This window comes from Papaver somniferum, chromosome 6 (genome assembly GCF_003573695.1).
Source record: "Papaver somniferum cultivar HN1 chromosome 6, ASM357369v1, whole genome shotgun sequence".
NCBI lineage: Eukaryota > Viridiplantae > Streptophyta > Magnoliopsida > Ranunculales > Papaveraceae > Papaver > Papaver somniferum.
The window spans coordinates 71,410,354-71,482,442 of NC_039363.1; the positions used below are offsets into that span (position 1 = coordinate 71,410,354).

The 72,089-nt window shown below is 36.6% G+C and overlaps 2 protein-coding genes across 4 annotated transcripts; both read left to right on the forward strand.

Annotated features, from left to right (window-relative positions):
* Positions 1–34,501: 34,501 nt before the first annotated feature.
* LOC113287947 (starch synthase 3, chloroplastic/amyloplastic-like) lies at positions 34,502–42,142 on the forward strand. 2 transcript variants are annotated; one of them, XM_026536837.1, is made up of 15 exons: positions 34,502–34,825; positions 35,282–35,345; positions 35,436–36,713; positions 36,840–37,054; positions 37,229–37,499; positions 37,691–37,866; positions 38,020–38,127; positions 38,778–38,890; positions 39,474–39,579; positions 39,710–39,880; positions 40,114–40,242; positions 40,452–40,766; positions 40,864–40,975; positions 41,111–41,234; positions 41,716–42,142. In XM_026536837.1, exons 1-15 carry the CDS (start codon positions 34,703–34,705, stop codon positions 41,843–41,845), a joined length of 3,435 nt encoding a protein of 1,144 aa, XP_026392622.1. In that variant the 5' UTR covers positions 34,502–34,702; the 3' UTR covers positions 41,846–42,142. The 2 variants fall into 2 exon arrangements, with proteins under 2 accessions (XP_026392622.1, XP_026392623.1); XM_026536838.1 differs by having other exon boundaries at positions 38,781–38,890.
* A 101-nt stretch (positions 42,143–42,243) lies between these two features.
* On the forward strand, positions 42,244–43,858 carry LOC113287948 (probable protein S-acyltransferase 7). Of its 2 annotated transcripts, none has more exons than XM_026536839.1 (5): positions 42,244–42,492; positions 42,615–42,785; positions 42,872–43,132; positions 43,232–43,465; positions 43,566–43,858. In XM_026536839.1, the coding sequence occupies exons 1-5, from the start codon at positions 42,268–42,270 to the stop codon at positions 43,740–43,742; spliced, it is 1,068 nt and encodes a 355-aa protein (XP_026392624.1). In that variant the 5' UTR covers positions 42,244–42,267; the 3' UTR covers positions 43,743–43,858. The 2 variants fall into 2 exon arrangements, with proteins under 2 accessions (XP_026392624.1, XP_026392625.1); XM_026536840.1 differs by having other exon boundaries at positions 42,356–42,505.
* The last annotated feature ends 28,231 nt before the right edge of the window (positions 43,859–72,089 follow it).

Sequence of the window (72,089 nt, forward strand, 5' to 3'; positions counted from 1 at the left end):
ATGAAGAGGTATGTAGCGACCATTGGATGATTTGATACAACGAAACCGACGGCTACAGATGGAGCTAGGTACTATGGTGTTTGACAGGAGCTTTGGATTTTGATGCACAATGATGAAGTGGCCGTTGGATGATGAGATGGATCCAATCTGACGGCTCTCATGGAAATGGGTATGGATAATGGAAATGGATTTGGGTAAGGGTTTTGGGCCTTGGGTATGCCAAGCCCATATCTTCTTTAAGAACAATTCTTCCTCTTCAAGCCCACTTCTAATTGATCCGGCTCTTGCAAACATCATTCTTCGCTGCCTTTCTGCGGGAGTCTTTGCCGTTTCTTTGCTCTTTTTGCTCCGTGAGTTAACCAGGCTTTATTTAGTACCTAAAAATGCAAAATTAATTAATAAAAATATTTATTCTTGAAAACAATGAAAATACAGAATATGAGATAAAATGTAGAATTAATGCACAAAAGATGAGTTAAATGCCAAGAAAAATATATAGAAATATGCACTTTTTAGCACTCATCACCTACGGGGTATTTCTGGGGTGCTTCCAACATACTTCTGGGGTGCTTCTGGTACGTTATCTACGGAGGTTCAAATGCCACATTTTGAGCCAATTTCACCGCAAAAGCTTATCTTTCCAAAAACACCTACAAATAAATAAAATAACAAAATAAGTACAAAATCGAGCACTAACAATTTATACAATTGGGACAAATTAGACACATAAATACGTCTATCATCGGTCAATACTCATGGTTCTGCCGTGGAACATGACACATGTATATAAAAATAAGGTACCCTGGTAATTCTTACGTAGGTATGTTGAATGATTCAATAAATGCGCTAGTGCTTGTAGTGACGTCATGTCAGATGTAAGGTTTTACGATTTTAACTCTAAGCTAAAAACCACCATCAACATTAAGTCCCCTGCTTAGCTTGGAACAGGAGCATTGTTGCGAGGTAAGCATAAGATGGTGACAGGCCATGACAAAATCGAAATAGCAAGTCATGAAAAGATGGTCAGGAAGACCCGACTAACCTTTTTGGAGAGATAAGGAGAATTCGTGATTCTTGTGTTGGAGGCCTTGCGTAAATTCTACTCGTGGTGTTGCTGGATAGACCTTGATAGAGGCGGTTGCTGGTTGAGATGCAGACTGTCGGCTTGGCTTGGCACGCGTCATCTTGGCTGGGTTAGGGAATGCGGAGGTGCTGGATTAACGAGTTGTCAGTGTTGGTGCGGCTTGAGCGGAGCCGCTGGCGTTGGTCGGCTTGGAATGGGAGCCGTAGGCATTGGTCGGCTTGGAATGGGAGCCGCAGGCGTTGGTAGTCTTGGAATGGGAGATGCAGGCGTTGGTCGGCTTGGAATGGGAGCCGTCAGCATTGGTCGGCTTGGAATGGAGTTGCTTGCGTTGCTCGTCTTGGAATGGAGCTAGCTTGAGTTCCTTGATGAAGACTGGCTTCAGTTCCGTGGAAGGATGACGACCGGCTTCAGTTTCATGGGATGATGGCAACTTTGTCTGAATTAGGGTTTGGCATGCCGAAACCCTAATTAGCGCCCTTTAATAGGATCGATGTATAATTCTCGTACGAACTCGTATTTTGACGGTCCTCCCCTCCGTTCTGAACAAAAAAGAATTTCCTATCTCCCCTCGCGGGAATATTTAGGTTTTGAGCTCGTTCGGGAGGTGAAAACAGCTCGACAGTAAAAATCAGGAAGAATTACGGGCCCGTGGAATGATGGAAGCTTGCTTTATTTCCGTGGGAATATGATGACTTGATTTCGGAAGATAACAACTTGCTTCAGTTCCCCGGGAAGGTGACGATTGGCTTCGCGAAGATAACAACTTGCTTCATTTTCCTGGGAAGGTGACGACAGGCTTCGGGAAGGTAACAACCTGCTTCAGTTCCCTGGGAAGGTGACGATTGGCTTCAGGAAGATAAAAACTTGCTTCAGTTCCCTGGGAAGGTGACGACTGGCTTTGGGAAGGTAACAACTTGCTTCAGTTCCCTGGGAAGGTGACGACAGGCTTCGGGAAGGTAACAACCTGCTTTAGTTCCCTGGGAAGGTGACGACTGGCTTCAGGAAGATAACAACTTGCTTCAGTTCCCTGGGAAGGTGACGACTGGCTTCGGGAAGGTAACAACTTGCTTCAGATTTTAGCATGTTGTAACCCTAATTAGAGCCCTTACTAGAATCGTTGTAGAATTCTCGTACGAACTCGGATTTTGACGGTCCGCCCCTCCATTCTGAACAGAAAAGAATTTCCTATCTCCTTATAAGGGAATATTTAGGTTTTGAGCTCGTTCGGGAGGTTAAAACAGCTCGACAGTAAAATTTAGGAAGAACTCAGGAGGGATGTTACGGGCCCGATGTGGCATAGTCGCGCCCAGTCATCCGTTTCATGGAGCAAGAAGGAATCTTTATTTTGTTCAAACTCTAGAAACTCCGTCCGCATGAAAAGAGATATTGACCTTCTTCTGTTTTCTGTTGCTCGTCCGGATCCGTGCTTTCGTCTGTAGTGTCTCTTCAGTGGATTCCAAAATTTATCAAACTCCATTGCATTCTTGGGACGGATGGATGTGGTTACGTTTTCGGTCCATCCTTGATTTTAGGTTGTTCAGTGCATGTACCCTCTGATCGCGATGAAAATATGTTGTGGATGCTTGTATTGGTCGAAATCTTCCGGAGACACTGGATGAAATAGATGAGTTGGGAGACGTTTCGTTGGCGATGTGCTACTATCAAGTCTTCAAGGACTTGGTTCCAAGTGGCATCCTTCGAACCATCTTCCGAATCTTGGACTATCGTGTGGAATGGGATGTGATGAGCAGTCCCCAATTATGCTTCTGTTAGATCCGATGGCTTGTCCGAATATGTGAATGTACCTTTGTGGCGTGCATTTGGAGTCTCCGGTACACATGTACGGCTTCATGTTGAGAAATTCTTGCAGCTCGTAAAACTTCGACAGTGATGATGTTGAAATCAGAAATAACCTGGTTGAGGGGAGTGAAAGTGTCCCATGTTGGTAGTCCCCATGTGTAGCCTAATTTCACTGCATCGCCTTGAATCCACGTCCACGGGATTTTATATAAGCTTATCGTACTCTTCTGGATGTGACGCTGGGGTGATCAGAATATCACATGATGAAATATCCTGGATAGTGAAGTGGTAGGAATGAGAGAGTTATGTTGTTTATCATGGCTCCCTCTGTTTCTTCAAGAAAATGTTTCAGCCGCGTCTCTGGAGTTATCTCATGAGCCTTTGATGGTCGTCGGGATGGACTGCGATGAGCAGTCCCCAGTCGCATTTTTCTTCAGTTTCTGAAGTTGTTTTCCTCTGAGCAGGCTTGGGATCCTTCGTGGCCTTGTAAAGTATTGAAGGCGTCTTCTGGACAGATAGGTGATGATTTTCTTGCGTTGCACCCTTGAAGAGTAGATGACCTTGTTGTGGCTATGACCTTTTAGTTGAACGTGTCTTCTGAGCTTTGACAGTGAAGGGATTCCGTGTATATCCTCAGTCCCCAAGTATGGTTTACATGTTTCCATCTTGTATGGTCAGTGGGTTGACCATGATAAAGACATCACCATCGTGCATTCGTACTGGTGATTTTGTTACTTCTTCCACGTGGAACTTAAAATATGGAGGAGTACATGTTACTTTTGTAGTGATTACTGATGTGGTGAAGCTCTGGCTGGTATCAACAAATGAGAGGCAACAGTTCTTGGTAGCAGATGTAATCAGAAGAGACTACATTGTCGTGGTAACAAAGTAGGTTGGATGGAATTGTATGGGCATCCATGGAAGTAAAAAGATTGGCTGGACGCGTAAGCGAGCAAAGTGTCCGTGATCACGAGATGGATCAAAAGGCGGTCATGACTACGAAGGTTGGCTGGATGTGATCATGATCCTTGACATGGGGAGCGTGGTGGTACGACCCTTTGCAGGAAGAAACGGCGTTGAAGCATCTTCGTCTTTTGGAAAGGATGTTGAAACTTAAGGAGCCAAACGCTGAAGCTTCGGCTTCGGATTCTAGAGCAGCTTATGGAACGCTGAAGTGGAGTGGCTGTCGGAGGGAACGTTGAAGCGGAGCCGCTGCTGGAGGATGTTGAAGCGGAGCGGCTACGTTAATCAGTGTATTGTCAAACTGGACACCCTTCAAGCGAACAATGGCTAGGAGTCCCCAGTTTCATCTATCAATAGTGCTTTCCAGGAGAGGTTGGGGTTTGGAACGACTTCTCTGGTTGGAAACAGTTGCTTCCCTGATGCAGTGCGGTTGAGGGATACGAATATGTCTTGACGCTGCGCCTACATTATCTCACATAAGTGTTTCATCATAGACTGCACGATTTTGTGAGCGAAGTCCCTGGAAATCATGCAAAACCTGACAGGAAGAGAGTCTTTGTGAACTCAGGGAGGTTGCTGATTTTGTTTGCTTCGATTTTGGAGAAGTCGTTCCTGATATTTACGTGTGATGAAATTAGATTACTAATTCCCTTCTACGGGGCATTCAAAAGGCAACGCTGGAAGGATGTGAGCTGCTGGCGCTGGAAAGATGCAAGTTATTAGCGCTGGAAGGATGCAAGTTGCTGGCGCTGGAAGGATGCAAGCTGTTAGCGCTGGATCGGCTTGGAATGGGCGCTGGCTTGGATTTGGTATGGTGCGGACTGTTGGATGGGCATAGCGCGGACTGTTGGCTTGGTACGGCGCTGGCTTGGCGTGGTGCAGACTTGTTCTTGCGAGCCCAGTTGCCTCTTTCCATACGTAGCTCAAAAAGGAAATCGTTTCCTTATTCAAATTCCAAAAGTGTTATGCGTATGAAAGGGGTTGGCTCTCCTTTTTATCTCGTATATTTGTTCTCACATCCTGGTGTTAGCGGTAGCGTGGTAGAAATAAAGTGGGCAAGTGTATTCCAGCTATGTACTCCAGCGTTTCTATTTCAAATTTGTTTTCTTATTTTGGGAAAATCCTAGCCATAGGTATGCCTTCTTGAATCTGTAGAAATATTGTTTTTCTCTTCGAATATCACTGTAGTAGCGTCGGCTACCTCATGAATAATGACTGGTAATCGTTATTATGCAAAGTAGGTACGTACGGGTAGGTGACTGATTCCACGAGGAACTGGGCGTTAGGGCTTCTCTGAGTCCAAAAGTTGCAGGCCAAGGTGACCGAAGGTCCTTCTGAGGACGTGGTCAAACAACAAGAAGCGGAGGTCGAAAGGCTGTCCAAAGAGTTGGATCTGAAACAGGCGGTCCTCCAAATAACGAAGGACGCCTTCTTCAAGAAGAGCAAAACACCGTTGAATGGCTTCCTTTGAATGCACTTTTGTCTTCTGAAATTCTTTTGTTTCGTTTTTTTTTTGAAAGGCAAATGAAACACCTGGATTTATGGTTTTGATTTTCTGGATTTTTGGGTTGATAGACAAGTGTTACCTATGAGGGTTTTGGATTATTATTCGGGATGAACTGTTTTAGGATGATGTCGTTTTTGGTTATGATTGTAAGTGACACAAACATCCCAAGGAAGATATGAAACCGTGAACGTTGCGTGTCGGTAGATGACATGGGACGAAACATAACACGTCTATCGGTTTTATCATTCCCGTGAAAACTTGAAATAGTAAACCATGTATTTTGTCTAGGCAAGACTTACTCGGTTTTTTGGATCTGCTAACGAAAAATGAGTCAGGTGCAAGTTCGAGTTTTGTGAGAAGCACCGCAATTGTGGAAAGTCCCCAGTCGTCCCTGAGTCACTTGATAATCGAGTCGTCAATCCCTGGGCGGATTGTTTGCTTTTAACCTCTGGGAAGTCCCCAGTCGCCCCTTGTCGTGTCATGACTGGTAATCGGGTCGTCTGGTAACTGAGTCATCGATCCCTGAGCGGATCGTATCGGTCCGTCTGATAGCTGTCGTCGATCCCTAAGCGGATCGTTTGCCTCTACCGTCCTGACGTCCGGGTCGAAGTATGAGATCGAGGATTGAAATTTGATATTGTAACCAAAAGACCAATCTCCCACTGTGGTCGCCAATTGTTTGAGGGTGAAAACAGTTTCTGCTGGTTTCGGTAATTTCGTGTGGTGTGGGTGAGAAATAAATATAAACCCTAAACAATGTACTGCAAGGGAGTACTTCAGATTCGAGATATCAATCTGTACAAGTCCGGCCTAAACCAAGAAATGGTCGTTCCAGACTTGCTTCGGTCACAAAGTGAAGGAGAAGGGTTGGTTTTGGGGAGGGAAGCGAAGAGAGTGTTGAGACCAGAATAGTTGATTCTGGAAGAGTAGTTGTTTTGTGACTTGTATCAGAAAGTGGGAAGCTAACAGATGGGAAAGCTAGCAAACGTTTTCTGAGTGTTGTATGCTCCTGACCAGAACTTGTTGTTCGGTGGAAATAGGTAATGCCTATTTATACAAGTAGAAGTGAAACGTACTCTGGTCTCATTAAGAAATGGAAACGGGTGAGTAAATTGGAGGATATGGTAACCGGCAACGCTTGGAATTGATGTTCCATAAAAGAAAGCGTTTCACCATTACTCCCTGTATTTACTAACCGCCTCATCCTTATGACACTTTCTAATAACGAGCGTAGCGTACGCCGCACGCTGTAAACCGCCAAACCAATAACCAATGAGCATCCCCCAGTTTGTGACATGTGTTGATGTCTTGAGTGTTTCGTGGAAAACATGTAGCATGTTGTTGTTGTCTGGAAAGTTGAGCTTGGGAGATTGCCGTCTCGGTGGTGACCTTCAACGGTCGAGATTTTGCATCTTAAGAGGATGGTATCCGTTGATTATTGCAACCTTTCGTTTGGTATACAGTGGCATGAAAGTATGATCAGTATGGATTTATATGTCCCAGTTTAGGCGCGGCCAAAAGTTAGGGTTTTGGCTTTGTTTAGGCGCGACCAAACTAGGGCCAAAGGTTGCCATGCGTTAGCTGGTAACCTTGGACGGCTAAGATCTGCATCTTAGATGAAAAAGTGGTCGTTGATTGTTGCAGGCCTTAGTTTTGGTAGCCGCATAGGGAAGGCCGGCACGGTATGGCGCGCCAATGTGGTTGGCATGCCATTGGCACATGTGGCATGACATGCCTTGGCGCAGTTTGGCGTGGCTAAAACTAGGGTTTTGGGCCAAAGGTTACCATGCGTTGTTTGGCGACCTTGGACGGCTGGGATTTGTATCTAGGATGGAAGGGTGGCCGTTGATCGTCGCACGCCTTCGTTTTGGTAGCCGCATGGGGAAGGCTGGCATGGTATGGCGCGACAAGCTGGTTGGCATGCCATTGGCACATGTGGCATGGCATGCCTTGACGTGGTTTGGCGTGGCCAAAACTAGGGTTTTCGGCCAAAGGTTACCATGCGTTGTTTGGCGACCTTGGACGGCTAGGATTTGCATCTAGGATGAAAGGATGGACGTTGATCTTCGCACGCCTTCGTTTTGGTAGCCACATGGGGAAGGCCAGCATGGTATGGCGCGGCAAGGTGGTTGGCATGCCATTGGCACATGTGGCATGGCATGCCTTGGCGCAGTTTGGCGTGGCTAAAACTAGGGTTTTGGGCCAAAGATTACCATGCGTTGTTTGGAGACCTTGGAAGGCTAGGATTTGCATCTAGGATGGAAGGGTGGTCGTTGATCGTCGCACGCCTTCGTTTTGGTAGCCGCATGGGGAAGCCCGGCATGGTGTGGCGCGGCAAGGTGGTTGGCAAGCCATTGGCACATTAGCATGGCATGCCTTGGCGCGGTTTGGCGTGGTCAAAACTAGGGTTTTGGGCCAAAGGTTACCGTGCGTTGTTTGGCGACCTTGGATGGCTAGGATTTGCATCCAGGATGGAAGGGTGGCCGTTGATCGTCGCACGTCTTCGTTTTGGTAGCCGCATGGGGAAGGACGGCATGGTATGACGTGACAAGGTGGTTGGCATGCCATTGGCACATGTGGCATGGCATGCCTTGGCGCGGTTTGGCATGGCCAAAACTAGGGTTTTGGGCCAAAGGTTACCATGTGTTGTTTGGCGACCTTGGACGGCTAGGATTTGCATCTAGGATGGAAGGGTGGTCGTTGATCATCGCACGTCTTCGTTTTGGTAGCCGCATAGGGAAGGCCGACATGGTGGGGCCAAGGCCAATGGCGCGGATGGCTTGGCGTAGTGGGGCCAAGGGTTTGGTACGGAAGGCTTGTCATGGTGGGTCCAAGACAAGGTGCGGTTTGCTTGGCATGGTGGGGCCAAGGGTTTGGCATGCCATTGGTGCATGGTGCGGATAGCATGGTTGGGGACAAGGCAAGGCGCGGTTGGCTTGGCATGGTGGGGCCGAGGGTTTGACATGCCATTGGCGCATGGTGCGGCTAGCATGGTTGGGGCCAAGGCAAGGTGCGGTTGGCTTGGCATGGTGGGGCCAAGGGTTTGGCATGCCATTGGCGCATGGTGCGTCTAGCATGGTTGGGTCCAAGGCAAGGTGTGGTTGGCTTGGCATGGTGGGGCCAACGGTTTGGAATGCCATTGGCGCATGGTGCGGCTATCATGGTTGGCATGGTTTTCCATTGGCACAGTGGTGCGGCTGGCATGGTTGGCATGCCTTGGCGCGGAGATGTGGCTGGCATGGTTTCCCATTGGCACAGTGGTGCGTCTGGCATGGTTGGCATGCCTTGGCGCGGAGATGTGGCTGGCATGGTTTTCCATTGGCACAGTGGTGCGGATGGCATGGTTGGCATGCCTTGGCGCGGAGATGTGTCTGGAATGGTTTATCATTGGAACAATGGTGCGGCTGTCATGGTTGGCATGCCTTGGCGCGGAGATGTGGCTGGCATGGTTTGTCGTTGGTACAGTGGTGCGGCTGGCATGGTTGGCATGCCTTGGCACGGTAGCATGAGAATTAGGGTTTGGTATGTACGAAGATGATGTCGGTCAATACTAAGGGTTCTGTCGTGGAACATGACACATGTATAAGAAAAAGGTACCCTGGTAATTCTTATGTAGGTATGTTGAATGATTCAATAAATGCGCTAGTGGTTGTAGTGACGTCATGTCAGATGTAAGGTTTTACGATTTTAACCCTAAGCTAAAAACCACCATCAACACTTACTCACGCCAACTTCTTGTGGCGGATATTCATGCCAACTTATGGTCGTATTTTAATTTTCCTGATCATGGCGCAAACATTACCATCTCATTTCTTGAAACTTCTGGTTCCATAATTTTGTATGAATTTCAAATACAATTCTGCCCATGACAATTTTTGGGTTTAAACTAAACCAAACAATAGGTATCCCAAAAACAGTTGCATGCTCAACAAAATATGATACATTTCATACCGTTACTTTGAAGACTTACTTCCTCCCTAACGGCGGAAATACAATCTCATTTGGAATAAGACATTAACTATTCAAGGTTTAAATGTCTTATGATGAATTAAAACCAACATATAAAGTTAGGTGACACTATGGGCCAAACACGTAATCTGACATGTGAGGTTGCTTTCCAAGATGTAATTGATGGTGAACAGTTGGTCGAGCAATCAACTAAAAATGCTTAAACAGAGAACTCAACTATACCATGTTGAGCCTGCACATGTGATATTTCCATGCTCGATAAAACACCAACTTAAGGCAAAGCATCATAAGCTTATAAATTTACCATCAAGATAAACGAACTTAATTGGAAAGGTAACCACAAACTTTGCACAATCAGTTTGGCAAACACAATATTACGTGTTAATATAAATAAGATACCACCCAGTCGATGCGTCAATAAATACAATAAAGTATTGAAAAGAGTCCATAATGCAGGGCGAACAAGCCCTATAAATGCTACCATAAATCCTTTAAGGAGTTACCATAGTGCTTATGTAAATGTCGGTTAAAGAGACAAATCCCCCGGGAACAATCAACACAATTTACACCCTTATCAGACAGATACTTCAGGTTCTGTTAAGGATGTGCATGAGCATTTAGTGTCGTTCTACTCATCTTGGTAGAACTTGGGTGTCCATCCATACATGCCTAAGAATGAATAATTCAAGGACGTCTTTAAACTTCTAGATAATGACAACATGTGAATTGACTGTTCAAAGTCGCATATGGCATAACCCATAAAAGAAAGCATTAGGCTTCTTTACAACATGCTTTTTGCACAAAATAGATGAAGTAATAAATTCTAAAAATGCTCATTAATCGTTTCAAGGTGGTAACGCCAAATGTTCACAAAAATCAACAGATTTTTCAGGAATTCAGAATAATATAAGGCGTTAACAATGATTACTTTTACACCACCAAAATGATGTACGCTCTTCCGGAGCCGTCTATCACATTATTCGAACCAGAAATGGTATTTCACATTTCCCAAAACCTCTACAAGGTTACAAAATGGTTCGAAAAATTATGTTTTTCACTTCGTTGTGTATGAGACAATTTTCTCTATCGTCTATTTAAAATGGATAGATTACTATAGGAATCCATATCCGTTAGCACAAATAGACGAGAGACAGATATTAAGAAGACATTAGCAAAAGTATTTGGTAACCATGGGCTGCTTCGGGAACCCGAAATTCATGGCTTATTCCTGGAATCCAATTAGTCCCTAAACCGCTGTTGGAGCCCATGGTAGTTTGAATTACTACATTAAACCACGATTTCTATGTTGGACTGCTCCTGGGGTCAAAAAATCTCTTGGATTACATCTGGAATCCAGTATTTTTAAAAAAAAAAATTAAAAACAAAATCGAAAACAAAAGTGGCGCAAAATAAATAGAAAAAGTATACATACATATGGTACCAACATAATATCAACAATTATTCATTTTCGTCGCCTCCAGGGTTGACGATTTATTTTTTTTGTTAAGTGTGCACATGGACACGTTATTTATAGCAAAAATTGCCTCAATATTCGTTACAGGTCACTTCATGAACCAATGATATGAGCTATCTAGCACTTTGTTACGGGTCACTTCTGGGACCGATTGGATAGTTGAGCGTACGACTTGTACCCATATTGTGTCACACCATATTCCAGCTTCTGGTGGAATGTTAGTTTCAATTTTTATTTTATTTTGGAGATTATTACATCCGAGAAAACCCAAATTTATTCTCCGGGATGCAACAATATCTCGTGCTAGTAAAGATTGATTAGAATTGTGAGTACCATAAAAACAACAATAAATAAAATTATCAATTTTTTCTAAATCACAATCCTTACCATTGTGATAAATTTATACTTACCAAACTTTATGGACACTTTCCTTTAAAAAAATGGTACATATATTGTTCTTTACATTTTACACAAGTATGATTCTTAGTAATCACCCACTTGTGGAAAATTAATACCCTGTTCATAAGAAGAAGATATAAACAATTAGTATTAGTTTAATTCAATTATACATTAAATTTATTAGAAACGAAGTATGAGGAATGGAAAAATAAAAGCGATAATCTCTTATGATCGTCGACGTCGTTGTATCTCCTTTGCTGATTTTCTTTATAGAAATTCTGAAGCTCGATGTAGAGCATGTTGATGACGTGTTATAAACTAAATGAATTGATAAACAATTACACAAAAGAAATATGGAGAGAAGAAGAGATTTTCTTATTAGTAGAATTGGTCTATAGTAGAAAGAGAAAATCCTTCTATTTATAAGCTAACATAAGAGGGAGAAATAAAGATGGCATTAAGTACGAGTAATGACATGCAACCATTACTAGTCATTAAACATACACTAATAGTGGGAGTTACAAGATAAAGAAGAAGTGGAAAGGTGATGGTATGTATGTGGGGTGGAAATCCACAATGACCATATATATTATTTATAACACTATCTAATTTATATTTCCAACGTAAATTAAGGTCGAATATACCCCTGTTAACTTGTATACCCGTATACAAGTTAACAGGGCCCATATAAATAATATGATTTCAGGTGAATTTTCTCTGTTGTGGTTAAAAGCTGAACAAAGATCTCTCCTGAGAGCTTCTTGCCCCACCGGGATATACTTTAGCCAATAGGATCATTCTGTTGTTTCACACCACCAAAATTTCGTCACAAAACACCACCGATCACCGATCTCTGCTGCTCCGGTAATCCTTCTTCACAAAAGAAAACATAAATCTATCAATTAAAGGGTTATCCAGATAAGAATGGTTCATGAGTTTTGACTAATTAAAACTAATTTTAATTCTCACTTTTCTTTCTGCTTCTTCTCTGCTCGCGGTTTCTTTTCTATTGATCGTTCTTTTATATTCAAAACACATAGCTGATATCATATGTCGTGATTTTCAATGGATTGTTCTATTTTTTTCTTAGGTGATAATACATGGATCTGATTCGATTTCCTATTGATTACTCAGGTACAACTTTCTTCTTTTTCGTAACCATAGATTTCTGTAACTCTCAACAATGGCGGATAATGGTGGATGAGACGGAGGAAGTTGAAGAGAAGAAATTATCCATGTGTTTACGGTTTTAAATAAAGGTTATATTGTGTTGCAAGTTGCAACATATATTTTACCTCAACATATAGTTTATCTCAGATAACAACCGCTTCATTAGGTCACAGGTAAAATCACCATCATGCTATCTCTATTTGTTTCAATATTTCTTATTTGCTACTATATGAGTAGTTTATTTTTATCTACCAGGTAATTTTGTTACAGAGTTTACTATTTATTTGATTGCCAATAAATTCTAGAGTATCTGCTTTTGGAGAATACATTAGATAAACGACTAGAAAAGACACATGTTGCTGGATTCGAGATTCAACCACTTTCGCGGCCAACATAATTCCTATCAATTTCTACCTTCATATAAAAGCATTACTACACTCAGAATTTGAAAGTAGGGTAATAGACAATATAATTCTGTTACCTTATTTATCTGGGAAAATATACGATATGCAATGAAGTCTCCCAGATTTCCTGTAATACTATTTATATGAGTTTATGGAATAAGAATAATAATCAACGGATTCATTAACATCCGACATGGTATCACGAGGCCAAAAACGGTCCTCCTTCTTCTTCCTCTAAAAACACCAAAAACACCAATAATCATCAATGGCAAATAATCGATCCATACAGAGTAATAAAAACACCATACATCCGGCTGTCGCCGTTTCCAACATCAAAGTTTTGATCCCTGTTACCCTAGATATCAAACAAGACGAATAATCTTCATGGGTTCTCCTATTTCAACTTCATCTTCAAGCACGCAACCTCCTTTTTCTTATAGATAGTTCTTCTCCCACACCAGATCTTGACGCTGCCACCATTCTACAACTTGACGCCCTATGTCGTCAATGGATGTTCTCCACCATGACCAAAGATCTGATGCTGACTGTTCTCAAAACTGGGAAAACTGCGAAGGATTTATGGGACCATCTCAAACGTCTCTTCCAAGATAACAAAGGAAACCGCGCTGCCAGCCTTGAAAGTAAGTTTGTAAATCTAAAATTTATTGACTGTAACAACGTTGATGATTATTGTGATAAGCTACAGGCACTCTCCAATCGATTGAGTGACCTCGAGTTTCCAATGGATGAAAAACTACTAGTTATCCAGCTTGTCAATGGACTTCCGGAGGAATATAATACTGTTGCCTCCTTCATTCAACAATCGATGCCATCGTTTGACACTGCTCGATCTCAACTACGCACTGAAGAGATTCGCCGTGAACATCAATCCACATCAAATACTCATGCTGCCCTTGCTGCCGAAACACCGCACACCTCCCATCACCTTCCTGTTGCTGCACAGCGTCATCAACAAAGTCTGGATCGCACAGCGCCGTTGCTTCCCAACCCAACAAGCCCACTGATTTCTCACCAGCAGCCCACTACTGGATCGAACAGAAGCCCACTACTTCCCAACCCAGCAAGCCCATTTCCTCCTTACCCACACTGGGCTTCTCCTTGGAACGTTGCTGCACCTGGCCCATATCCGGCTGCTCCCTACTGGGCTTCTCCCTGGAATGCTGCTCCACCTGACAACCGCGGACGAGGCCCCCAGAACTGTGGTAGAGGACGGGGTCGTGGCCGCCATCCAACAGCCGGCCGATCACCGCAAGCCTACATTGCTCCGACCACAGACTATCTACAACTGTCAGATATCGCCGAAGCCTACAGCTCTATGAGAATTCGGACACCCGATGATGATTTCTATATGGACACCGGAGCAACCTCACACATCACCTCGGATCCAGGTACATTACAAAAAAAATTTAATTCTAGTAATGTTCGTTCTATCTTGGTGGGAAATGGCAATAGCATTTCGGTAACTGCTAGTGGCTCTAAGTACATAAATCTTCCAACTCACACTCTTCACCTCAACGACACCCTTGTCGTTCCTTCCATCATCAAAAACTTAATCTCTGTTCGAAAATTTACCACTGATAATCATGTGTCTGTTGAATTTGATCCTTATGGTTTTTCTGCGAAGGACTTGAGTTCGAGGAAGACTATTCTCCGATGTGATAGTTCTGGGGAGCTCTATCCCATCACCACCTCCGCCGTGCAATCCTCTTTTTCGCCACCACCTCACCAATATTCTCTTGCCGTATGCTCACCTACCGTTTGGCATAGTCGCCTCGGCCACCCTGGCAAAGCTGTCCTCGATGCTTTACGCACAAAATCTTTTATTCAATGTAATAAGGATAATTCTCCCAATCTTTGTCATTCTTGTCAAATTAGAAAACATGTTCGTCTTCCCTTTTATGACTCTCAGTCTACTAGTATTGCTCCTTTTGATATAATTCATAGTGATTTATGGACGTCTCCGTTGAATATAGATACGGGATTTCTTTATTATCTTCTATTTTTGGATGATTTCACCAATTATTTATGGGTTTTTCCACTAAAATTAAAATCCCAAGTCTTCACCAAATTTTTGGAATTCCAATCTTTTGTTCAAACTCAATTCGAACGCCAAATTAAATCATTCCAATGCGACATGGGTCGCGAATTTGACAATTCCACTTTTCACAACTTTGCTAGTAAAAACGGCCTGGTTTTTCGCTTCTCGTGTCCTCACACATCATCTCAAAATGGTAAGTCTGAGCGCATGATTCGCCGAATCAATGATATCACACGTACTCTAATGTCCCATGCCTCCGTTCCTCCCAAATATTGGGTTTATTCTCTTCTTATGGCTGTCTACCTCCACAACATTCTTCCTACTAGACTCCTCAATTTCAAATCCCCAATGTCCATCTTATATAGACGCCAACCCACATATACTCATCTTCGCATTTTTGGTTGTCTTTGCTACCCTAATCTCTCCTCCACCACACCACACAAACTTGCTCCTCGCTCCACTAGGTGCGTTTTTCTTGGTTTTCCGCCCAATCATCGTGGTTATCGTTGTCTTGACATTTCCACAAACAAAATCATTATTTCGAGACATGTCACGTTTGATGAGAACGTATTTCCCTTTTCTATTTCCTCTTGTCCAGGCTCTTCCCATACTCACGACCCACAAACCCATCCTCTCTATTCATTTCTAGATTCCTCCACCTATCCATCACCTGTGCCTTCAAATTCTGTTGAGCCTGTACCCACGCTCACTTCCGCTCCACCCCCTGAACAAGGCCCATCTCCTTCGCCCTTGTACACTCCTCCACACCGCAGGCTAGCTTATCCCTCTCAGCCCATTTCTACTCAACCCACTTCTACTCAGCCCACTTCTACTCAGCCCATTTCCACTCAACCCACTTCTCCTCTGCCCATTTCTATTCAGCCCATCTCTTCTCATCCCATTTCCAATTCACAGCCCATCTCCCTCGACACTCCAACAACCTCCCAAACTCAGCCCATCTCTGTGCCTGTCTCTTCCAGCCCACTTCATCCAGCCACACCTTCCTGCCCACAGCTTCGAGCGGCATCTCGCCCAACCACCAGGGCCTCCCGGGGCATCTTCCGTCCCATCCAAAAACTCAATCTTCATGTCCAATCCACAATTCCCATTTCCCCTTTTCCCCGTTCTCATCTTTATGCACTTAGGGACCCCAACTGGAATGCTGCCATGAAGAACGAATATAATGCTATGATTATGACCAACACTTGGGAGCTGGTTCCTCGCCCTAGTAACGCTCATATCATTCAGTCAATGTGGCTTTTCCGTCACAAGTTTCACGTTGACGGAACTTTGCAACGGTACAAGGCTCGACTAGTGGCCAATGGCAAATCTCAACAGGTTGGAGTTGATTGCTTTGAGACGTTTAGTCCAGTTGTTAAACCAGCGACTATACGCACTGTCCTCAGTATCGCAACATCTCGTTCTTGGGGCATTCGTCAACTAGACGTCAAAAATGCCTTTCTTTACGGTGACCTGGCAGGGAATTATGTACACTACATATATGCTATAACAGGTTGGAAGAAGAATTATGTACTTTATATTATCTAGAAAAGTAGAAAATACAGGGTCAGAAAGTAGTATGAATCAAAATATGAATTTCAATTTATAACAACGCCATATGTGGTTGAACCAAAACAGGGGAATGTACATGATCTACAACAACACAAAGAACTGATTCTACTGATAGAGGCAGGGAAACCCACTCGAATAGAGGCCAGTCCTGAACTCTAAAAAGTAAGTAAGTCTCTTCCTTTAACAAGTAATGATCTCTCTAGACAAGCAATACAATTATCTAACAAGGAAATTAATAAGGAAAGAATAGTTTAAGCACATATGGGACAAAAGGTAAATCCTATTGCGCTAAGACTTGATGTTTATTTGAGATGCTTATTTATGATGAATGTTGCAGACTGTATTAGAAGCTTGCATTTGAAGATGAGGAATGATACAGGCCGTGCATGACATGATATGAAGGTGCAAAGAGTGGTATAACAAGTGATGGGTATGATTTTATGTAGAATTTTTTTTTCATGTAAGTACTTTAAGTCTTGAATTAAACAAAAGTGTACAGTTTAATCTACTTGAATACATGGTATTTGGTGATATTGATCATTATCCCCAACGCAGTATATTAAAGTATGCTCCGAACTAGCCGAGCTAATCTAATCAATTTAGTTTATTTATTCCACTTTAAATCCTTCTTTGCATATTAGTTTTGTTCTAGCTACTTACAATTTTGGATCAATAAAGGACATTGGAATAGATAAAGCTGAATAAATTGCAACCTCTCTAAGAACTCATAGTGGCATCAGATTTGGTTTTTAAAGGTTTCTAATACAGTAGAAAAGCTTATCATGGTACATTAAATGGAGTCATTTGAAAAATATGGCAAGGTGAGCAACACTATATACGCCATAGTTGCCAGGTAATATGTGAGCTTCAAGTAGGACATCAGGTAAACTCTCTTCTCAGTATCCCTTTCTGCTTACAAGTTATTTGGGTGTTAGTGCTCATTATATTAAATCACAGCTGCATGAGGAATGGTACTCGTTGTCTTAGCTCAAACGGAAGAGCACATGGTTCTTTTCCATGTAGTTGTGGGTTCGATTCCCACAGATGGAATTGAGATCCTTACCATGCACTGAAATGTATTGTAGACAAGAATGATGCAAGATATTATGGTACTGCAGGATAAGGTTGGTTCACTGGTGACGTGCATAGGGGGATATTTATTGTAATTGAACTTAAGGACAAGAATGACAACATTTTGATAATTTTTACTAAGTTCAGTTCTGGTGAAGTTTAATTATGTTCCCTTTCGAATAAAATTAGTGCATGTGTTTAAGTTCTGTAATTAAAAAATGAAACCACGAGGATGACCTTAAGTCTGTGAAATCACAACCACTTTGTAAAACTGCATAATTTCACGTAGAGTGAACTTCTCATTTGGTTACAGTAGAATTTTGATTTGATAAACCAAATTAAAACACATTTTACATTATTCCAAAAACATGAAGATTATTGATAGCGATTGTTCATAAATGTTGTACTGTTTTGTATTGCCTATCCAAGTTATTTGTTCTTTCGTATTTTGTACCCGAAAGAATTCACTAAAACATAATTTTCTCTTCAAAATATATAGGCCCGTGCAACGCACGTGTGCAGCACCTAGTAAATTTAATATAACATAGTAACATGAACAACTCTAATCTTTGCGACTCACGTATTGATCTTTATGGTGTTTCTTATATACACTATCTTTCTGGCGCCAAATATATGAAAGCAGTCGACCGATATAAAAAGAAGTCGAAATAGATAAGTATATAAAAAAAAACAGTCAGATCAATGATATAAGAAATAGTTGGAATAAGTAAATATATAAAAAAAATTGATAAAAATATGTCGTTCGCAAAAAATTCAGGAAAATAACTGCGACTAGGTTAGTGTAGTTAAATGATGTCGCATATTTATTATCTGATGGTCATGAAGTTGCACATTCAATTTGCGAGATCAAAATTTTTTCCAGCCCTAACTTAGATTTGGTCAAAATTAATGCTGATGGAGTGGCTATAGGAAACCCTAGAGTTGCAGGCTTTCATATGCAGGATTCAATGGAAAGAACTGTGGTAGGAGTAGCACGACCATTAGGCATCACCATTGCACTAATTTTATGGGTGTAACATACCCTCGTCTAATTGCTCTCTGGTTGGTTAAATACATTTCATGCTTCAAACAAAAGAAGACTATTATTGGGGCGTCATACTCCAATAAAGGGGCTTCACTTGGATTCTTAGTGTCAAAAAAAAAAGGTTATGGGATATCCTAACACATAAACAAAATGTCTATATTGCCCTTGAACTAAAATAAAAACTTAAAAACCTAATTTTTTCTATTCTAATTCACAAAAAAACTGCTCCTCTTCCTTCTCATCTTTCTTCTCTTTCTCTCCTTCACATTAATTTCAATTCAATTCAACTTCAATTCACTTCATCGTTTTCTCAACATCGTCGGATTGAAATATCTACTAAAGATGAGGAAGAAGCAAACTGATTCCAGTGATGGGAATCAACAACTCAATCAACCGTCAGGCCCAAATCTTCATCCTCAACAACCGGTTCAAGCCACTGAAGAATCACAATTTCAAACTCCTCAACAACAAGCCATGGTGTATGTTAGGTAACAATTGAACAAACCCATCTTTGTTTACTCTTTTTTGTGCTTAAAATAGGTTAGATTGAATGCAATCGGAGTAAAATTAGGTTTCAGTTATTCATCTACTCGTGTTACGTCTGGGTTCGGGTCTAGGTTTTTAAACGTAAAATTTGAAATTGAAGAACTTACGTGTAGGTTGAATTCAATTCAACCGTAAAATAGGATTTGCATGTAGTCTTACGTCTAGGTTTTGTTTGAATCAAACCGTCCAATGTTGTATTACGTCTAGGTTAGTTTACTAAATTTTCCTTTTGTAAACCTAGACGTAATTTCAATTTTACAGTTTGTATTTATATAGGATCAACCTGGACGTAATTCTTCCTGTATGTTTTATAGAAGAAGTTTCAAATTGGATTACGTCTAGGTTCGTGGTGCAACTTTACCAGACGTAATTTCCTACGTCTAGGTTCGCTAAGTAACTTTTCCAGACGTAACCTCCTACGTCCAGGTTAGCGAAATAAATTTTCCAGACGTAATATACTACGTCTGGGTTCGTGAATTTTTTTCAGACGTATTCTCCCACGTCTGGGTTTTTGAAGTGTTTTTTCGAGACGTAATTAGTCCTGAAACCTCTAAATTTATTTCAAACTAATTCTATAAGCTTGTAACTTGCAAGAATCGTGATAGAGCAAATCCTAAAAAGCAGAGAGGAAATGATTTAACACCAAAAGATACTCCTACACCTCGCCATGAAATTCATTGTGGGGTCGATTATAGAGGTCTCCCCAAGGATGCTAAGAAGAAGAAGGATATGATTCAAGGAAGTAGCTCAACATGTCCTGAAATTGAAGATAATGTTTTCCAAGATCTAGAAATTGAAGGGGATCAATTTCAACTACCGGTGATTGTATGGGGTGTCGTAGGCTCAAAAAATTAATAAATATATTTCCCACTAATTAACTGGTAATATAGCAGTAGTAAGAGATCGTTCCCACAAAGAGCTGTGTAATTGATAGGTTATTTGTATTAGCAAAATAAAGTAAATAACAAAAGGGATTTTGTTGTGAGATAAATAGAAAGACAATAAAGAAAAGAGATGATTAAGGAATCCTTCGTCGTTACCAAGCGTTAACAGGATTAGAATACATATCTATCGTTCGTAAGAACCATTCATCACCAACCGTAGAATAACAGCTAGAGCAATGTTATCCCCAAAGCTCCTTGTGTAACTTGATACCGAAGCGCTTGCATATCAATTTCTATCCAACTGAACCACCAAGTAGTAGCGCACTCAAGGTGTAACCCAATCGGAAGCCTTAAATTATGTGAACTTAGGTTGATCCTAGGAGTTAGACTCTTAGCGCAAGGTCCACTTACTAGTGTTGTCTTCACACATGATTGCTCCATAGAATCCCTCTACGAGGTCTCACGTTCTCTACTTGTGTAAGGGTTATTCAACAATTACACGGATATCCTAACCCATTAATAGCAATAGAATGATCATAGATTAATCCAATTATACACTTGAACAATCTAGAAATCAATATTAAACCCTAGATATAGTAAAGACAAACGATGATGATAAAAACTCTCAATATATTTGTATTATTAATAAAGCTTCACGCTTAGAACATTGAATTCATCCTTAATCAACAATGGATTTAGTTACTCATATTACAAAGAAGATGAATAATGGTGGTTTCACCCTAAAGGGGTAAACCCTAGGTTTTTGATGTAGAACTTGTGATATGAGTCTTGGTGATATCTTTTTACATAACCTAATACCTTTTTATAGGTTTACATTGCTTGGTCTCCAAGTATTTAGTTCGGTTCAAGAACCCGACCCGAAAACACGAACTAGCGACCCCAAACATTCCCTTAGGCCTTCCAAGGTGTTAATACACGTTTTACACTTTCTAAGTTCGCGACCCCAGTCCGAGAACTTCAAATTCCAGCAGATATTTTCGGAATTAAAGTATGAAATCCGTCCGCGAACTTTATTGTCTTTAGTATTCAATAAAAGCTTGTTTTGGCCACAACTTCTTCGTCCAAATTCGGAATGACCTCATTCTTTTTATATTTAAATTATCTTAAAGATTATGATGATAAATCCTTAATTTGAATGAGTTAAGATCCTTCTTTGTCCCGTCTCTTGATTTTGAGCGTTTTGCTCCTTTTCGTCGCACTTCTTCAACTTCTCTTGGACTTGGGAGCTTGGATACTTGGAATACTTCTCTTCATAGCTATTTTCAGCACTTTGTAGCTACTTTTTGGATGAATCACCTATTAGAGGCAAATAAGAGAAAACAGGAGTAATAATACGAAAATATGCAAGAATAATAGCTAAAGCAAGTATGGAATGGACACTAAAATCATATGAATTATGCACTTATCAAATTCCCCCACACTTAGCTTATTCTAGTCCTCGATCAAACTAAATAAAACTAATCCTAAGTACAAAAACTCCATGTCGTGAGGATACGGTTACTCTTAGCATGAATAACAGGCCTTTAAACCCCTAGGTGTCCCTAGTGGACGAGTTTTAGTACACAAAACCTACTCCAATTTCCCGCCTTGGAAGAGCCACTAAGGATAGACACAAAGCAAAAAGCCAAATAATTAGCTTGCATATGTTCTTTAGCTGCAAACATCTCACATACATTCCAATCATCATACATTAGCAATTACTTACATGTGACATTCAACCTGATTGCAAAACTCTACTAAGATAGTCATCGTACTTGTTGCAACGTTTGTCACAACACTCGCATACTGAAATCACATGTATAGATAAGAGAATGGAAATGGAAAAGTGAAGTGTGCAAATGTTGACTAAAGTGAAAGATGTTACCCACAATACTTGCATGAATGTCGTCAAAGGATATATATATTTATAGCGCAATAGTTGAGAGAAGCACCCATTTAAATCGACAACATGATTAGATACTCTAAGCGCATGTTCCTTTTCAGCAAGTACATGATAGTTGCCTTGGATCCTGCGTTCCACGCTTGCTTAGGCGACGGAGACAGGGACAACGTTTCACACATACTGCTATCAAAGTGTCAAGAACCTCATCAATAGTCTTTTTGACTTGCTATATAATGATGATATGGTTTTTATTTCATCGACTACATGATTAGTCCGCAATTTCGGACCTATCATTTATTAGTGTCGATAAATGAAGAGGAGCCTTATTTATTTATTTATTTATTTATTTTTCCCGTTTTTTTTCTTTTCCAGCTCACTCTTTATGAGTGTAAGACAGTTGTCTTGTGGGGCTTTTATATATCCAACCAATGATTACTTTGATACAACATCCACGACAGTATCAGGATCCCACCAAATCACTTTAGAGAAACATATAACTGCAAAAATAAAAATAAAGTGATTCAGTAATGATTAATTGCGAGGATGAATCTTTCAAACGACTACCATAGCTTAGTTTCGCATTCAATTATGAACGTATAAAATTAAGGATCGTAGAATGATAAAGTGGAACTTAATCTATAGCCGTAAGAACTGTTTCAACCTAAAGTGTGTCATCCTAAATAGCTCAAAATTAACTCCAAAAGATGAAGTCTCAAGAATGCAAGAAATCAAAGAGTATGATTTATTTATTTATTTATTTTATAATCCAAACATGCTTAACTACTCCCCCACACTTAAAATCAACATTGTCCTCAATGTTCAAAACCGAAAATTCTGATTTCTAACATAACAGCAAATTAAACTCAAAAACTGTACAAATTGGTAGGGAACTAGGAAAAACATCCTAAACAAAAGTTTTTCTCCTACGTCTTTTATTTAAAGTGTCAAAAGGGTATAGTTTTTTGATAAAAATGGTCAGACTTTTATGGCCTCCGGACTGACAGACATGCAATCTGAAAAAGTCTGGAAAAATATCGAAACTCAAATGTCCAGGCCTATCGCTCCAATTAACAGACTTCAAATTAGGATTTTCTTTTTGTAAAAGAAAGGTATGTCTGTCCTCTTTAAAATTTGAGGTCAACCACTCAAATCGGACTATGTATGAAGTCTCGAGATCTGTTTTCGTAACAAGTGCGCATTCAGAATTTTGCCGACGAAAATAGTTTCGTCAAAACTTTCACTATAGATATGGGACTTTGTAAAATCTAAGATGAGAATGCAAGATATGATATGAAAAACTAAGAAAACTAAAAATAAAAGGGATAGAGATACAAAACCGACGGGTTGCCTCCCTCGCAACGCTTGGTTTAACGCCGTCAGCCCGACGTTATTGTTATCGTCCGTACACCAACAATCTGAAAATTTGGTAATCCTTCCAAATAACAATATGCAATTCAAATATCAGCTTCACAAAAACATTAGCACAAAATATAAATATTGAATCTATCACTTTATTGAAATTTCCCCCACACTTAGTCCTTTCTACACTCGGAAGTGGATAGACAACATAGATTCGGGAACTTCAATAGGTTCTTCAGCCTGGTGAACCTGCACAATACTCGAATCAAACACATCAAGTGGTGGATACTTAGAAGCAAAATAATCCGTTAAAACTTTTGAAGCGCACATCTCTAATCCTAAGTGATGTGAATCAAAATATTTAGAAATATGCAAAGGATTAGACAAACCTTCCACAATCTATTGTATTACGGGATCCTCATTATTCTTAAAGAATTGTAATGAATTATTTACCTCGTTTGTATCGTCTATCAAACTATTTATCCATTCTTCGTCAGTTTTTGCGTTGATCGGAATCTCAGCATCATTATAATCCTTGGCAAGCTCAATTGGGTCTTCCACGACTTTAATCAATTTGGTTTCATTCTCATTCCCATTCCCAATCTCTTCATCAACGCTCTCATCATCCGAACTGGAATCCTGTCCTAAAACGTCTAGTTCATTGATGCAACTCCTAATTTCTTCGTTTGAGTACGTTACACCATTTATAACAATAGATATGTCATACCCAATCTCCTCCTTTTGAATAGGCGAAGGATCTTTATTATGATCTGGAGTTGGATTAATCATATCATTGTTGCAAGGACTTTAAAGAGGATGTTCATCTTCGTTGGAACCATTTTCAACCTCAAAATCACCAACATCCCAACGACGTTCGAATTCCATGTCTATGGACTTCTTAATTTCATCAAGAGTCTCTTGTGATGTACCGGATTTTTCCAGTTGGTTGTATCGCGCACATAGTTTTCTGATGTTAACACGCTTTCCACCCTTATGCACAATCTCCTCTTTTGGAAAGAGTGAAGGAAAAACACGACAAAGAGGAATAAGTTTTGATTCAGTATCATAACTTTTTAGTTCCAAATTCCCTTTCATCTGCACATTACTAGAAAACAATTGATCAGAAGCATAATTATCATTCATCCTCGTGATTGTTCACTTACATACATGTCATAAGGTTCTTGATATGTATGAGAATAACCAAAAGGTTTAGTGGAATATTGATCATAACCAAAAGATTGGTTTTGATTATACCAATTTGATGGTTTGTAGTTGTCATATGAATGAGATTGAAAACAATATTGATTACCACTGTTGTATTTGTAATCTTGTGCTCCGTACATGTTATTTCCGTAAGGAAACATGACGACTCACAAGAGTAAAAGAGAAAATAAAAACAAGCTAAACAAACAACAAATCAATTAGTGACTGCTCCCCGACAGCGGCGCCAAAATTTGTATGGGGTGTCGTAGGCTCAACAAATTAATAAATATATTTTCCACTAATTAACTGGTAATATAGCGGTAGTAAGAGATCGTTCCCACAGAGAGTTGTGTAATTGATAGGTTATTTGTATTAGCAAAATAAAGTAAATAACAAAGGGGTTTTTTTCGTGAGATAAATAGAAAGACAATAAAGAAAAGAGATGATTAAGGAATCCTTCGCCGTTACCAAGCGTTAACAGGATTAGAATACTTATCTATCGTTCGTAAGAACCATTCATCGCCAACCGTAGAATAACAGCTAGAGCAGTGTTATCCCCAAAGCTCCTTCTGTAACTTGATACCGAAGCACTCGCATATCAAGTTCTCCAACTGAACCACCAAGTAGTGGCGCACTCAAGGTGTAACCCAATCGGAAGCCTTAAGTTATGTGAACTTAGGTTGATCCCAGCAGTTAGATTCGTAGCGCAAGGTCCACTTACTAGTGTTGTCTTCACACATGATTGCTCCATAGAATCCCTCTACGAGGTCTCACGTTCTCTACTTGTGTAAGGGTTATTCAACAATTACACGGATATCCTAACCCATTACTAGCAATAGAATGATCAATAGATTAATCCAATTGTACACTTGAACAATCTAGAAATCAATCATAAACCCTAGATATAGTAAAGACAAACGATGATGATAAAAACTCTCAATATATTTGTATTATTAATAAAGCTTCACGCTTAGAACATTGAATTCATCCTTAATCAACAATGGATTTAGCTACTCATATTACAAAGAAGATGAATAATGGTGGCTTCCCCTAAAGTGGTAAACCCTAGGTTTTTGATGTAGAACTTGTGATATGAGTCTCGGTGATATCTTCCCTTATAAAGCATAATTTAGACAACTTAGACAAGATAAAGAGCGGCCAGGATTCATTCTTAGCAAAGCTAAATCCATAGCTCTGCTTGTTCACATCATTATTGAATCATTAATTTCTTATAATAAATACTTTATTAATCTCTTATCATAAATGTCTTATAATTATCTTAATAAATATACTTTCATTAGATAAATAATAAATTTGTTAATAAATAATCATAATAACTTTTAAAATTCTTTTCAACACATTATATTTTTCTAAATATATTTTTATTAAATAGTCTTATAAGTATCTTAATAAACATACTTTCATTAGATAAATAATAAATTTTTTAATAAAGAAACATAATAACTTTTAAAATCCTTTTCAACCCATTACATTTTTCTAAATATATTTTTATTAAATAAATAATAAATTTATTAATAATCATATACATAGAAATTAGGGATGACCCAAGTGGTGTTTGAGATTGGAGATGCATGGAGACGGTGACGATAGTGATGGTGGTGGAAAAGGTAGTGTTAATTAGTGGTTTTGGTGGTGGGTTGCCATCTGAAATGGCTCACATTTAGAAAATCAATCTCGTAGACTGTCTGAGAGTTTCAAGAATTGGAGATATATCTTTTCTGAGTCGAATGGGTTTCCATTTGAAATGTCTCAACGTTTTATGATATAGTGGCTTAGATAAATGAATTAGTATTTATTTGTGTTATTCAAATATAAGAACATACGATGTAATATGTACTGTAGAGTCAATTCATAGTTTTAATCCTTTTGGACCATTTTAGAATGGGACAAAATAAACAAGGATTCTGAGTTTATGAGACACAATTATTTATAGGAAGAATGAGTTTGAGTGATGTTTTCGATGTTTTGGTTTTGCGCAGTCACTAAAATAAGAGAGATGTAGAAGGGAAATACCATTTCAAATGATCGATAATATGTTTTTGTCTTTGCAAACTATAAAACATATCAAATATCATTGGTTTTGTTGTGAAAGAGGGCAAGAATAAACATTATTTGGGAGAATGTCAAAATATCAAACATACAAGAAAGGAATCATATATGAGTACATGATAAAAGATTTGTGGACTGAAGAGTAAAAATATATATTTGTTTTGTCTTCATTTTTGTAATGATAAGGAGAGTAAACTCGATAATTAACAAATATTAAATATAATATCCAGATAAAAATTATGCGCATCCCGTTTCAGCACGGGTTAAGCGCTAGATAAATCTACGCTGAACTAAAGGCTATGTAAGTAGTGGCCAAAATTTGTTTAGGAAGAAGATAAATCCACGGTCTTGGTTTGTTCAACCAAACTATTATAAATGTTTTATTAATTAGTATCCCATTAGTTTCTCATAATAAATTATTAATTAATTTTTCATCATAAATGTCCCCTTAATTGATCTAATAAATACATATTTTTATTAGTAAATAATAATTTTATCCTAAAGTTCATTTAATAATACAGAACTTATGGTTGGTAGCCTAGCAACAAGCTGGGCTCCAACACCTTTTTGAATAGCTACACCTAATCTATGAAAAATGAAGCTACCAAATATATTGTGAAAGATACATATTAGTGGTGGTATTGGATGAAGTAGTGGGTAGTAGGGATATTAAAGACACAAAAATATTATGGTGGGTGTTGGTCTTTCCCTGGTGGTGGAAGAAATAGTGTCGATGGATGTTTTTAATGGTGGTGTGTGTTGGTGAATAATAGTGAACAATAATATTTTTGTGTCATTAGAAACACACAACATTATATTGTGAAAGATACAGTTAGCTATTTTTCGCACGATTGGTAAGGAAAAAACCAAATATTTCGTGGATGATACCAGATCTTATAAGGCAATATCTACCGCGCGCTGGATCACCCAAATAATACCCAGTCAGAAATATCATGACTTTTAGTGTTAAATAAAATTGATTACAATATAAAATAGAATTTAATAAAAACAAACCAATGAAATAAAAAAAATAGAGTAAATGAATTGACGACTTAAGTTTGTTCAATATAAACTTTTCTCATGACGTCTGTGATTAAAAATTAAAAAGCACGTCCAGTGGTTGAAGGTGGAAGCAACGGTGATGTGGGGGAAAGAAGTGGTATCAAGTGATATTTTGGATGTGGTGGGTGTTGGTGAAAGTAATATATTTTGTTAATAATTGGTTAACCTTATAAAGAATAAAAAATGTAGTGAATCGTCTTAATGATAACATAGACTCGGTAAAAATACATGACAATTAAAATAATAACTGCAAACGAATGGTACGAATCAAAATCAGTACACAATAAATGAACTTATTACTAAGTCGCACGGTTATGACACAAGTTATATTATAGCTAGGTGATATTTTTTTCGTGTTTCTTTGTTCTGTATTATAAAACAAAGTTTAACTAAGTTAGTTAATATAAAGAGAGATCTTGATTTGCCCTCCCGATTGATAAATCCACGTTTGTGGTCGATCCCATGAATACACGCTTTAATTGAGAAATAATGCATTACATATTCTCTTTTTCCCATCCCTAAAATCAAAAGCAAAGTGGAGAAATTTGATAGACTAAAAATAACAAACCTACATTCCCATGAAACTAAACAATTGATTCTCTCACTCACATCCAAAAGGAGGAGTGGACTTAAAAACTTTAGTTCCTCACTTTTGAGCAGACCTAAATCAGAAATAAATTTGGGAATTAGAGATAGACTGAAGAGACAAAAGAAATTAAATCCAAGAACATGCCTTCGCCCAACCTTATTTTCTTTGATGATTTGGTATCATCCTCGAAATCTTTAGTGCCTTAATTTATCAATTGTTTTTAGTATCATCCTCAAGATTTGTTTAGGGAGAAGATAAATCAATGGTTGTTTTAGTAAGTGTTTATAAGTGACGTCTATGATTGAAAGTTATAAATTCATATCCAACGGTCTTAATCTGTGCGCATCATTATTATCTCATTAATTACTCATAATAAATATTTTATTAATCTCTCATGATAAATGTCTTATTAATTATCTAAATGAATATATACTCCCACTCAATAGATAAAAACTATGATAATAATTACATCAATAGATATTATGGATAATCAGGGTGATGTTTGTGAATGGCGGTGCATGGAGCCCGTTGCGGCAATGCCGCTGGTGAAAAAGGTAGTTGTAATGGGCGGTTCTGGTGGTGGTATCACAATTAGTCAATATAGTAGTGTTCAACGTTTATTCGATGTCGTTATGACACAAATAACATTATATTTTACAGTTGTGCTTGATTATTTAGGTGTTAAAATAAGCTCGGTCAAATACAAAAGAAAAAATAATAATCAAAATGTATGAGAAACAACTGTCACTTTAAATAGTAACAACAAATGAATAACACCGGTCAAAATATTTTTTTTCACTTATTTTCGTGGCCGTTCCGTTACGGCACGGGCCAAGTTCTAGTCTTTTTACATAACCTAATACCTTTTTATAGGTTTACATTGCTTAGTCTCCAAGTATTTAGTTCGGTTCAAGAACCTGACCCGAAAACACGAACTAGCGTCCCAAACGTTCCCTTAGGCCTTCTAAGGTGTTAATACACGTTTTCCACTTGCTAAGTTCGCGAACCCAGTCCGCGAAATTCAAATTCCAGCAGATATTTTCGGAATTAAAGTATGAAACCCTTTCGCGAACTTTACTGTCTTCGGTATTCAATAAAAGCTTGTTTTGGCCACAACTTCTTCATCGAACTCGGAATGACCTCATTCTTTTTGAATTATTTTTATCTTTCAATTATCTTCAAGATGATGATGATAAATCCTTAATTTGAATGAGTTAAGATCCGTCTTTGGCCCGTCTCTTGATTTTGAGCGTTTTGCTCCTTTTCGTCGCACTTCTTCAACTTCTCTTGGACTTGGGCACTTGGATACTTGGAATACTTCTCTTCATAGCTCTTTTCAGCACTTTGTATCTCCTTTTTGGATGAATCACCTATTAGAGGCAAATAAGAGAAAATGAGAGTAATAATACGAAAACCTGCAAGAATAATAGCTAAAGCAAGTATGGAATGGACACTAAAATCGTATGAATTATGCACTTATCAGTGATATCGGGAGGTACACTCGTGATTAGGGATACACCAAATCAACAACAAGAAGAAGAATTTTTTGTTGAAGGAAAAGGGAAACAAGTTGTTGTTGCTTCACCTGAAGCTACACCTCAACCTCAAGTGAAAGGAAAGAAGCCGAGGAAGATACCTTCACCAAAAGGCAAGCATATTCCTAAAGGCAATAATTTGTTGCCTGCGAAGAAGAATGGTAGACTTTGGGGTGAGGCGCCCGAATCTACGGTCTTATTTGGTTATCCATATTCAGGGTCTGCTAAGGTTTGCCAAAGCAGGGTAAGAATCTCAAAATTTCACTTATTTTGCATGATTTTGTTCAACTTGATATTATTTGGTATAATTTAGAAATTTAACAAATTTGTTGTTTATACATTCTTTGTAGGATCATGAAATTGCGATAAAGAAACTGAAACATCAAAAGGGTGGTTATTGGCCGTTAGGTGACGAATGTAAAGAGGTTCGCGATCTTGTAGTGGATACAGGGCTAGGTAGTGGAACTCTCAACCATCAACATGAATTTGATTATATTATTGCTTATGCCTTTAGAGAGCGATATTGGTTAGATACCGATACTTTTCATCTTCCATTCGGCGAGATGACAATAACGCCGGATGATGTGAATCAAATCTTGGACTTCAACGTTGAAGGAAAATCTGTTTCTGAAGGTTTTGACAACAATATGAGTTGGGAAGACATTTATGTCCTTGTTAAAGACACATTTGGATGGGACCGAGTTGAGACGGAGAAACAATTTAAGTGGGCTGGTGGAAATAAACCAAATGAAGCAAGAGCAGGTGCATCTATACCTGTCAAAAAGATAATGTTGAAGAATCTGAAAGATATGTTTGGAGGAACACAAAAGGCTGCAGTAGAACGTAAGGAGGTGATAGATGAAACAAGAGCTCGTCGTACAGCCACCGCATACCTATTGCATTCCCTTGGTACCATATTCTTTCCTGATAACTCGGGGAATCGAGTAAATGTCCACTATCTACAATGGTTAAAAAATTTCCAGGAGACCAAAAAGTATGCTTGGGGGAACTGCCACCCTCGCTTATTTACTTGATAGTTTTCGAAAAGCTTCGAGGGTTGAAGCCACTGAACTTGCTGGGAATGTTGGTCTTTTTCAGGTAATTTATATAGTTTCGGTTTTGTTATATTTATCATTTTTTTATTGGTTTTATGTATATAATTTTTATGGTTATATATAATTTGTTAGGCATGGGTATATGACCACTTTCCGACCATGAGACCTTCTACATCTTGGTCAGACGATGAGACTGGTCGTCCTACAGGAAAAAGGTTTGTATTCACTGGTACCCAAGTAAAGCACAAAGAAGAGAAGATAGATGTTTGAAGGTTGAAAATGGATGCTCTCACTGTTGAAGATGTGATATTTGATCCTTACATAAATCTAAAGAAGGATCAGTTTGGAGAAGAGCGTGATCATCGTGTTTTTTCAAGTTTGGAATCCTACAACGGGCCTTTGTTTCATCCTCATGGGTACGTAATGGCCAATCCACGTCGATTTCTCCGCCAATATGGTTATGTGCAAGAAATAGTCACTCAAGAATCATTCAAATTGTGTGCTAATACTTCCTCCGTAAAAAGTGCCAATGTCGTGCTCAATTATAGCCCAGAGCCAAATATTGATTATTGGAAAAACCACACTAATGAACGATACCAAATCCGTATGAAGGAGCTCATTCCTGCTCTAGGAACAAAGGATGCTGTACAAGGTTATTTGGAATGGTATTACCATTTTGATCATCCTCATGTGATCAATAATGATTCGGAAGCGGCGGTACATATCCAAAGGGCTCAAGAAAGAAGACGCGTGAAGCCGAAAAGAGAAGTGTATTTGATGCGGATTGGAAGACGCTATATTTCAAGACGGTAAGTAAAGTTGTTATTTTTCATGATACCATTTCACATTTTTACTAATATGTTTCATGACGCTATATTTGTTTGCACTAATATGTTTCATTTTGATATGTAAAATAAAAAAAATAAAGGCCTTCACTTGGCACAAACATTGACTCCATGCTTCAAAAAAGGTGAGGCCCTCACAAGTGCACAAGTAAATATTTTACAACAACAAATCAAAGACTTTCCGGATCCAAATGAAGATGCTTCACTTGAGGACTTAGAGAGCGGCACGAAGATGAGTAGGCATTCGTCTAGAGATGTGGGTACTAGTCAACGTCAGCCATCACCTAGTAGTTCTGAATCTACAGAAGAGGATATGCATACTCGTGGTCAGGGTCATGGTGGTCGTGGTCGAGGTAGTCATGATGGTCCTCTTACTCGAAGTGGTCGTGACGGTCCTCATACTCGAGGTGGTAACAAAAGAGGTCGTGATCGTACTCGTAATGAGTAGACATTGTCCTAAAACTCTATCAATATCATTATTGTAGAAGACTATTTAGTTTCTTTTGGTTGTTTCTTTGGTTGTTATGAACAAGTTTCTTTTGGTGTAGAAGACTATTTAGTTTCCTTTGGTTGTTATGAACAAGTTTCTTTTGGTGTAGAAGACTATTTAGTTTCCTTTGGTTGTTTCTTTGGTTGTTATGAACAAGTTTCCTTTGGTTGTTTATTTGGTTTGTTAAACAAGTTTCCTTTGGTGTAGAAGACTATCAATATTAGTATTCTTCCTCTTCGTCTTTCCTTTAGATTCGGTACCCTTTTTCACATGATTTGTGCTAGTTCCACTATACTCGCAAACCATTTGAAAGTGTCGATCATTGGTTGATCCATTACAAACTATAACACACATAATTAACTTGCCACGTTCTCTAGCCCATTTCTTTGCATCTTCTTTATCATTCCATGTCTACATGTTCCAAAAACTCATAGTTAGTAAAAAAAACATAGTGAGAGCAACATATCTTTCCATTAGTTTAAAAAAAGAAAAAAACACTGACCAAGTCATTCAAATAGTGATGGGATGAATCTTCAGTTAGAATTTCGTTTGTATTAGGTTGAGAAGGCATTGGGCTAGGTGGAAGCACGATGTATCAACCAAAATATCACAACATTAGTCAAACTGAAAAAGGAAAACTAAATTACGTCCAGATTTGGAGGGACACGAACCCAACCGTAATTCATGTTTTTAAGACATATGAAGTAATAAATGCTAACCTAACCTAGACGTAATGGGACATTACGTCCAGGTTTGGAAAAAACGCTAACTTAACCTAGACGTAAAACAAGTAATAAATACCCATGCAAAAATAATTTACGGCTGGGTTTGGATGACAAATATAACCTAGACGTAATTCAGGTTTTGTCCTATTGGAAACCAGTTACGGTTTGGAGTTCTTCCAAACCCATACGTAAAATTGAATTACGGTTGGCAACGAAGCTAAACCCAACCGTAATTTTACATGAAAGTCTAAAAATCTCAAACTTTTTGCGTACATAAGCTAGTTTTGAGCGAAATTGAACCCATGGGAGATAGTTTAGAGGTGTACCTGTTGATTTTCAACCATTGGTTCTTCACTTTGTTGATTTTTTTTCTTCAATTGGTTGAGATTCATCATCACTTTGTGTTAAACCCTCTCTACCATATAACAAATCATCCATCTCTTGGTCTCCAACATGAGGAATGTAAAACTTGTTTTCTCTATCATACAAAGATCCACCCACCTCGAATTGGTAATTTATTTCATCTATTTTGGTTGAGTGAATAAAAAAATCTAGGTTTTGAAAGAAATCTCCAAAAAAAATTCTTTTTTCTCTTCTCTCTAGTTTTTCTTCCCACAAAAACTTTGTACCAGAATTCACAAGTATATAACAAAATTCATCTTCTTAATTTAATTATTATCTAATTAAATTAAAATTGACTACATAAGAGTTGTTTGGTCATTACAAAATTATTTGAGATAAGGGGTTTTTGATATTACTTGTGGGTGACTCATTTTTGTCTTATTAGATGACGACCCTCTAATGGAATGTGACGCCCCACTAATAATAGCCTTCAAACAAAAATCATGTTAAAATTTTGGAACAGCACTTCACGACTTCTCAAAGTAGAAAGCAGAAATGAAACAAAATTCAACATGAAACAGAATGCGAGTATAAAACCATACTGATACGGGAAGTGTTTAACCCCACACTCGCTCATTATTGTCCATTTTTTGCTTTCTTTTCTCATACAGAAAACTAGTAATAACCAAATTTCTACTCACAACAGAGACATTACTAATCCGATGAAACAATCCAAAGATTCCAAACTGGCTAACTACAAATATTCGACACAAAAAACGCGGTGCAAACTGACGCGTCCAGTTAACTGTGAACTGTACCTCAGTTATGCTCTGTTAACCATATCTGTATGCATAATGGACACAGAGATTTAGGGAGCATTAAAAGACGAAGATTTAGTTGACTATTTCTTTGTCTCACCCTTTTTCAACAAGATTTGGGATTAGCAAAGAATTAATAACAACTGTTGTTTCCCGCTTTGTACACAATCTATGAGCTTAAAGCCATAAACCTTTTTAGTTTTTACATTCAGATTCAACAAATGATCCATTACAAATATCGTATCTCGATGTTTTTAAGTTTACTGTACGAGTGTAGGGCTACTACCGGCAGTAGCGTAGCATATCAATCAGCGTATATACTTCGATGTCAAAACATGCACGTGTCAATTGTTTGTTGGGGTTTAGTCCAAATACAATCACGAGATAATAGCCTTTAAAACAGTGAACAAACTTGTACCAAATTCATCATATGACGAATTAATCTCCACCATTGAGAAATTTAAACATTCCGCCAAACCTAAGTTGGCCCCACAATCATTTCTATATCGATGGTTAGGAATTGATATGAGATTCATTTATGTTGGTCAGTGTAAACAGAATAACTAAGCTCATAGTGTCAGTCATGACCCTTGAACCCTCCTCTCACTAGCTGTTATCAGTATCACTAGATTGGAAGAGATTGGAAGATCAAGAAATCCATGGGTTTGTTTTAGAATTTAATTTTGATTTTTTTTAGGAAAAATAAAAAATTGTTGTTGAAGAAGAAGAAATTGAACACTCTGGAGAAACAAGTACACAATGGAAGCTGTTTTGCAAGTACAGAGACCAGTCTGTAATAGTATTAGTTGTAGAACTCACTTAAAGATCAAACCTTTTCTTGGGTTTTCTTTTCATGGCAGCAGAAATAATCCATCTTCACAGGTAATTCCCTATTTCTCTCCGTCTCTGTCTATTAATGTTTCATTGGATCCTTTTCCTCGTTGAAATGTTATGGAAGATGATTATGGCTCTTCCTCATCAGTGATTTTTTTTGGTCATGAGTGTTGATAAATTGAAATTTTTATGTAAAATTCTACTTTCTTTGTGTGTATATACCATGTAGTTGGTCCAACCATCCACGGTATACCCTTTGGTATTCTGTTTTTTAATTCTTATTGAAGATCTGGTTGTTTAGATTGGATGCTTATGTGCTCTTGAGCCAATGTATATGTGATCCTAACTATTATCAGAATTAGTAAAAACTAAATTTGGAGGTGTTTTTTCGGAATAATTTCTTATTGGTTTTATGGACTACATTTTGGTGGACTACTCTAATTGTATCTGATTTACTTATTTCTGTTTGAATTGTGTATATGCAATTGCATTCATTTGGTTCAGTTGTCTCTTCGGTCCAAAGAAAATCAAGGAGTTGGCGTCTCGTATCGCGTTATTGCAAGTGCAGGTCAGTTCATTGGTATATAATGTTATTGGTTGTATGCCAAAATTTTAGTTCTATCTTTGACTAGTTGTGTTATGATTTTATTGTATCTAGATTTTACAAGGAGGAGGCCGAAGAAAGGTCTTGTTCAGAGACCGAAAAGCTCTTCTCCGAAGGGGTTCTCTCCTAGAGTACCAACCGGAACAAGCACACAGAAGAGGGGTCAAAGAGATGATGCAGAAATAGTAGATTCCAGCTCAACTACTTCAACGGCGAGTGAGTATAGTGGACACGGTGATAAAGTAACTGAAGTTGAAGCTGATTCCGACGAAGAACAGCAAATTGAACATACTCCGGGAAAGAAACTGGGGGAAACAGGGGTTAAAGTTGGAAAGAATGTACCCAGTAACGAGCTGGTTACGGTTAATCGTGATGAAACGGTGGACAAAGGAGTTACTGTTGAGACAAAACAAGATTTGGATGCATTCCAGGAACCTGCTATACTTAACAAGAGTGTGACCAAGGCCATAGCTGATGGACCTATGTTAGCAAAGTCATGGTCCGATGTGATCAAGAGTAATGACGTTAAGGAAAATAAGTTGATGGGAATGAGTCCCCATAACCGTGCACAAATTCTCGAAGAGCTTGCCTTGGAAAATTCTTTGGGTAACAAAATATTTGTTTATCCCCAGATTGTGAAGCCTGATCAAGAAGTAGAAGTATTTCTGAATAGGAGCATCTCAGCTTTGAAAAATGAAGAGAATGTTCTACTCATGGGAGCCTTTAATGATTGGAAATGGAAATCATTTACCATAAAGTTGAATAAGGCTGAACTTAAAGGGGATTGGTGGTCTTGCCGTGTTTATGTTCCTGCGGAGGCATACAAGATAGACTTTGTATTCTTCAACGGGGAAGGTGTTTATGAGAACAATTCGACTAAGGATTTCCATGTAGCTGTCCAAGGTGGATTTGATGAAGCTTCCTTTGAAGAGTTCTTGCTTGAAGAGAGACAAAAGGAGCTTGAGAAAATTGCTGCAGAGAAAGCTGAAAAAGAAAGACAAGAGGAAGAGCAACGGCGAATAGAAGCAGAGAAGGCAGCAAGAGAAGCTGATAGGGCTCAAGCGAAGATGGAGATTGAGAAAAAAAAGGAAATAATAGCTAAAATAATGAAGAAGGCAGTGATCTCTGTTGATAATGTTTGGCACATATCGCCCAAAGAATTTAAGGGTGAGGACGTAGTTAGGTTATATTACAATAAGGCATCTGGTCCACTCGCTTATGCCAAGGAACTCTGGATTCATGGGGGGCACAATAATTGGAACAATGGGGTGACTATTATTGCAAAGCTCGTGCTCTGCGATAGGAAAGATGGTGACTGGTGGTATGCTTATGGTATGTGTAATTTGCTCATTATAGTAAACTTGTGTGTTTAGTTTGTTTGAGAGTTTTTTTTTTTTGGACCGTATTTACTCCATGAAACCTATGAATGTCCTGATACCTGTTTTCCATTTTCTATAGTTCCTGTACCTGCTCGTGCCCGTGTCCTAGATTGGGTTTTGGCTGATGGGCCTCCTGAGAAAGCGACTCTTTATGATAACAATAAGCTGCAGGATTTTCATGCTGTTGTCCCATATTCCACGCCAGAAGAAATGTATTGGTTTGAAGAGGAACAACAGCTGTTTAATAAGCTCCAAGAGGAGAGAAGATTGAGAGAAGAGGCCCTGAAAAAAAAGGTCGGGTTTGTTTTGTTTTATTTTTCTTATTATTTTAATTTCATTTATCAAAGCAAAAATGTCAGTCAACATTGAACTTTTAGTATAATTGGACTGTCATAGTGCACAAGAATCAGGTGAATTAGCGTGTGGTAGTTTCCTTGCATCTTCACTCCTAACTTTGTTTTTTCTCAGGCTGAAAGGACAGCGCGTATGAGAGCTGAAACAAAGGAAAGAACGATCAAAGAGTTTCTGTTGTCTCAAAAGGATATAGTCTACACTGAGCCTCTTGAGGTCCAAGCGGGAAGCACTGCCACGGTATATTATAATCCTTCCAACACAATTCTAAATGGAAAACCGGAAGTTTGGTTCAGGTGCTCGTTCAATCGATGGACCCACCGCATGGGCCCATTGCCACCTCAGAAAATGTTGCCAGCAAATAACGGTGGCCAGGTTAAAGCTACTGGTGAGGCATCCATTTACATTCTTAGACCCCTGCTTGTGACAATTGATAGTTAACTGAGATACTTTTCAATTAGCAGTCGGAGCCATGTGATACGAACAATTTTCTATTATAGTTAGACAGATGTTTTTTTTCTTAAAATGTCTACCATCATTTTCATGTTGGCATAAAGCTATAAATCCTTTCCTTTGCAGTCACTGTTCCACTGGATGCATACAAAATGGATTTTGTCTTCTCTGAGACAGAAGTGGGTGGAATTTATGACAACAACCATGGAATGGATTATCACGTACCCGTGTGTGGAGGGGTCGCGAAGGAACCTCCTATGCACATTGTGCATGTGGCTGTGGAAATGGCCCCCATTGCAAAGGTTAGTTTTTCTGAGAGGTAGCTGTATTGTCGTTTATCTTCCATGCTACATATTTCTGATGATTAGGTAACTGTGCTCTTCCATCTGCAAATGCAATGTCAGGTAGTAATATATTACTTTTTTCTGCTTATTTATGTTATAATTTTATTGCAGGTGGGAGGCCTTGGAGATGTTGTGACAAGTCTTTCACGTGCTGTTCAAGATTTAGGCCATAAAGTAGACATCATTCTACCAAAGTATGATTGTATAAACCTTAGCAGTGTAAGCGCAAACTACGACTGAGCTCATATGAATTGCGTTTCAGCTTTATGTTTTCATATTACTAGGTTTTAGTTTTTTTCGATTATAAAGGAGAATCATCAAGTCTGGAACAATGATATATAGTGAAACTGGAGATGAAATTATCAATTTGAGCTTCTTTATTAAATCTTGCACATTTATCCCTTCACTTGTAGCATGTAAGTAAAAGTGGTCTCTCAAGAGACACTTCGTTTAGTTCCCTACCGTGTCCAACTACTACTGTGGAAATATCAGATAGCATTCATGCTATTCAATCAATTATTGGTACAGAAGTGGAAAGTTGAGATACAGATACATTTACGTGTCATCAAAATTAAATATTTACATGTGAAAATGAGATCTTTACTTATGGTTGCTAAGACTATCAAAATAAAATACAAATGCATACTAAATGTTATTGTGTAGCTTATAAATAATAACTCGTTGATAAATCATGTGATTGTTTAGCTTTCACTTGGTAATTTTGGAATTCTACTTCCATATTCTGTGTTTTATTTATTTATTGATGATCAGAAACTTCTTTCTGCCTTATTTATTCCTAATCCTGGCTTTGATTTTATTCCTAATCCTGGCTTTGATTTAACTGACGTAAGGTAAATATATGCAATCAGCAGGTCAAGGACTTTCAGCATCATCGAAGTTACTTTTGGGGTGGGACCGAAATAAAGGTTTGGTTTGGGAAGGTGGAAGGTCTTTCTGTATACTTTTTGGAGCCTCAAAATGGGTAAGCGAGTCTTCTTGCTCCTCATTTTTTACTAGTATGGTTTACTTGTTCTTTGGCTCAAAGCTGCGATACTTCATTCGCTCGAAAAGTTACTCATGATGTTACATTCTACTTTGTATAGTCATCATCCCTCTTCTGATCAACACTTAAGCACCAAGCTCTTTAAAATTCACCAGCAGTCTTGTAATTGTGGCAAAAACTTGAGCTCATCCCTGTTAACAAGTTTGTTCAATTGAGTACTGATTCTGGATATGTTGGTGCTGGTGATCTTGTCGTTTCCTTTTATAATGTCATCTATATCATGGAACAAAACCACATTGATTCATGTGTAATGGAAATTATTATTTTCTAACATGAACTTTACTTGCTTATCTGGTCCTGTTTTAAGCTATCTCATGCTTGGTAGCACAATTAAGTTAAAAGCTGCATGATATGACTAAGGCGTAAAGTTGGATCTTAGTGCATGTATTGTTTTCTGCTCTTTGTTTGTGTTCAAGGAACAATCTATTGATGGCTTTCTGTTACAAATTAGTTTGTTCATAGAAAATTCGTTTTAAAACTCCATTGATCTATTTTTGTGTAGATTGTTTTGGACAGGGTGCATATATGGTTGTAGGAATGATGGGGAAAGGTTTGGTTTCTTTTGTCATGCAGCACTAGAGTTTCTACTTCAAAGTGGGTTTCATCCTGTAAGTGCTCCACTGGGCAAGCTCGTGTTATTTATTGCTCTTCCGTTCTATCAATCGATTGAGTATTCACTGGTAAGTTCTAAGATTATCATATTGTCAAAATATTTACTATTGGTTAAATCTTGAGCAGGACATTCTGCATTGCCATGATTGGTCTAGTGCACCAGTTTCGTGGTTGTATAAGGATCACTATGTGCACTACGGTCTCACTAACACTCGGGTAGTCTTCACAATTCACAACCTTGAGTTTGGTGCGCCCCTCATTGGAAAAGCAATGGAATACTCAGACAAGGCTACAACTGTTAGTATCTCTTTTTTGTCTCCGTAGACTGTAAATAAATATCATTCCCTTTTCTTTGTGAATATTGTACTCTCTTGCATAGTACAATTAACTGTTTCTTCGAATTTCAATTCATAACCTTCTTATGATTATAATTTTGATGATGAATCTATAGTAACTGTAAATAAATAGCATTCCCTTTTCTTTGTGAATATTGTACTCTCTTGTTTATTGCATAGTATCTGTTTTTGCAGGTTTCAAGCACTTACGCAAAGGAAGTTGCAGGAAATCCCGTAATTGCTCCTCATCTTCACAAGTTCCATGGTATACGTAATGGGATTGATCCTGATATGTGGGATCCATACAATGATGCATTTCTTCCTGTAAGTACTTTACAGTTCTGTTTTCCTGAAAATAGATTTTAAAGTACAAATCATAGTTTACTGAATTGGTCCAGCCTAACAATAGAACAACTCTGTACATCCATAGATATTTTTTGGACTCCATTCTTCCCAAATCAACATACGACTAATCCCCCACTGCACAGCCCACCTTAATTGTAACAGAAGTGTTGTTAATGTGTGTGATTCAGATTTCTTACACTCCAGACAATGTTGTGGAGGGTAAAAGAGCGGCCAAGGAAGCTTTACAACAACAGCTTGGTTTGGAAAAATTGGATGTCCCTCTTGTAGGAATTATCACCCGGTTAACTGTTCAGAAAGGAATTCACCTCATCAAGCATGCCATATGGCGCACCCTTGAACGCGGTGGACAGGTTGTATTGCTAGGTTCAGCTCCAGATCCCCGCATTCAGAATGAGTTTGTAGGTTTGGCCAATCAATTGCACTCATCACATGGCGACCGTGCTCGCCTAGTTTTGACATATGATGAACCTCTTTCTCACTTGGTACACGCTCATTCCCAACCACGGCTTTGTAATTGATTAAGGACGTCTTTATGACTACTATATGCACTGACAAGCTGACTTGCATTATTTAATATAGATATATGGCGGTTCAGATTTTATTCTAGTGCCATCGATCTTTGAGCCTTGTGGGTTAACTCAACTTACGGCAATGAGATATGGTTCAGTACCCATTGTTCGTAAAACAGGAGGTGGGTAAATTATGTTTTTACAGATCTAGTTTTGTGTGTTAAGTCGTTTCGTTTTGTCCCTTGAGGAAGGGGTACAAGTTCACTTTTTATTTTTGCTCACAGTTTCTTCTTAATATTTGTTTTGTTTTATCGCAGGACTTTATGATACAGTGTTCGATGTCGACCATGACAAAGAGAGAGCCGAAGCTGCAGGTTATGGACCCAACGGATTCAGCTTCTATGGAGCGGATATTGCAGGCGTTGATTATGCTCTCAATAGGTAACAACTAACAACTGCATTATTTCCAATTTCCTCCTATGTATTTCACCCATTTGTACACAGTTGCATATTTAATACAATAAATTTTTGTCAATCTCCAAATTAGCAGAAGTGAAATATCAGGAGTCTCCAGCATATGAAACATTTATATTCATATCTGCACCTAGTAGTACCTTCAATTGGACGATCTATCGTAATTAGTCAAACTCGTTCTTCTGGCCACTTCAGGACTAGAGTGATTATGGTATTGCAATGTCAAACCAATTGTTAGGCTTAGCCAATCTAATTAGAGGCCAGATATTTCTGTCGAGTAGTTAAAAATGTGGTCTCCCACTTGACCATCTATTCACTTTTTACTAATCAAATACAGTCTCTACAACAAATTAGGAACTACATGTTGATGCTATCTAATTAGCTTTGTTATTCATGCTTATTAGATTCTTACTATACTTACTAAGCAACTTTGTATTTCTTTTCTCAGAGCAATCTCTGCATGGTATGATGGTCGGCAATGGTTTAACTCGTTATGCAAACAAGTGATGGAACAAGATTGGTCCTGGAATCGGCCCGCGTTAGATTACTTAGAACTTTATCATGCTGCTCGAAAATAGAAAACTTATAAAGTACATTGAAATTATATAGATTTAGGTTCACCATACTTAAAGAGCAATGCGAGTTTGTACAGGTTTATGATTGCAGTTATTTCAGGTTTTAGTCTAATCAGAGATGGAAGCCAGTAAAAATGGTGAGGGACATGTAATTTCGGTGGTATAGTTTAAAATGGCAATAATGTACCTTAGGTACAGTGGTAGCTCTTTGAATATTGTCAGAGTAATATTTTTTCAGAGGGGCATAGAAGTAAAGCTACACAGTTTTCAGTTTTGAAAAAGTTGGTTACAAATTTTAAACTTTTAAGGACTCGGTAGGTTACAACATTCATTTCAAAAAAAAATTGGTTTCTTCTTTGTTGCAATAAAAAGCTCATCATACCGTCTTGCAATCAGATAATAGTTCACTTTACCATCATCACATTATGAGTGAGCCCATAGTAGTTGATGATCAGCATCCCTCTTTGTTGTCTCAGAACAAGATTGTTACTCTTGTATCTTTGAAATCGAAAATTGTAACTTCAATTTGTGGATGTGTCCACAAGTGTTGTGTCGTATGGAGGAAAATTTCCAATGCAGACCGATTGCCAAGGTTTATTCGTGGTGGCACTGAAACAACCAGAATTTATCATTTTTGGCCTGGAAAAAACGTAATGATCCATGGTACTTTCATTTCTTAAAATTTGTTGCCACAAAATGCTTCAAATTTTCCTGCCTTGAGAATCTTCAAGTTTGAGCGCAACAAACGATTTGTGAATGTATGTTCTGGCAGGTGTTTTTCTGTAGAGGGAGGCTCATCTGTGGTCCAGATCCAAGAGGGTTTCTCTTGACTGCATTTTCCATTACCCTTTCGAGTTGGATTTTTTGCGCTTACGTAGCAAATGATTCAACCCTCGAGCACTCTAGTTTCATAACCGTCTTTGCTGTGTTCTTGACAGTAATTGTTAGTAGGCCGCACACTGTTCCAAATTTTTAAATCAACTTTCATATCCTTCTCATTTCTCTCATATTTTATGCTAATATTTACAGGTTCTGATCAACTTGGTTACTGTTAGTACAATAGACCCAGGTATTATACCAAGAAATGCCTCATTGGCATCATTGAACGATACACAACTGAGGAGGATTAAGAGCAGGAAATTGGTGATAAATGGGGTTGAAGTGAGGCTTAAATTTTGTCGGATTTGTAGAATTTACAGACCGCCGAGAAGCTCTTACTGCACCATATGTGATAACTGCGTCGAGAAATTCGACCACCATTGTCCTTGGGTTGGTCAATGCATCGGTTTGGTATGATTACTTAAATCACCATGGTTAAAATCTACATTGCCAGGCTTGGTTTGTGGGGCAGAACTACTAATTTATTACTTTACATTTTGGTCACTGCAGAGGAACTACAGATTCTACTTGGTGTTCACGACGACAGCCTTAATATTCTTTATCTACATATTTGCTTTTTCATGTCGAATAATCAACCGAAGAATATTGGAGACTAGACTTGGATTTTTCCGAACAATCAGCAGTTGCCCGGAGGCATTTGCATTAGCATCATTTTGTTTCGTAGTAATGTGGTTTGTCTGTGGGATTGTTTGCTTCCATGTGTATTTAGTGATGAAAAACCAGGTTATTGGCTCGATTACTTGCACAAAATCTATATTTTGACATGGGCCATATTGCTTAATGTTGATACTTAATTCATCTTTTGATGCGTGTTTGTATGCAGACAGCTTATGAAAATCTTCGCAGAAGACATGTTGATTCTCCTAACCCGTACAATAAAGGAATAGTAAGGAATATCAAGGATGTCTGTTTTGTAAGACTACCTTCCTCGAGGGTTGATTTCCGAGCTGAAGCAACATCACAAATGTGTCATGGTGGTGCAGACCAACTTCAGCTTTAAAAAGCTTACTAACATGCCTGTTAGCTTAAGAGTTAAGTACCGATTTCTTGTATTTTTGTGTTTCTAAGTTCTAACTATTGGATGTGATGAATTATTTACAAGTACTTATTAATCGAGTCAGTGCATTTTTTTTTTGTTCTTGAGAATAAGTCGATTATATTAAATCTGGCCAAGCGACTTGGACAAGGTCATTATAGGTTGCCCAAAGCAGGGATATGCGTCCGATGTGATTTCAACAGCTTCAGAAATACATGAAGAAAAAATTTAAAACTTAGAAAAAATAGGATGTAAAATAGGACGCGCAAAATCTTACCATGGAAAACTCATAGTGGTAAACTCATAGTGGTAAAATCTTGACTAAGGAAAAGAGTGCATTGCAAAGCATCCAAACAACCTTACTATTTTAAAACTACCTACTCCCTCCGTTTCAAAATAATACGCCAGCTCCTTTCTCCAAAAAAAATAAATAAAAAAAAGTAAAAAATAATAGGCCGGTTTAATGTGTAATTTATATATGAAACCAACATATTTTTTTTGACAATGGAGGCAGTAGAAAACTAAAATTACAATAATTGTTCTTCAAATTCATGGAAATTCTTCGTTGTCCATCGACACCTAATGAGCTCTCTTCTATTGTTGGCGGTATGTATATTGCCACAAGCAAACTGTGGAAGTTAAGCATCCTCACTCGTGATAAAACTATCAAAGTATGGTCCTCAGCCCTTCTGTCAATAACGAGACTAATAGAAGTGTCATGATGACTTGTACAAAATAGGAAATTCGTCATCTTGGCGATTGGGTATGCTCTTGTAGCATTTTCTGCAATCAAGAACTTATTTGATGAGAAATGTATCTCCAAAAAAATGCAGGCAATCAGTACATAAGCCGTAAACAAGATCTAGCTTTACTAATTTAAAAGTATTTATGTTGGCAGTGATATGCTATGAGACGTTCTAAAGTGCAGTAGGAACATAAATCATGTTACCAGTTTTATGGTACAGAAGAATTCTTAATAAAGCGTTGAAGCAATATTGGATAAAAACTGATTCAAGAACTGTGAAAATAGTTGCACTAGAGACAGAAACTAGTTGATTTTCTAAGACATATTCTATCCTGGCTAGTTTAGGGCCTATTCAGATTATTTAGCGCTTGTCATTAGAAGATAAAAAAGATCATTGTGAACCAATTTTAAAAAACACTTATATATCTATTTATGTTAATGGCTAATATGTCCTTATTTATCAGTGGTGATTAATTAGTGTCTGAATTCAATTTTAGAATTAAAGTAGACATTCGTTTCTTTTTCTAGTGTTTGGAAAAGAAGAAGTAGAGGGGAATAAAAAAAGAAAAATTAGGATTTGTGATTTTGTTAGCAAAAATGAAACTTGTAACGACGGTGAAGACTCTAATAGTGATGAAAAAGTGGGTGCATCTACAACAATCATACATTATCTCGATTTTGATCCCATCGAGTCGAGTTATTTGTTGAATGAACATGAACATGTAAACCAAAACATAACAGAGGATCTTATTCAATCAGAAAAAGACTATTACTGGGAAAATAAAGATCGTAATGCTTCTACTAGTCAGGTTAGATATGCTTTCTAATGATCTCCAAACATGTTTTTGCAGCTTATAATCACCTAAACATGGAATAAGTTTCAAAATTTTCATCTTTTTTTTTGTCAATTATAACCCGGAATCGGTTGATGCAATAGTACCAAATCTACCGATTCTGGGTTATCTCATCAAACTGTGAACGAAAATCCGTCGTTGTTCATCACCACAAAAACCGATTATCGTACACTTTTGGGGGGATTGGTAGGTGAAAAAATCGGAGAATCGCACACACAATGATGTTTTCTCCTTTTCTCTTTGTTACGTTTTTCAAAAACATGAGTAGTTGATTTCTTTTTATTAGTTAAGGATTAGTTGAATTTAAAATACATATTTCCTATTTAATGTGAAAACACAGGGGTACCAAGTAGACCACCAACTTTTTCGTTCAACAACCTATATGGTCAAACCTAATCCAATTGCAAGTAGACCAACTTAATGATCCTTGACAATATGTATATAGAGTTTATATCTCTATCTCTTCTCAATCAGTGTGTATATAGAAAATGAGTCCGCGAACCTGATTGTTAAGAAGAGTACTTGTACGATCTTAAAAATCAATATCCAAGATCAATCTAGTCGTATCCAAATAATCCAATCGAAATTCTGTCAAGTAATTAAACTTGTTATCTATCTTTCAAGATGCGAATTCTACAAGAAACAAGTCTCGTAATCGATCAAAATTAGATGGACCTATCTACTAAGATTGAATACGTACAACTTCCGTAAATCCAATTATAAAGATAAACAATATAACGGAAAAGGAAAAACACAAGACACCAAAATTTTTGTTAACGAGGAAACCACAATTGTAGAAAAACTCTGGAATCTCGTCCAGATTTGAATACCAAATTCTATTAAGTCGCTACAGACACTAGCCTAATATCATACTTCGGACTGGAATGTAGTTGAGACCAAATCCACCCTCCAAGCGATTCAGTTATAGTCGCGCTCCTTACGTCTCTTGAAACTCGCAAGGCTCTCCGCAATTGATTCCGTTAGATGTTGTCATTTACATCCTAAGAATTGATCTAACTTAAGTGAAGACTTTTGATACCAAGCTGCCTCTAACAAATAAACCTATTTGATATCCCTTTAGATCAAAGATCAAGGCTTGGAAATCTGTTTGCAATAGACAAAGCTAGCAAACCTCACAATCCGGAACACTTATACTCACTTAGAGGAGAAGCTTGGACCTTTTACCACCTCTCAAGAACAATCTTCAAAAAATCACTTAAGATCAATTTTCAAATATCTATCTTGAGGAATCACAAAATCTAAGACGAAAAGAACTTGTGTGATTTCTATCGATATTTCCTGAAAGAGATTACGAGAACCTCGATAACATATTAGCAAGATCAGGATACACGAACTATCAAGGTAAAGATAGTTTGACCTGGCTTCACGAATCCCCAAAGCGAAGTCTTTCAGTCGTAGACCTAATTATGTTTCTCATGGGAAACCTAGGTCAATAAAGGACTACTCCAGCAATGAACTAGGACACAAAATGTCACGGATTGAACTTCCCAGTTGAAAGAGCATATCTATTTATAGTTTTTCAAGATCGAGGGTTGCTTAGAACTCAAGCTAAGATAACTTGAGAATCAAGCAAACATTTTCTATGTTTATATGAACGCTGCTTAGGGTTTCAATTAAACATATGAAAGTTAGTATTTAAAATACAAAATAAGAATATACACTATGGTTCGGTTACGGAACCGTGTATAATGACTGTTCGGTTTGGCAAATGTGCCATATGAACAATAAGTAAATTGATGTTCAATTAAACACCTGAGAATTTAATCATGATGCACACACATAAGTGTTTAAGTGATCAACGAAGTCTTATAAGTGTTTAAGAGAGTCATAGCAATGCTAAACATATTTAAAAAATAAGTCTTTGAGTATCTGCTAAATTCTACTGAGACCGTTGCTGAAATGGTTTCCTGAACCGTAAAGCTTGTTCACAAGTCAGGGTGCTACGATTCGTGAAACGGGTTTGCCAAACCTCTACGGTTCGTGAACCGGGTTGGCCGACTGCGCCTTTTATTACCAACATAAAAATTCAGTTCGCCACGGTTCGTGAACTGTCCCAATCTGAACTTACGGTTTGCGAACTGGTTCGTCAACCTTTCTTGTATTTATGAAACTCAGTTATCTATGGTTTGTGAAGTGTTTCGCCAACCTACCCTGAGCAGAAATAACAGAAGTTCTAAATTTTTATCTTATGATGTTTGAAACATTCCCAAGTGATAAAATCACTTGCATGATCAATTGAAATTGATCAACAAATTAATTCTCAGACAATAAATTGCTTCGAACTAATATTGTTAAGAATCGTTGAATATATTTGATAGAATCATATTTCGAGATTTTAACAAGACGCGCTTGACTCGAAATTTCTTCTTTGTAAATCTACTAGAAGTCATAAGACATAGTCTCAATAGATAGAACATTAAGATAATGAGTAACATAGAGTGGTCCAGTCTTCACATACCTGATACGGAAGTTCTTCGAATGGGTTCGTCGATCTTTAGTCTTCGAGGGTGATGTATGATACTAAACTACCAAATTTTAACCTAGTCTGAGACTTGACTTAGTAGATTAGAAATCAAGATATAGTTTTGATCAATTAACATTGACAACAAGATTGAGATAGCAAAACTTGTGGGTTCAACCGAGCATTGCTCTAACATAATGAATAAGTCGTCTTAATTTTGTCGTTCATGATTCACTAAAAATATCGCCATGTATGATTGATTTTTTTTAGGTTACAAATTGGTTGAACTCATGTTCGTATCTAGAGCTAAATTAGGGTTTTCAATACGTAAAAGTTGATAAATTATGATACAAGTAGCATAACTCACCACGTATTTTATCATTTATGCTGAGCGGCTCGGCATCTCTTTCAATAATCGAAATTCATTTGAAAGAATAATATTAAATGTTTAGAACAATATTCAGAACTCATCCCAGAATAATATTCAGAACAAACATGATGCTGTAATCTCATATCTGAATCAATTAAATGTTCCTAGACATATTGCTTGCTAGTATAGATCGACTAATTAATTGAACATGTTTATGTATTCATTGGATGAATTCCTAGAAAAAGTACACTAATTTACCCTAATATTTACTTACTTCGATCCATGGATTTTCTCAGTTGAATTTCATGGATTAGTAACGAATTATTCACCCATTCCATGGATTAGTAACGAATTATTCACCCGTCGGGCATAAGGGGAACCCCGAGTAAAAGGCACGAGTACATTTAGTAATAATGCTCCGAAGAGCATCCAAAAATATGGATGAACAAGGATATGAAAGTCTAATCGAATAACATGCCGCCGGTTTTCGCCGGTCCTCCACCCCTTTTCCTTTTTCATTTTGTTATTATAATATTATTTTATTATTATTAGGGTTTCCTCTTTTAAGGACTTCCTCTTTTGATCAAAACTCTTTATTTCTATATCTTTTCAAATCTTGCTCCATAGACCATATAGTTTGCAAAGCAAGTGGTCCCGCAACCATCGTGACTTTCTACCATAAAAGATATTAAAATAAAATTATTTTAATACTTCCAAATACTGGTCTTTCAATCAAACTTAAGAGTTTCATTCAAACTCAAATTCTTCTAAAAAGATAAACTAATGCTCGATGGACCATCTGAAAATACCAAAATTCGCAGGAATGTTGTGCGGATAACATGGCAACATGGGCACGTCACCGTGGCCGGCCATGGTCGGTGCTTTGCTACCAAAATCCGGTCTAATCTCATTCGTTGATCAATGACCTAATTAATCCTCTCAAGTCCATATTTGGTTTAAGCTTTCTCCAACAACTTGAACCATCATCCATAGCTTGGTACCACTACCACTAATTTCCGATTTTGACACCCCATGGTCGGTCCCTCTCTCTGCCACAATTAGGTTTTACTACCTAATGCTCTGCAGAGCACTACTTTTGATTATGATTAGACACTAATTAATCATCCACAAACCAAATGCTCTGCAACTGACTTTGGTGAATGCTCAACCAAGTATTTGGGCGCCACATGGTCGGTCCATTACCATCAATGGCCGGCCCCCTCTCATCCACTGGTTGATTCTCACTCAGTAATTCGTGGATCATCCATATATCAAAGTTAAAGTTTTGAACATAATGCTCGACAGAGCATAATCCTGAACAGGTTCAAACACCAATAATTTATATTAATTCAGCAATTAATATTTTTCTTAATGATTTAATATTTGGTCAAGCTACTAATATTTTAATAATAATTTGTTGATTCAACTATCAATTGCTCTGAAAATCAATGTTGCTTCAACTATCAATATGCAATATTTCATATCGATCCAACTATCAGTATTTTGTTGGTTCATCAACCAATACTCGGTTGGTCCATCAACCAATACTCGGTTGGTTCATCAGTTGAACATTATTTTAATCTTCCTGCTTGCCATTCGAATTGCTCATGACATGTGGATCGACAATGAAACTTCTATGATCATTCAACAATGATCAAATTTGCATGACTTCTTACCAAATGCTTGACACATCAACATAATGACTTATTTCGATCAAGCAATCTCATTAAACATATGCTTATCAATCCAAATCGTTCAATTATCACTGTTGCTTCAGGTAGCACAATGATATGTCACAGTCATCAGTGACCCATCAAACTCAACGACTATGGTCCACAAAGCATGTTGATGTCTCATTAGGCACTTCATGATTCATCCATCATAATCGTGAATTATGAATTATGTTCTATTCATCAGTTAAGACTCATAGTCTAACTAGGTTAATAACTGATAACATAAAATATGTTTGCAAGGCAGACTTTCACATGAGACATTAATTCATGTCACAGGGGGAGTATTCACTAGGGTTTTGGTCTAACGGACTACATCACGTGTAATACCCACGTACTTTTTCTTAAAATATTGGGTTGCGAGACCAATCCATTTGGATTGGAAGACTAAAAGTAGCGGGATAAGGTGCCTGAAATCTAGTTATCGTTGTGTTTCAGTTGAGAAACACTTGGTTTTTGTCTGAGAAACTATATTTCTCTTTGTGTGAGCCTTCCCATAGCGTGTGTGGACGTTAATAGAGTTTTTATACTCGAATTTGCATTAGAAAGACACATGCCAGAGGTACGTGTCGCGTTTGGGGCGAGTCAGGGGCATTTTGGTCATTTCAGTATTTTGATAAGTTTCAACTACTAAAATAGATTGATTACGTTTTATTTTTCCAAAACTGTAATTTCTGATTATAGACTTCCAAAACTGTAATTTCTGAAGAACTTGGTCACTGTCCTGTTTATTTGAGACTTTTCAGATCAGATTTATACTTGATTTCTTCTGGTTATTATTTTTATTTCAAAGAGGAGTCTCTCAGATTTCTAACAGGACCAAGTTTCCTAAATTCCAGTGTATAATGAATCCTACACGAATTTCTGATTACGGACTACTAAAACTGAATTTTCTGAAGGATAGCACCTCTGTCATGTTTTGTTGAGAGATTTAAACATAGTTATATACCTTATTACCCTTGTTTATTATTTTTATGTCAAATTGGGGTTTCTTAGATTTCTAATGGTACCAAAACTTCTGAATTTCATTGGTTAATGATTTTTATACGAATTTTTGAATGTACCCTGTCGAAACGGAAATTTTCTGAGAAACGTGATTTCTGTCCTATTTTTCTCAAACACTTTGGAACATATATAGAACTCACCGATTTTACATATAATTTTTATCTGTAATCTTATGATTTCTTCTTTAAAATGAGCCAAGAACCAATGTATTTTGTTTAGTAATGAATTTTTGTGAATTTTGAAGTTTGGACTCTCAAAACTGCAGGTTTTTTGAAGCTATTGCACTGACAAGTTTTACTGGAGTGAATTCAACCTATTAATTAATTTATTGTTTTTGCTCATAATTTTTATGGAATACCTTATTCTTTCTTCTTTAAAATGAGATAAGAATAACTCATTTTCGTTGTGTAATAAAGTCTACACAAATTGTTGAGCACAAACCATGCAATCTGGATTTCAGAAACGTTTTATTGTTGTCTTATTCCTACATCTCTTGTTATCTGAGCTATTTTATTTTTGTATAAAAGGAAGTCTTTTATTGTTTCCAAAATGCTAATGTTTTTCTAGTTTTGATTTGAAATGTATCCCATGGTAAGTTTTGAAAACTAGAGGTTTAAAACAGCTTTGGTTTAGAACGGAGTTTGTTGCACAAATTCATTGATTTGGTGCATTTACCGATTTTGAGGTTTTCCCAGTTCTAAGATTTGATACTTAAATGTATTTATTATCTTGTTTTATGTGGTAAAAGTTAAGGTAAGTTGCTTCAATGGTTTATAAATCGATATATGATGATGATTTGTTCGATACTCGTATTTAACGATGTTTGCGAACTATTTGTGAACTGCGTTGAGAATCCTCTTGGTTACGAACCCTACTGTTGAGTTTGTCGGTCCCATAAGGGGAAATCCATATTAATGGTGACCTGCGGAAGATCGTCCGAGATGATAGGGTAGTTTTCTGATAAACTTCGACAAATGGTTATTCGGACGCTCACAGTAGATTATTGCGAACTCACTGGTTTAAGATGATTTCGATTGTGTATTGGCTTACAAAGCCTTTTATACTTCGATTTGGATGTGCTCAACAACTTAATGCATTGTTTATGCTTTAACCGACTCGATATCGTATCGTTATTTGTATTTGGGCATTGTTTATACTCGTGATATCGTATCGTTAACTCTCTACTGGGCTGTGGCTCACCCCCCTTTTTTTTTCCACAGAGGTTGAGGTCGGCTTGAGGTAATAAGCTTGCTTAATCTTAGTGCATTGAGCTTTGGGGGTCAAATTGAGTACATCACTTTGTATTCATGTATTTTCATGTGTATTTGGGTTGGATTATGAAAAAGGATATTGTATTTCCTATTGTTTTAGTTTGTGAAAAGTGATACTGTTGTTTCTTATTGAATTTGTTGTTTGTAAAGAGAATATTTTAATTAATAAGTGTGGGTCATGTTTAAATGGTTTCATGTCTCATATCTTGTATTCCACACTTTTTGGTTAACTGGTTTATGTAAATGAAACTTCTTTTGTTATGTTTAATAATAGCGTGACTTTTACTCTTGTTTACAAACTGGTTTTCAATCTGTGTATCTCAAATAACAGCTCGGAGAATTTGGAACTTGTCAGTTATCCGAACTCCGCGGCCGACTGGAAGTGAAAATTTTTCCGGGCCGTCACTGTTGGTATCAGAGCAACGTTTCGATTTTCTTTGGGATTTTGTTTATTTGCAAAGTGTTTTTCGCAGTTTTACTATGTTTTATTTTGAAAATTTTGGTATCGAAACATTTGATTTCATTACAAATGTTTAAAGTATATGATTGGGTTGTTAGAAAAAGAACCAGATACCATGATATGTATATGATTGGGTTGTTATTATCGAGTAGTTACTAACAATGTTAACATTTTCTCTAGCTTGTTTTGTTGATTCTGAATAGTGTGGGTTCAGTGTATTCCGCTTAAGCTAAAAAGAAGAAGGGTCTCAATAGAGAATTGAGACTGTCGAACAGAATAGTCGATCAGATTTGTGGAAGTGATGTGGCAACATCAGAACTTCGAAGAGACGATTTGAGAGCTAGAATCCGAGATCCGTAAGAAATATTTGGAGTTACTAGGAGGTAACGTTTGTAGGTTTCTTTCTTTGTTTTGAGTTTTAGGACATAATTCTTTTTAAGTGGGTAATGATGTAATACCCGCGTAATTTTTCTTAAAATATTGGGTTGCGAGACCAATCCATTTGGATTGGAAGACTAGAAGTAGCGCAATAAGGTGCCTGAAATCTAGTTGTCGTTGTGTTTCAGTTGAGAAACACTTGGTTTTTATCTGAGAAACTATATTTCTCTTTGTGTGAGCCTGCCTGTAGCGTGTGCGGACGTTAATAGAGTTTTTATACTCGAATTTTATTAGAAAGACACATGTTAGGGGTACGTGTCGCGTTTGGGGCGATTCAAGGGTATTTTGGTCATTTCAGTATTTTGATAAGTTTCAACTACTAAAATAGATTGATTACGTTTTACTTTTCCATCTGATTTCTATTACTCCTATATCAAAGAAAAGAAAATAAATTTTGGTCACAAAAGTTGGAATTTGAAGCTTGATTTACAATCGTTTGGTCGTTAACTTCATTGGGTTGATTTGGAAGCTTGAATTGCACAAAAGGTAGGGGAAAACCTTCTTTGAAACTGATTTGAATTGAATTTCATTGTTTTGATTCTATGATTTCATATTTAATTGAATTCAAGTTTATTCATACTCTTATGAAACTCTATGTGATGAATTTGTGATGTTTAAAATGAATTCATGCTTGTTTCTCTTGATTTTGATTTAGGTTTCATGAAACAAGTTAAGGTTTTCTTCTAATTTGATCTTAAAACTCTATTACTTCTAAAAATAATCCATGGGTACTCTCAATTTATTGGAATTGATCTTTACTTTCTCTTGGAACTCAATTTGAAAGTAATTCAAGGATTTCTGAAATAGTTTCTGTCATGTATTAGGGCTTAATTCTCACCCAATGGTTGTATTTTTATATGAAATATTGCCTTTTCATATTTAAAATTATACAAGAATCAATGAATTATGATAAGTAATGAAGTCTGGGTGAAGTTTTGATTATAGACTTCCAAAACTGTAATTTCTAAAGAACTTGGTCACTGTCCTGTTTATTTGAGACTTTTCAGATCAGATTTATACTTGATTTCTTCTGGTTATTATTTTTATTTCAAATAGGAGTCTCTCATATTTATAACAAGACCAAGTTTCCTAAATTCCATTGTATAATGAATCCTACACGAATTTTTGATTACAGACTACTAAAACTGAATTTTCTGAAGGACGGCACCTCTGTCATGTTTTGTTGAGAGATTTAAACATAGTTATGTACCTTATTACCCTTGTTTATTATTTTTATGTTAAAGTGGGGTTTCTTAGTTTCTAATGGTACCAAAAATTCTGAATTTCATTGTGTAATGATTTTTATACGAATTTTTGAATGTACACTATCGAAACGGCAATTTTCTGAGAAACGTGATTTTTGTTCTGTTTTTCTGAAACACTTTGGCACATATATAGAACTCACCGATTTTACATATAATTTTTATCTGAAATATTATGATTTATTCTTTAAAATGATCCAAGAACCAATGCATTTGGTTGAGTAATGAATTTTGTGTGAATTTTGAAGTTTGGACTCTCAAAACTGCAGGTTTTCTGAAGCTATTGCACTGACAAGTTTTACTGAAGTGAAATCGACCTGTTAATGAATTTATCGTAAGTTTTTCCTTATAATTTTTATGGAATACCTTATTCTTTATTCTTTAAAATGAGATAAAAATCATTCATTTTCGTTGTGTAATGAAGTCTACACAAATTTTTGAGCACAAACTATGCAATCTGGATTTCAGAAACGTTTTATTGTTATCTTATGCCTACATCTCTTGTTATCTGAGCTACATGATTTTTGTATAAAAGGAAGTCTTTTCTTGTTTCCAAAATGCTTATGTTTTTCTAGTTTTTATTTGAAATGTAGCCCATGGTAAGTTTTGAAAACTAGAGGTTTGAAACAGCTTTGGTTTAGAACGGAGTTTGTTGCACAAATTCATTGATTTGATGCATTTACCGATTTTGAGGTTTTCCTAGTTCTAAGATTTGATACTTAAATGTATTTATGCTCTTGTTTTATGTGGGAAAATTTAAGGTAAGTTGCTTCAATGGTTTAAAAATTGATATTTGATGATGATTTGTTCGATACTCGTATTTAACGATGTTTGTGAACTATTTGTGAACTGCATTGAGAATCCTCTTGGTTACGAACCCTACTGCTGAGTTTGTTGGTCCCATAAGGGGTAATCCATATTAATGGTGACCTGCAGAAGATCGTCCGGGACGATAGGGTAGTTTTCTGATAAACTTCGAGAAATGGTTATTCGGACCCTCACAGTAGATTATTGCGAACTCACTGGTTTAACATGATTTCGATTGTGTATTGGCTTACAAGGCCTTTGATACTTCGACTTGGATGTGCTCAACAACTTAATGCATTTTTTATGCTTTAATAGACTCGATATCTTATCGTTATTATTTTATACCCGTGTTATCGTATCGTTAACTCTCTACTGGGTTGTGGCTCAGCCTTTTGTTTTGTTTTGTTTTCCACAGAGGTTGAGGTCGGCTTGAGGTAATTAGCTTGCTTAATCTTAGTGCATTGAGCTTTGGGGGTCAAAGTGAGTACATCACTTTGTATTCATGTGTATCTGGGTTGGCTTATGAAAAAGGATATTGTATTTCCTATTGTTTTAGTTTGTGAAAAGTGATACTGTTGTTTCTTATTGAATTTGTTGTTTGTAAAGAGAGTAATTTAATTAGTAAATGTGGGTCATGTTTAAATGGTTTCATGTCTCATATCTTGTATTCCACACTTTTTGGTTAACTGGTTTATGTAAATGAAACTTCTTTTGTTATGTTTAATAATAGCATGAATTTTACTCTTGTTTACAAACTGGTTTTCAATCTGTGTATCTGAAATGACAGCTCGGAGAATTTGGAACTTGTCAGTTGACTGAACTCCACGACCGATTGGAAGCGAAACATTTTCCGGACCGTCACAGCACGTACGACGTGCAATATGTCCACGATGAGAAATGTGAGTAAGTCGTGCTAGCAGTGAAAGGAGTAAACGGGATAATGGATGTCCAATCAACCAAGTCTCCCACACAAAGCGGAACTAGTTTACACACGATTTCCTACTTCCCTATTCTCCCATTTTCTTCAACCGTCAACACTTACAGGAGATTGATGTGCTAACTACCTCTGCAATAAATAAGTTCCTCAACCTAACTTGATAAGACTAACAAGACTCAATGTAAGCAAACCTAAGACAGTCACTTATCAAGCATATAGAGAATTTTTCTCGTATTACACAGACAAATTATCTTCAAAGAAGATCAACACATCCCACTTCAATCAATTAATTTCTATTGATATCTACACATTCTCAGTTTCTCTCCCTATCGACCGAACCTTCTCCTTCCTTGTGACCAAATTGAATCTGGAACGACCAATATCTTGGTTTAGGCCAGAATCCTATATATTAGTATCTCGAACTCAAATTACTCCCGTGAAGCACATTTGTTTAAAGGTTTAGACGATTTTCTTTGTCGAGCATTTGCTTCATTCAAGCACTTGCCTACTCCACCACTTTTTCCCAGAAAAAACAATAAGCCGATTTTACCCGCAAATAACTGCACTCTTTTTCCTTCGCGATGGTTTTCAAAATGTGTTAACGTCTCTCTATCCGTGCTCACGAGAATAGCTAAGGATGAGTCAAGTTCATCCCTGAATTCCCGTAACCTCCTCGACCAACTAGTCTCTTTAATGGTAAGAAATACAACTTGGTATACTCACACGTATCGTCGACTTCCAGACCAAAATCCTAAATTATACCCCATGTGTGAGTTAGTCATTCTCCGTGGATGATGAGTTGTCAGGATAACAAGACTTACATATCTCGTGTTCTGAACGAGATTGTGGAGCAAGTAACGTGACTATTGTGAATGTTACCAGGACTCAGGCTTAGGTATTATGAAGTCAACTGTGACGTTTCTGTTAGAGCTACTCCATATAATAGAGTGTGGGTTATACTCATTAGACTTAGGATCGATTTGTGCTCAAGTGGCTCAGGTCTCATGGAGTAAACTGGGACGTGTCCATGAAAGTCACTTTATATAGAAGAGTGTGACTTATGCTCTAGTGGAGCATAAAAAACTTGTCGAGCTAGAGACAAGTTGGTCTAATTGACTTGAATTTATCTATATGACCCGCTAGGACTCTGCCCTTAATTTTATGCGTCAGAAAACCACCTTCTACAAGGGCACACATAAATTTTGCAATAGTGAACATGTGCTGAGTTATGTTGTAGATGTCGAGTCAAAATGTAGATTTTGGGTTACATAAGAGATCTTGAGACATTTTGGGTCACAGGTAACATTATTTTGAGCCGATGTGTTTTGTTCTAGGTCATAAAGATAAATCTTTTTGCTTATTATTTCACATAAGTAAAAAATGATTTGTGATGAATTCGTTTTATATGTGTACTATGCATCTAACCACTTGATTGACTCCGAAAAGTCATATTATGCGATATATATGAAGTTAAGTGGAGACCAATCAGCTAGTCTGCACTTAAGGGAGTCAATGGATGTCACAAGATACCAAAATTTGTTGGGATCCTCATTCAAATATTAACTATTATTCGAAAGTTTCGATCAGATATCCGAGCTGTTTATCTGAAAATATAATTAACCGAATACGAATTCAGGTAGGAAGGTATACGTATCATAAATTCTATGCATATATATATTTTCAAACATATAAAAGTGTCCGTAGTATTTATTTAAAACTTTTTTTCTTTATTTTGAAAATTTAATTAAAATTAAAAAAACATTTATATAATATCTTCATCCGAATTATTTTTTTATGATGTTGTATTGATTTTTCATAGTAATACAAATTATTTATTTTATTTTTCCTTTTATGATTCGGGAACGGATAATTATCCGATGTCCGAGTAAAACTTAGATACAAATTCGTAGTAGAAAAAAGCTTCATCCGGGTAATATATGGTGTTTTCTGATTCGGATACAGATAAACACTATTGCACCTGTATGCATTCTTTTACACCTTTTAAGTGTATACTTATATCTCGTTGTCCCTCTTTCTCTTCTAAAAGAAAAAAATCGGACCTAGAGCTTTTTACTTCTTCTTGCTTAGATATAATCATTTTGGGTTAGACCAGACTAAGAAATTTTAGTTTTTTAATGAATATTAGTAGATTGATTTATATTTTTAAGTTTTATTTTTGTTGTTTATGGTGTCGATTGACACATTTCTTTGCTATTTGGGCGAGCTTTAAAACGATTTTATCTTCGCTTTAATAACAATTCTTTCAAATCTTTATCGGGTTTCTTGATTGATATTTACGATTCATCAAGAACATTAATGATCCTGCTTGGTTCGCCTTAGATTCATCTTCAGTAAGAGGGAAAGGCATCTAAATTCGTCTGGATCTACAAGATTTTGAGCAAAATACTCCATTTTTTTGTTGAACATCTCTTATCGAAGAATAAAATTAGTTTTAAATGGTTGGAGTTGATTCCGCTTCACACGATCATTCATTACTACTAATTAAAAAAAAATTGGATATCTTTGTCGTTCATGGTTCTTTCTCTTCGCATTTAACTGCCATTGATGTCATCATTCGTATTTAGGTTTTCATTATCTTGTTATTGTTTTTTTTGTAAGCAACGTAATCATTATTTTGGTTTGAATAAATGAAATGTGATTTCCATTAAAAAAAAGTTGAAGAAAAAAATTTCTACACTTCTTAATATCCTTTTGACTGATGAGGCTTTCGTGGGTGCTTAACCCTTGGTACCCACTGAAATTCTGTGACACATAAGAGGGACAAAATGAATCCAAGTTTTTATTAGTAGTTCATGGCTATTAATCCTGGACTCATGACTCCCCTCGCCCTCAAAAGAAAAAAAAAATCATTCTTAAATTTAGAGTTCAGTTAGGTGCCACATGAAGAACAGCATTGAAACTATTTTTTTTGGTCCACCTCTACCAAACTTGAAATATAAACTGAGGGAACGTTTTGAAAACAACTAAAAAGTAAAACAGGGTTGTACACCTGCTAGGACTAGGACTCTGTTGACCTATAAAGATTTGGGGAAAAACGATTTAGTCCAAAAACGCGTGAAAATGTATGGATTAGTCCATCCCTAGTTAACTAGGTACAATTTAGTCCAAAAGTTATTTAAAATATGGAAAATACACATATAACTTTCCTGATTTACAATTTAGTCCAAATATTTACGGTTTAATCCAAAATAAGTCATGATGATGTCAGCAATTTTAAATAATATAAATAAATAAATAAAAACAATTTATCTTTCGAACCGTTTGTCCAAAATTCGCAAACCTTATATATTCATAAAGCTCTTTCCGAGAGCTACAAAAAAGAGTACCCATATGACTATAATTCTCATTTTTAAAAAATCTTAATTTCCACTTGTATACAAACATATACACGTTTATAAAAATCCAGAAAATCTTATGACAAGACAAGGTGCACCAGTTTGTACACCACATACAACTTGTTGTGCGCCCCCTCGTGCTGAACTAGTTTCATTACAACTACAGACTAATTGTATATCAATAAAAGTGACCTGCAGTTTCAAACACGACAGATGCATTATCCAACCAATTCATTAGAATGCAATTTAATGTATTACAAAACCATTACTAACTAGTCCTTCTACCCATAACTCCAAAAAGATTATGAATACGAGCACAATCTCTGCTAATATAATTGAACCAATTGATAATGTAAGGTAAATAGAATAGTGTAAAATCAAATCTTAGTAACTCGATAGAATGGTTTGATGATCGAGAACGGTCAAACTGGTCATGTAGCATTGCAATCTCAAGATGATAATCACGTGGCTATGCGATATGAGGATACTAAACTGATGGTGTAGCTCTGCAATCTCCGAATGGATGGATTGACAATATTTTTGTTACTCTGTCATTCTTCATATTCCCTATATCAAAACCAAGAAATGAATATATCATGATCACATCATCTCTAAAGATATATCAAGGAAAACTTCAGCAGAAATTTGCACTCTATTAAATTCATCAAACTTCTGCTAGCCAGCCGGGATAGAAACTAAGATAAGAACACTAGAGCTGATGAATTAACGGTCGTCTAACATCAATCATTCGGTTTATAAAAAAGACCTCCACAAAGTTAAGCATCAAAAGCATAACACGGAGTACAGTAAAAGTGGGCCAAACATGGCTTGCATCTAACTATTAATTTATGCATACTACCCCAAAAATCCAATTCAAATTACGATGTCGTTATCTTGTTCGAGAACGGGCCTCTTCAAAATTCGTTTAGTCATGGTTGTTAAAAACCACTCATTAAATAATCAACAGGTGCACATTAACGATCAACAAGGTGTACAAACTATGTACACATTAGGAATCAACATGTGTACAATTATGTACACATTAAGTATTCAATATTAAAAGGCCTCTCTGGAGAAAATTTAATTAACCCATTATGATTTCAATAAAAACTTGAAGCGAAAAGGCTACGACTAAGATTGTTACAAAAAGTTTAACTGTTTCGAAAACTGGTGTACTAAAAAGTACATTGCCTAGAACTGGTGTAGTAAAAATTACACTGCGTACAACTGGTGCACAAATAAGTACACCTCCTACAATCGGGAGAATAAAAGAAACGGACATAAGAACTCTACCAGATTATCTTCACAGATTTTACAAGGAGTAAATGGTTAGAGAGGCTAAATTTGAAGAATTTACCTTACCAACTTTACTATTGTGAGATGCAACTCGTTTTGCTACTGCCGATATTGTTACCTATTGAAAAAAATGTAAGAAATCATGACAAGCCAAGATGGAATGAAAGAAAACAAAAGACAAACAAAGAGTAACGGGAAAAATAGCAGTGAGCATAAAATAGATTTTTCACACCGACCATTCAAAATATCTTTTATACTACCGGCGACTCTACGTAGCTTCAACTACTGAAAAGATATCCTGAATTTTTTTTATTAATGATGCCAAAAAACCTATGATAATGATGCCGAAAAATCTCCTGAAAAGATATCCATAAAAAAAAATTGTTATAGACATGGAACAAAAGTCCTAGATATGAAACAAAAGTTAAAAGTGGAAGTGAGTCCATTGTTGAAATTTTCTTCATCTTCTGTGAGTCTCTTAGATATGATCCTCATGATCTTAAACTTGAAAAATAAAATATTAGTTGTCAATTAGTTGGTTTGAAGAAAAACATATAAACAAAAAACACTAAATTGCAAAGATATGCCCAACTTCAAAAACAATAACATGTGCACAACTATGTTCACCATATTAACAACTGTGTATCTAAATATGTACACATTAATAATTCCATCACTACTGTTCCCACAATTGATACATGTAAAATCAAAATATAATGATATAGAAAAATATCTCTGAGCTAAAAAAAGAAGAAAACAAGAAAATCAAAAGTTATTAGTGTGTACAACCACGTAAATATTACCAATAAATAGGTGTACAACTATGTACATACTAAAAATCCACATGTGTACAATTATGTACACGTTTAAATCAACATATGTACAATTATACACACATTTGAATTACTTTTGTTCCGCTTGTTGTACTATTTGAACTTTGCAATACTGCGATTAACTACTCAGATAGTTTCAAAATTGTATTTCACAAGTATTTTTCTTTGCAAGAGCTCCATGATTTGGAATCAAGATAATCTAAACTAACTAATGGGAGTCTAATGGAATCTTTATCATAATGCGAGTCTAAACTAACTAATGGGAGTCTAAAAGATCGATCCTACCATTATTACTATCTTTTTAGTGATCCAATCATCAAGTTGGCTTGGTTAAATACATTTCTCAACACCAGCGAATTAGAAGGAATCAATAAATAGTTTCAATTGACACTCATATGGTGTAAAAGCATTATACGTAGGAAATCCCATTAGAAGAAACCAGTACTGCATAAACCAACCTCATGCATTGTACTTTCTTCAAGATTGACAATAATAATGACCCTATGAACGGTTCAGTAGCCCAAACAAAAAACTTTAAACCAAAACCAGTTACATGTGGAGCCGCGACAAAAAATCACATACTCCCTTATGTGATTGAATCACAATAATTCATGTGACCTAGATATCATAATAGTTTAATTCATTTGAAACACACTTGAATTGTCTAGAACTGACCTTGAATCGGTTCCCGCATATACTTAATTGATTTGGAGTCGCATTCTCCGCTGGTACCACAACTTTCTTCTTCTCCATTCTAATGAATACAAAAAAAAACTACAAAAAATTAGAACTTAATACTGCACATGCCTTTTAAAAATCTACAGAACCAAAGAAAAAATCATCTAAAGATATACTAAGAACTTTCTCATACAAAATTGAATTAGTTTATATGATAATAACTAACCCAAATTTAAAGAAACTAATAGAAATCCCATAACTAAATTTAGTGATTCAACTAATCGGTAAAACACAAATACTTACAACAATTAAGAGCTGTATGCTTATATACTGGGAAAGTAGCTTTATTAGTAGCTTTCTTGGATTACTTTTGCATGGAATTCTTAAAAGAATTTTGGAATTCCTTCATATTTGATTAAGAAAGAATCCAATTTGTGCATCATCTTCGTTAAACACATAAACTCTTTTTTTCCTCGCATGATGATAATGATTTGCTCTTCATCGCCTTTGAAGAGATTGAATCAATTAGAAAATCCTAGTTTTGATGATCGAAACGACTGGGAGTAATTTTTTCGGCGGATAAGAAAATAGATCGTGGAAGAGAAAATTGACTGGATCAAAGTAGATTATATAGAAGGGTCAATTTAGTCATCAATATAATTCAGTTTGGAGTGAATCGTCAAGATTTGGACTAACCCGTTCATCATTCGATAAATAAGGACTAACCAGTACTAGCCTGTCTAAAGCCCAACTACTTTGGGACTAAATGTCAATTTCTACTAAAGATTTTCAAGAAATGCTCAAGGTAGGACTTGCAAGGATGTTGGTTTCCAACGTAGAGATGGAAACGTACATTTTATCCTAAGCTCTAGGCTGTTCAATAATCGAATACATTTCCCTCCGTCTACGGCGGGCACGGCACTTTTAGGCGTATTTACCTACAAACAAAAGATGCATCTGATTTGAACAGTGAAAATTTAAGAGATCCTTATACATTTTCTTGAGAAGAAGAATTGTAATATCGAGAAACAGTATTTGCATTATATTTTCTTTAAGAAGGGGACAAAAGATTTAAAGATCTTCAAATGTATATAAAATTGATTGATCCAAAAAATTTGTTACGATCTGTCTCGATTAGCAGAGTTTGATTAATGAGAAAAACAATTGCATTCATAAACTGCATATCGCTTTTTACTCAAACTAGTCGCATCCCTAAGAGTAAAATAATTAGTATTTAGAATTTCAACGAAACCATTATATGGATTTATTCGACGACGAGGAATGAAGAATCCATCTTTATTTGCGTAGATGCGATCAGACTCAGTTTAATGATTTCATTTGTGCACAAGAAATTGAAGGAAATGCAAGTAGTCATGAATCACACGATACAGACAGCGAAATGAACATATTGGAGTGGGCTACATCGTGGGAATAAAGATGGGGCCTGTAGGACGAGCTATGTCCTCCATGGGTTCGGCAGAAAGCTTAGGGAAACCGGAAATAGCGACTGTATAAAGCATTAATAAAATAAACTACTGGAAAAAAGCAAATAAGTCTCGTGCATTAGCAGCTTTTGATTGCTGATTTTGAAAGAGAAAAGAGATGTAGTAAAGGGACAGCGACTCAGATCACAAGCAACGCACCTTACTTCTACTCCCACATATGACCTTCTTATTTTAACCTGAATAATATAATTATCATCAATCAGGACATGTTTGGTCAGATGTTGCTCACCAGTAACCAACAAACTATGTACCTAATGCTCAAATAATTTTTTTCTTTTTTACTTGGAGCTAACAACAAAGTAACGAACAGGAATTTCGGTGGTACCTTTTTTCTTAAGCCGTGCTGGGAGAGAGTGGTGGATAGAATTATCAGTCGAACAGAACGAAGTCCCAAAGGCCGTCCGAACCAACGTTGGCCAATTTGCACCTAATGTCTCTTTTTTCGTTTCTTTTTCAAATCATAAACGACGAACTATTTTGTTTCAATAATTACAGCCCGTTCGGTTGGGAGAATTAGAATCCTAGGAATTCAATTACGGGATAATTCAATTCTTGGAATTGGATACCAAGAAATTTGATTCCAATCCAAAAAATTTATATTCGGTTGAGGTAATCCAATTACCTTTATTTTTACCCCGGAATCCAATTCATTGCATCATTGGACCATTGCAATGGAAATCTATCATTTTTGAGGGAATTAGATTCCTAGTAATTAAAATTCTCAATTACATAGAGTTTATTTGCCCCGTTCGGTTCAAGGAATTGAACGCATTTCCTAGGAATCGGTTTCCAAGGAATACAATTCCTTGAAACGAACGGGTTGTTACATTAAATATCAAGTTATTTTTGGGACTCAATTTTAGAATAACCTTTTAAAGGCCAAAAAGTCCTACTTCCGACTTCTTAGAAAAACTCTTCATCTCGAGAAAGTAAAACTACATTTGTATCTAGTTGCCTAAAATGCTAAATGTGTTATGAGATGAGTAAAGGTTTTATTTTATTTTTAACAAACCCAGAGAGTTTGGATATTATATAAATAAAGAAAAAAAGTTCAAGTTGAAGTCAAAAGTTAGTATGAAAATGCTTTCTGTGAAGCACAAACTGTCTATTTTTACTTAAAAAGTGGAATCACTTTGACTTCAAGTTGCCAAGCACGCTGTCAACCATGAGGACATTGGCATAATCGATCTTCTGTAAGTGTGTTTTTATATATGTAAGATTGGTTTAAAGAATTTTTCTAACATGATAATGTAAAGTTATATTTTTTATTTTTTTTCAAGCACAGCGCATATTTTTTTTACTGTTTTTTTAAAGCATAACGAACATTTGCAAAAGTTACAAGTATCGTCTCACATTGTTTGAGTTCGAAAACTCTACTAATCAACTTTTTAATAAAAATAAAAAGACCAATTATAACTTTGAATAACTTTTCAAGATTTCCACAATAATACGAGTAGCTGTGATAAGAAACCGCTGAAAGACTTCATTTATTGTTGTATATCATGTAAGTGGATTCCAAAGATTCATATCGTTATGTTTGATTTAACATTACCTAGTCGTAGTAGTGTCAATGTCTACCCAATTACCCAGAACTGGGTGATTTGGTTCCTATTTCGGTCTCATTAGCCATTTTTTTAATACCTAACGGATATTGGATGGGAAATTTTTTGTTTAGTCCAAAGCCCAAATAAGCACTTCACTTAAGATCCAGCAAGAAATGTATTAAACCTGAGGTCCAAAGATCATTTAAAAAATCAAGATGACCTACTTACCCATCACTCAAATGTGTGAACACAACCTGTTCTCCCTCCTATCTCTGCCACAATCTCGTTCACTTTCAAAAAAACTTGCAACATTCAAACTCATCTATTAGGGTAGGAAAACCCAAACAACTGAAGATTAAACCCACTCTCATCTCTTCCTAATCAATCATCAATAAAATCAAAGAAAATTATAGAGAAAAACTTGGATTCGTTGAAAATAATCATTACAAAAATCTAGTGAAACCATAATAAAATCTAATGATGAATCCAAATCTAAACGTAAAATGGTGAAAATAAAAAGAAATTATCATCATACAGTTCATATCTTCTATTATTCAGTACGTATCCAATAGTTCATATTAATATGTTCTGAGTAACAACCTATCTTAGTTTTAACATGATAATCCTACAATACACATCTCTTGTTAATCGATACAAATTCGACAATACATATATTTTTTTACTCAGAGTATATCCTACTATCCATATCTCATACTACTTAGTACACGTCCTACTTCGTATTACATATCTCCTGTAACTCAATTCATATTGATAACTACTTGAATTAAAAGGGATTTTTTGATGCTTGAATACCAACAAAAATAATATGCAACCTAGTTCATGGTTGAATACGCATCACAAATGTTTATGTCTCTTATATTCTTTTTTGTTTATCCAATAGTATATATAACTAAACAAAAAGGTGATTTGTTGATGCTTGAATACCAACAAAAATAACATGCAATATGTTTTTATACAATACATGTAATGACCCGACCCTTCAGTGCTATTGTCCCAACTTATCCATCGCGGTTATCCGGAAGTGTGAGGTTTTCGACGGGCATCACTGCAGTCATCCAATATTAACTTCCCGGGAGGTCGCTCATCCCTGTATTACTCCTGCTCGAGCATGCTTAACTACAAAGATTTCTGCCAACTCTAAAGCCAATTATACTAAAAAAGACTCAGTGTTAGGAATATATTCATGACCATATCTCTGACGTTCCTTACTCTTCATGAAAAAAGCACCTGACCTATACCATCCATCGTTCTCTCTCACCTTCGATACGTGACCCGTCGTCGGCTCTGATACTATTTGTAATGTCCCGACCCTTCACCGATACTTTCCATTAGCCACTGCGGTTATTCAACAATGTGGGAATTTCAACGGGCATCACTGTGGTCATGTAGCAGCAACTTCCCAGGAGGTCACCCATCCTTGAATTACTCCGCCCGAACACGCTTAACTACTGAGTTTTCTGCCAACTTTAGAGAAAATTGTGCTGAAAAGACCTCAGTGTTAGGAAAGGAAAAACCATTACTTATGTTCCAATCGGGCGAACCCTACCTGCTGAATCGGGGTATTATAGTACATATAAATATGTAATAGGTAAATACCTAGTTCATGCTTGAATAAGCATCATATACAAATTGTTTATTTCACTTATGTTTCTTTTCCTTGGGTATGATCCAACAATACACATCAATATGTACTAAAAGAAAAAGTAGTTTATTTGTGATTGAATATCAACAGAAATAGCATCAAATCAACTAAACCATATCATCTGAAGAGAAAACCCTCATTTTCCAATGTTAAGCATCGGATTCATATGAAAAGAAATATTAAAAAGTCTAAATCAAAACCTAAAATTGATGAATTTATATCTTCTTCTTCTTGGATCCCTTTTTGAATCTTCTTCTTCTTCTTTTTGACGATTGTCAAACAAAAATTAAGAAGAAGAAGATCGCAGAAGAAAATTAAATGAAAGATGTGCGTTTATAGGGACTTGGGTTTTATTTTCTCACCCTTTCTCAGTTTCTTTGAGTTTTAGCTGCGTGGGTAGTTTGGCATTTAGGAAAATGCTTATAGAGTGCCTCATGTATAATGGGCGCGGGATTAATGTTTTTGGTCCAAAATCATAACAATGGATCAACGGTTAAAACAACTTCCATGTTGTTTAGTATAATTATTTTAAATCTACCTAAGCTGACTTCAAATTTATTTTATTTTACATTTTTTTATACATTTAATGATCAATTAATACAAGATTAATAAGAAATTTATATCAAAATAAATTACATCTATACCATACTTAGTAAGGTTAAGACATACTTTCAAGAGGAAAAAAGGTTAATTGGTTTTTGGTACTTACGTTTTTTTTTCCAAAATTAGTACTTGACCTAACTTCTGTCCAACTTAACCGTTGGTACTTGGAAATGACATTAACTATGTTAAATCTTAACTTTTGTTTAGTAATTATTAAAAATAATAATAAAAACAACTAATTATTTTTTATTTTTTTGGTACGGACTAATTAGTTAACTCCATTAAAATTCAGTTAGCAGGTGATTCACTCAAAAATTCATATGCCTAATTCGACAATCAAATTCAAGTACCCTAATTCAAGTTCTTCCCCAAATTAAAGAATCCAAAATTGTGGAACTTTAATTTGGTTATTGAAGAACTTCAAATCGAAAACCCCGAACTTAAAGATAAACCCAGGATAAATTGATGACAATTCAACCTTCAAATTGTTTTCTTTCATTCTCCCGTGTTTTCTTCGTTCTCCTTGCCGCCACCACCACTAACTAAATAAGATTCATTGTCTAGAATCAACTGAAAACCACAAATAGATCAATAAAAATAAACACTCATATGAATACATCAAATTCCATAAAAAAGACATAAAAAACCCTATAAAAATCCTAATTTGTCTACACAGGAAACCTTGAAAAGATACCTAAAATCGATATATACATATTGATATTGAGAGGAGAGATTCGTTGTTACCTTGAAAGTGAAACCATATTCTTGAATCCACTTCACTGATGAATTTTGTTTTTGGATATCTAAACTTTGGGTCCCAACTCCTTGACCAACTTTGAGATTGGGTCCTGTGAAATTTTTAATTAGAATTTGGGTCCCAGTATTTCAGTTGACTATCTTGACAGTTAGAAATTTAATCATTAAATGAAGATAAAAAAGATGGTTGAAGCAATTAAAATAATAGTTTTAAAGAATTAAATGATGTCCATGTTGATAATAGTACTAGTGTTACTGGAAATGCTAGTTCTAGTAGTAGCGAAGTTGTAAGAGCATTGCTCGGTTGAACCCACAAGTTTTGCTATCTCAAGATTGTTGTCGATATTAGATGATCAAAACTACATCTTGATTTCTAGTATACTAAGTCAAGTCTCGGACTAGATTAGCAGTTGTAGTTGAGTATCAAATATTAACCTTGAAGGCTGAAGATCGACGAAGACGTGTTGAGCACTTCTGTATCAGGTTTGTGAAGACTGGACCATTCTATTTTACACGATCTCACCAATTTATCTATTAAGACTATATCGTATGACTTCAAGTAGATTTACAAAGAAGAAGTTTCAAGTCAAGTTTGTCTTGTGAAAAATATCGAAATATGATTCAAAGTAAATATGTTCAACAATCCTTAAGAACATTAGTTCTATGAATTAATTTGTGTATCAATTAAAAATTTCCCATGCATTGATTTTATCACTTGGCAATGTTTCAAACATCATAAGAGAGAAATATTGAACTTACTGTTATTTGTACTCAGGGTAGGTTGTCAAACCAGTTTGCAAAACATAGATATCTGAGTTTCAGAATACAGGAAGGTTAGCAAACCAGTTCACAAACTGCAAGTTCAGTTGGGAACAGTCCATGAGCTCGGTTGGCGAACCGTGGTGAACTGAATTTTTAAAGTTGGAATAATAAGCTAACCGTTGGTGAACCCGTTTCACGAACCGTTGTCAACTGAGTTCGGAAGTCTTATTGGGTTGGAGAATTGTAGCACCCTAACTCGTGAACAAGCCCTACGGTTGAAAAACCGTTGTACCAACTGTCCTAGTTTATATTTTAGTAAATGCTCAAAGACCTATTTTTATAATATGTTTAGCATTACTAAAACTCTCTCAAACACTTCTAAGACTTCGTTGATCACTTAAACACTTATGTATGTGCATCATGATTAAAATCTTAAGTGTTTGAATGAATATCAAATTTCTTTTAGTTCATTGCCTAACTTGACACATTGCATGGTCATTATACAAGGTTCGGTAACCGAACCTAAGTGTATATTCTTATATTGTATTTTCAAGAATAGAGTTTGCTTGATTCTCAAGTTATCTTAGCTTGAATTCTAAGCAACCCCTGGTCTTGGAAAAACTATAAGTAAAGATGCTCTTTCAACTGGGAAAATGAATCCCTGATACTTTGTGTCTTAGTTCGTTCTAGAGTCGTCCTCTATTGACTTAGGTTTCCTGAAAAATATAATAAGGTCTACAACTAAAAGACTTCGCTTTGTGGATTCGTGAATCCAGGTCCGGATATCTTTACCTTTATAGTTCGTGAATCCTGATATTGTTTTCCATTATCGAGGTTCTCGTAATCTTTTTCAGGCAAGATAAATAGAAATCATAAAGTTCTCTTCGTCTCAGACTTTGAGATTCTTCAAGATAGATATCTGAAAACTAATCTTAGTTGATCTTTTGAAGATTGTTCTTGAGTGGTGATTAAGAATGTAGGCTGCTCTTTGGGAGTCGTAAGATCCAGATTTGTGAGGTTTGTAGCTTTTTCCATTGTAAACAGATTCCCGCACCTTGATCTTTAATCTAAATGGAAATCAAATAGGCTTATATGTTAGAGGCAGATTGGTATCAAAAGTTTTCACTGTGGATGAAACAACTTTTAGGTTGTAAATAACGTAAGCTAAGGTAATCAAGTGCACAGAGCCTTGCGACGTTCAAGAGACGTAAGGAGCGCGGCTGTAACTGAAGCGCTTGGAGGGTGGATTTAGTCTCAACTACATTCCAGTCCGAAGTCTGATATTAGGCTAGTATCCGTAGCTTCTTAATACAGTGTGATGTTCAAATCTGGACGAGGTCCAGGGGTTTTTATGCTATTGTGGTTTCCTCGTTAACAAAAAATTTGGTGTCTTGTGTTTTTCCTTTTCCGTATTATATTAGTTATCTTTATAATTGTATTTGCACAGGTTTTTACGTATTCAATCTAAGTAGACACCTCTGTTTGATTGTAATCGATTACGAGACTTGTTTCTTATAGAATTCGTATCTTAAAAGATAGATAACAAGTTTAATCACTTGGGAGAATTTCGATTGGATTATTTGGATACGACTAGATTGATCTTGGATATTAATTTTTAAGATCGCCAATGTACTCTGTGAAAAAGCGGGGGTCTAACAACCACACCCAATATTTCATTCGGCAATTTGTATGGACAACTCCAATACAATTCCAAGAGAATCAACTATACAGTCAGACTCAATCACGGAAAAGTATCCAAGAGTTATATCTCAATTTCTCAAATCAATCTGCAATCGAACAGATAGAGATCTGTGATCCGGATTGATATGAGAAATAACTTGGATGGTACCAAATACCAATATCCAAGTGTCAATCAATTTCTATCCAACAATCAAGGTCGGATTTACCAATTGATTGAACTACGCACAACCTGTGATATTCCAATTATAAAAACAAATATAAGGGAAAGATCTGATACCGTTCAATTTTCTTTCGGAAGAACCTAATGATGACCCCCCCTAATGATGACAGTGAATATAGTGCTAATGAAAATTTTCAATGAGAAATAAAATACGATAAGTGTATGGATGCTGATAAGAGAAATAATGTTAATAGAGACAAAGGTGTCGACGAGGAAGGAGATGATAGAGTTGAACTTTAGTCTTTAGAGCTTAGTTAGATGTTCGGAAGCTGATTTAAGTTATGATTAAAGTCTGCTAGCTAGTATTGAGTCTTTAGAGTTTTATTAGATATTTGAAAGCTGAAGTTTAGGTAATGATATTAAAGTCTACTGTCTGGTACTGAGTGTTGTTCATGTCTGTTGTCTATGTTTGTTGTCAGGACCTTGAAGCTTGTTTAAGTAGTTTTCATTTTTAATATACTTGAATAGGGTTGTTAAGTGTTGATTAATCGACATTGTCATGCATTTCCAAATGATATGTTACATAATTTTAATATTTGGAAGAAATATATATAAGTATGTGACTCGCGGAATCACTCGGCCCGAGATCAACAAATGCTCAAAAATTGGTACCCAGTCGAGCTGCTAGAGCCAACCATCGAATCGTATTACATTGTATTCGGGTGAATGTTTCTCACTTTAAAAGAACACTTAGATTTCATAATATTATCTTTGTTTATAGAAACACCTATATTTAATAATTTTATTTTGTCTGTATTCTTTTGATTTTATCTTTAGCCAAAAAAATTATTAAATGCAATTTTATTGTATTTTGATGAAAAAATGTCACATTATGTTAAAATAAACTTCAAAATATCATTAAAAAACAAAACTTGATATGTCTATATAGTTGTGTCCATGCATGTGACAACCATTTCCCGTTGGACACAATTATTTGGAAGCGTTTGCGCTTGTTAGGACCTGTTTGGTACGATTTTTAAAAACATTTTTTAAAAATTATTTTCTACTGTTTTAAAAACGTACTTTTTTTTTC

Bases quoted from the DNA above. Each gene is read 5' to 3' on its own strand.
- LOC113287947 (XM_026536837.1), top strand. From the start codon at position 34,703: ATGGAAGCTGTTTTGCAAGTACAGAGACCAGTCTGTAATAGTATTAGT. The intron at 37,867-38,019 runs GTTAGTTTTTCT...ATTTTATTGCAG, and splicing joins AAATGGCCCCCATTGCAAAG to GTGGGAGGCCTTGGAGATGT. The intron at 39,881-40,113 runs GTTAGTATCTCT...CTGTTTTTGCAG, and splicing joins ACTCAGACAAGGCTACAACT to GTTTCAAGCACTTACGCAAA.
- LOC113287948 (XM_026536839.1), top strand. From the start codon at position 42,268: ATGAGTGAGCCCATAGTAGTTGATGATCAGCATCCCTCTTTGTTGTCT. The intron at 42,786-42,871 runs GTTAGTAGGCCG...TAATATTTACAG, and splicing joins CTGTGTTCTTGACAGTAATT to GTTCTGATCAACTTGGTTAC. The intron at 43,133-43,231 runs GTATGATTACTT...TGGTCACTGCAG, and splicing joins TTGGTCAATGCATCGGTTTG to AGGAACTACAGATTCTACTT.